The 69,431-nt window shown below is 44.5% G+C and overlaps 5 protein-coding genes across 14 annotated transcripts in view; all 5 read left to right on the top strand.

Annotated features, from left to right (window-relative positions):
- Positions 1–7,534, top strand: part of nobox (NOBOX oogenesis homeobox) — a 13,798-nt gene extending 6,264 nt beyond the window's left edge. Inside the window, exons 3-9 of the mRNA XM_080863172.1 lie at positions 1,618–1,780; positions 1,878–1,984; positions 2,480–2,613; positions 3,810–3,949; positions 5,020–5,281; positions 5,776–6,080; positions 6,637–7,534. Coding sequence (XP_080719298.1) covers positions 1,618–1,780; positions 1,878–1,984; positions 2,480–2,613; positions 3,810–3,949; positions 5,020–5,281; positions 5,776–6,080; positions 6,637–7,091 — 1,566 coding nt within the window. The 3' untranslated portion in view covers positions 7,092–7,534. The remainder of the gene's footprint in view (positions 1–1,617; positions 1,781–1,877; positions 1,985–2,479; positions 2,614–3,809; positions 3,950–5,019; positions 5,282–5,775; positions 6,081–6,636) is intronic.
- A 6,764-nt stretch (positions 7,535–14,298) lies between these two features.
- Positions 14,299–19,367, top strand: matn1 (matrilin 1). The gene is made up of 10 exons (XM_080863040.1): positions 14,299–14,477; positions 15,901–16,085; positions 16,177–16,341; positions 16,439–16,661; positions 17,472–17,603; positions 17,711–17,883; positions 17,970–18,201; positions 18,291–18,443; positions 18,523–18,600; positions 18,725–19,367. The coding sequence occupies exons 1-10, from the start codon at positions 14,390–14,392 to the stop codon at positions 18,772–18,774; spliced, it is 1,479 nt and encodes a 492-aa protein (XP_080719166.1). The 5' UTR covers positions 14,299–14,389; the 3' UTR covers positions 18,775–19,367.
- Positions 19,368–20,410: 1,043 nt separating this feature from the next.
- Positions 20,411–29,799, top strand: sesn2 (sestrin 2). 2 transcript variants are annotated; one of them, XR_013969400.1, is made up of 11 exons: positions 20,411–21,250; positions 22,116–22,181; positions 22,800–22,988; positions 26,189–26,371; positions 27,186–27,407; positions 27,584–27,722; positions 27,801–27,916; positions 28,046–28,129; positions 28,622–28,728; positions 28,816–28,965; positions 29,204–29,799. XR_013969400.1 is itself a non-coding variant. In XM_080863410.1 (11 exons), the coding sequence occupies exons 1-11, from the start codon at positions 20,915–20,917 to the stop codon at positions 29,288–29,290; spliced, it is 1,674 nt and encodes a 557-aa protein (XP_080719536.1). In that variant the 5' UTR covers positions 20,412–20,914; the 3' UTR covers positions 29,291–29,797. The 2 variants fall into 2 exon arrangements, 1 of the variants encoding a protein (XP_080719536.1); XM_080863410.1 differs by having other exon boundaries at positions 20,412–21,250; positions 28,821–28,965; positions 29,204–29,797.
- Positions 29,800–30,192: 393 nt separating this feature from the next.
- Positions 30,193–47,716, top strand: yrk (Yes-related kinase). 2 transcript variants are annotated; one of them, XM_080863219.1, is made up of 13 exons: positions 30,193–30,734; positions 37,345–37,388; positions 38,990–39,229; positions 39,406–39,508; positions 41,015–41,113; positions 41,254–41,357; positions 41,488–41,637; positions 43,301–43,456; positions 44,087–44,266; positions 44,985–45,061; positions 45,154–45,307; positions 45,468–45,599; positions 46,445–47,716. In XM_080863219.1, exons 3-13 carry the CDS (start codon positions 39,013–39,015, stop codon positions 46,651–46,653), a joined length of 1,581 nt encoding a protein of 526 aa, XP_080719345.1. In that variant the 5' UTR covers positions 30,193–30,734; positions 37,345–37,388; positions 38,990–39,012; the 3' UTR covers positions 46,654–47,716. The 2 variants fall into 2 exon arrangements, with proteins under 2 accessions (XP_080719345.1, XP_080719344.1); XM_080863218.1 differs by lacking the exon at positions 43,301–43,456 and adding an exon at positions 42,564–42,728 and having other exon boundaries at positions 30,202–30,734.
- Positions 47,717–48,953: 1,237 nt separating this feature from the next.
- Positions 48,954–68,640, top strand: ahdc1 (AT hook, DNA binding motif, containing 1). Of its 8 annotated transcripts, none has more exons than XM_080862399.1 (6): positions 48,954–49,510; positions 61,017–61,057; positions 61,512–62,844; positions 62,980–64,697; positions 65,176–66,910; positions 67,796–68,640. In XM_080862399.1, exons 3-5 carry the CDS (start codon positions 61,633–61,635, stop codon positions 66,902–66,904), a joined length of 4,659 nt encoding a protein of 1,552 aa, XP_080718525.1. In that variant the 5' UTR covers positions 48,954–49,510; positions 61,017–61,057; positions 61,512–61,632; the 3' UTR covers positions 66,905–66,910; positions 67,796–68,640. The 8 variants fall into 8 exon arrangements, with proteins under 8 accessions (XP_080718525.1, XP_080718522.1, XP_080718528.1 ...); XM_080862396.1 differs by having other exon boundaries at positions 61,017–61,130; XM_080862402.1 differs by having other exon boundaries at positions 61,017–61,211; positions 67,870–68,640.
- The last annotated feature ends 791 nt before the right edge of the window (positions 68,641–69,431 follow it).

Genomic DNA, 69,431 nt, shown 5'->3' with positions numbered 1-69,431 from the left:
ACTGCATTATAGGTGGCTGATAATTAGCGTCACTACCTCCACTCAGTGGTGGTTGTTCACAGTGCCCATAGATGGCCTCTGTCTGTGTTCTTGATCGAAGATCTCTGCTCTCCTATGTAAAGGTCCGAGCACTCCTCACTGCATTGCATGGTGAACTCGGAGTATTTTGATGAGGTAGTTTTTTGCGAGGGCGTTGCTTTGTCTGAAGTGCACTGGGATGTTGTGCTTAGAGAAATTTCTCCAACAAACCTGCCAGATGCTGTCTGAGTAAAGCATGGACAATGCAGGATACACGACGCCCACTCGCTTGTTGTGAATACTCTCGATAATTACCTGTAGCATCCTCATATGGGTTCAGGTGGAAATGATTCTGTATTAAGCAGTGCAAAGACAGTTTATCTGAATGATTTGGACATTTGTGTCGAGAGAATTTCAGGGTTACAGTGTGTGAAAAGACAAAAATAAACACATTATACTTGGCTGCTGATCATGAAGTTTAACCTTTAACCCAACAGTTTTGCATTTTCTAGTAAATCTCAACAGGTTTCTAATAATGGCTCATTCAGTGTGTAATTACAGTCTAATGTGTATGAAATATGCACACCTACAGTCCTCTGAATTATTAATGATGCAGCTGTGAAAATGGCATCCTGGATTTGAATGTTCAGTGTGTAATGTAGTGTGATATCCGTAGGTGACAGATTCTTTGAAGCCATTAACGAGCACATTCAGCGTGTGGAGAATGATCTCATCTCACTGAAAAGCTATGTAAGGTGATAACGGTAAATTAATTGTTCTTTACTGTTATTTGCCAGGATGACACTCTTGGACCCACAGCATGCACTGTGCTAGTAATCGGTACTTTTAATGTTTACCACTCAGACGTAGATCTCAGATAATGTCCCTGGTTCTACAACAGCAAGACGTTTCAGACCAGATCAAATCAGAAATGATTGTTTTTGAACTACGCTAACCTGAAGACAAATTTTTACAGAGACTGACAACTGATATGTGAGTTTGGTAGAGCTGGAACAGTCAGTTACCAGTTTGGCAGGAGAAGAACTGTTTATTTTCATAACTGATCAATCTTTAAGACTACTTTACTTGTTCTTGTCTCTGGGCAGTTTTGATATGTTTGGTTATTGTCTGTCATCAGAAAAAGTAAGCAGTTTGAAGACATTACATCAGGTCCTGGATAACTGCGGTGGGCATTTTTATATTCACTAGATTTAATGGACCAAGCAATTAACAGAAAATGAGAAAAATCATTACCTGCTGGCTGCAGCCCTGGAACAGACGTGTTAATATCACATATGGGAAAGAACAATGGAAATTAATTACTTGGTCCTGGAAGTCCTAAATGAACTTTTATTTTTGGGAAATGATTGCTGCATTGCTTTGTTTGGGCTGAAACATTCAACTCTGCACTGCACTCAAAGGTTTTTCCTTTTTTTCCCCCCTAAACGACTCTCCAAAATTATATTTAGCTTTTAAAAATGTGATAATTGATACCTGACTATTTAAAATCCTTTTTTTTAAAGGGAAAAAAAAACATTGGGACATTTTACTGAATTTGACTGAAAACATCTGTGCTGAGGTAGTGTTTCTTCATGGCAGATGGAGATAACGCAGGTATACTCCACCCGACGCTCCATCCGCTACAGCACCAGGGGCCGAGGTCGAGCCCTCAGCTTCCCACTGCTGCCAGGGATAGAGTCTGTGGACAGCTGCCTGCTGCCACCTGCACCGAAGAAGAAGACACGGACGCTCTACAGCACAGGTGAGGGGAAACGTCTCTGTGTGCTCACATTTGACTGCTATGCAAATTATTGTCCTGTAATTTGTGTGTGTGTACACTAACGTACTCTTGCGTACAGATCAGTTAGAGCATCTAGAGGCCCTTTTCCAAGAGGATCACTATCCGGACGCAGAAAAAAGGAAAGTGATTGCTACTTCAGTTGGCGTCACACCTCAGAGAATTATGGTTAGACTCTTACTCTATGGTCTATGGTTAGACTCTTAGGGCAGGGATAGCTCAGTAGGTAAAGTGGTCGCCCCATGATCGGAAGGTCGGCGGTTCGAATCCACTTAACGGCTACCCTGAGGTACCCCTGAGCAAGGTACCGTCCCTACACACTGCTCCCCAGGCGCCTGCTTAGTGGGCTGCCCACTGCTTCACTGAGTGAATGGGTCAAATGCAGAGAAAAACAAGTAATTTCCCCATGGGGATCAATAAAGTATCCATTATTATTATTATTATTATTATTATTATTATTATTATTATTATTATTATTACTCTGTTCATCTTCTGTGGAATTTTACTGAAGACTTGTGATGTTTTCCTTATGAAGATGTGCTACTGGCATTTTATTCTTTGTGTTCCTGAAAATCCCATCTCATCCTCTGTAAAGCAGTTTCTACCTTTTTTGTTGGCCTCCTCAGTCTTATTTTTTCCCCCCTGAATGTTTCTGGGTCCCAGGTCTGGTTTCAGAACCGGAGGGCAAAGTGGAGGAAAGTACGTGCTGTTACAGCAAAGGTGGAACACGGACAGAGTAGAGCCGAATACAGTCCACATCACCAAATCAATCCCATGCCCACACTGGCTCACAACAGGTATTTCTGTTTCTTTTATTTCTGTGTGTCTGTGTAGGTTTGCTGTCATCCAGGTCATGGTAGTCTAGAGAGACTGAAGAAAATAAGGTAGATGACTTCTTTAGGTTTGAAGGCTGTACACTTAAAGAATAAAGGTCACTCTTTTGAGGATGCCAGTGCTCACATTTTGGACTAAGAAGACAAGATGGTTTGAGCGAGAAGTAAAGGAGGTCATTTGTTCTTGCAAAGGTTTCTTCGGTTAAAAGGGAGTTTGTTGTTTTTTCTCTTCTTGCTGTTTCTCACTCCTAGGGTGTCGTCTGATTGCTTTCTCTGCATTATTGTAGGGTCTTTACCTTACAATGCAAAGTGCCTCGAGGCAACTGCTGTGATTTGGCACTATATAAATAAACCAGAATTGAATCCACATCCACTGTGAACGACCATCGTTGATGTGACGTCATTTGTATGCGACACAACAATGGAAAACCTCGAGACGATGGTGTACCTGCTGCTCTGTGTGTGGGGTTTTTTTTTTGGGGGGGGGGGATTTCCCCCGTTGTCGGCTTTCAGAAATGGTAGTTTTGTTTTTTGTGATTAAGTCGCTCTCATGACTGAGTTACGTCTGTTGAAATCACATTTTTCGATAGGCTAGATCACTTCGAACCGGAGCCCAGTAGGTACTGAAAGTGTTATTGCTGTGTCTTTACTCAGCTGAGCCTCAACTGAGCTATTAAGGTCACATGATGAGGCTGAGCAAGCCCTCACAGTGACTTGACCCTTAACCCCCGGTGATAGTAATACAGTCCTTCTTTTTTTCTTTTTTTTTTTCTTCTTCTTCTTCTCACACACCTTGGCTCATGTGAAGAGGCTCTGGGTCAATAATGGGTCAATGACCCTCAGGACCACTTCCAAAGCCCCCACTAGGCGTTAAATACCTGGGACTCTCAGTCTTTTGTTTGTAGAACTGAAGAAGCCTCTTGGATAAGAGGTGAATTATCTTCACAAAACACTATGTCCAGATGAACAGAATCAACTTTTGGAGATCTACTTACCTGAATGATTGAGCATTCATCAAGATATCTTCACAAACCTAAAGAAGTCCAGTTGACCCCCCCCCCCCCCCCCCCCACCCACACACACACCTCTCTAGATTTTTATCTCTGTACTTTGATTTGATTCATGCTTAAGTGCATTTTTGTTCTTTGTCTTTGTTTTAGTAAGGGAGCCGCTTCTTTGTCTCGTTATTATGCTCCTCCCAAGCTACCCCAGCTTGCCCCTGTGCCACCTTCATTCCCCACCATAACCACTCAGAGCCCACCCTCCCACAGCAGCCTGTTGTCCAGCCTCAGCAGCCCAGGTGTGAAAATCCACACATGCACATTTTACGACACTCTGCTTTTCATGCATTAGCTTGATGAGCATTCAGTCTGTCTGTGAGGAATTCTCTTTATCTTGTTAAAATAAACGACTCAACCCAAATTTAAAATTGCATACAAAGGTGTTAAAGATCGCATCACCCTTCAGCTGAGCTATGATGTTAGCAAGCTCTGTGCCCTTTTGTTTTGCACATTACACATTTGCCTAATAAGCGACATCCAGTGCAAAAATAAATATACATAATCATTAAAAAGAAATCAAACATGCAGACCTTCCCACAGTGGCGAGCCCTTGTCTATAAGTGAACAGCTGAAAGTAGCATTGGAAAAAAAAAATAGGTCCTACATAAAACTGCTCATAACAAGGTTTTTGAATTTTTACTTTAGTTTTGTTTGATTAAACAGACAAAGCTGTTAAGTTTTTTTGTAATGTGAAGACCATCTCGTTCCATTGATGAAAAGGGAAACATCACAACAAAACAATCTAGATGGATACATAAGTCTAAAGGTCAGAGGAAAATATGTAAACTTGGATTTGGGATTAAGTTTCCCTTCAACCTGCATTATCATTCCTTTGTGAGGTGCTGATGAATGATTACAATCAGAATACTTTATTAATCCCTAAAGAAACCGGACCAGCTTAAATTCTTTGATGTCTGGATGATCAAGCAGTGATGCAGTCACCCCACCTCCATCATGGCTGAAAAATTTCGTTACATTTGCTTAGGATCCTCTGTTAACATTAGTTATTTTTACTGGAAGAGAGGCGGACAAAGCTTGTCCACCAAAACTCTTTCAGTTGTAGGGTCGGTTATGTAAAGTAGCAGCAAATTTGACCTCGTTAAAATTTGTGGCTTTTATGGCATTACAAACATAGGTTTTTAATTAACGGATTTTCCTACATATGAGAAAGTGTTTATAGAAGAATGACATCTTTGTTCAGCTCAGCAAACCTTCACACTGCAGGTTGAGATAGTAAAATTACACAGAAACCAAACTACAGTATCTCTGCCTAATCTTACTTTGTAATTGCTTGGTTTTTATCTGTTAGGTGAAAGCAGAGTGAGGGATACAGGCCAGCAACAGCTTTCATCTCAGGAGGGTTTGGTGGAGTATCCCCCCCGTCCCATGCAGAGCCCTCCCCCTCTGCGGCGAGCCAGCCTTCCTCTTTTCACCTCAACCTTTAACTCTGCAAACCCCACTCCCCCTCTCCTCAACACACCAGCCCACACCCCACCCCTCTTCCTGGATGCTCTGGAGGGTGGCTCTACCTTGGCCCACCGTGAGACCCAGTCTCTGCCGACTGACACCAGGTCAGCTCCACTCACAGCAAACTGTGACATGAATACTAGAGGATGCTTCAAATATGGATGAGTATAAGAGCTGACAGCAGGACAGAGAGTAGGCAGAGAGGGAATCTGTGAAATACTGATGTAGTGATGGCTCACACAGCGTCTGTAGTAGCAGGGAGTCAGTTTTAGCTAAAATATGCTGTGAGAGATTGCACTTAGTCACTTTGTTCTTATACAATTATGGTTGTATGACTATAGATGTGTGACAGCACTAAAACTTCTACTTTGTAGATACGGTTGGCAGTATCTGTGCATGTTCAGTAACGCAGATGTACTGCATAGAGATGGTGGCAGAAACCTCATAAATAACGTGAGACCTGAGAATAAAACTCTGATTGTGTCTGTCTGCCTCGATATCACTAGAAGTAATCATAAGTGCAACCACAACCTGCAGATGGAGCAATAATCAAAGATGTTCATGTTTGTCACTAAATTCTTGTTTGTGTTGTCCTCAGTTTGCTCTTTGACTTGGACTACCTGACGTCTAGCCAGCAGAGCAACACTCTGTCTTACCAGCTCCAGACCTCCTACCCCACCAGCCAGCCTCAGCTCCAACCTCAAGCATCTCTGCCCCGCATGACCTACTTCACACCATCCCCCTACCTCACCCCTAACCCTCCAGAGTCTAATCCTACTTCCTACCTGACTTTTGGCCCTGGAGGAAACTCGACAGGAGTGGTGACCTATTCCACCACAGGTCATGCCTACTTTCAGTCCCAGAGTGCAGGTCAAATCCTACTGCAGTCATCTGGTCACCACGGTGAGTCACTGGGGTAAAATGAGATTGCATTAATTGATGTATTGGAAAAAATATGAAATTTTACTCTGACAAAAGATCCTATAGGATCAAATGGAAAGTAAAAACTATACACCCTACATTAGTGTAAACTAACCCAGAAGTCAAAAGAAAGTTTGACTTGGTGCTTTCTATGTAAACAGATGTTTGCACAATCATTGAACAAGGATTCAGTTTTTCAATAATTATTTTTAATCTTGTATTATACATTGCTCTCATCACTGTCATATCATCAGCTTTAGTCACCATTCAGTCAGTGGTGCAAATTAGAAAGATCAGAAGCTTTGTAGTTGGATGTTTAAATTGCATGGTGATTTAATAAGGAAATGTATAGGTCAGCATTGATTAATAAGACAAAAGGGAGTCATGTTGAGGGCACAGGAAAAACATTAGAATTAAATGGTATGCAGATACTCTTGGCATTCTTAGTCTTATGACAGGTGAAATGTTTGAGGTTTCAATTACTGCCACTGAAGCTGAATTTTCAGTCTGTTTGGATCTGCGTGTGTTTTCCATCCAGCTGGGATTACAGCGTACCAGTCTTACCCATGGGGCAACATGTGCAGTCAGCCAGCCATGCACCAGCGTACTCAGTGCCCTCCTGCTTACCCTGGCAGCTTGGGACCCGGTCGAGAGCACCAGCCTACCTCTTCCACCACCCTCCCTCTTCCTTCGTTCTTTCCTGGGGAGGACCAGGAGTCGTTGCATGCAAATTCCCAGAATCCTTCACTCAACCAGACTTTCACAAGCAGCACCACCAGCACCGCCACCGTCCTGCCACCTGTGTCAACGCTGCGGCACTCTTGCCTCAGGGTGGAGGATACTCCAGCCAGGGAGTCATTGCTAATGCCCTCGCAGGTCAACGCGGCCTCTCCAGAAAGCCCTGCAGTGCCCTCTTGTGTCAAAATTGAGTATGACAGTCCTAGAGAGATCCACAGCCACTTCCACTGCGACTTTTCTCCCATACATTTTTGACTTTAAGTGTGTGTGAGCGTGTGTGCATGTGTTTCAACTGTCTATGTAAATATAATATATGTGGATTTCTAAATTTCCTGTTTTTGTTACTATTAGGATGTTCTCAGCTGAAATGTGAAAGCCACCAGGCTTTAGTTTGCTGGCTGCAATAAATGCTCATTGCGCTGTTAATCATTTATTTCTGCATTTAACTTGGTTTTATAATCTAAAACAACAATTGAAGCGTATTTTGTTTTTGTCTTTCGATGTCCCTTTTTAGGACAGTTTGTTTTTGCTCAAATTGTAGCTTATTTCAGGTACCTCAGAAAAGATATCTTGGTACCAGTTTAGAAATCAGAATGAGATGTGAAGAAACACTACACTGAAAAATAACATCACTGAGTCTGTATTTTTTAAATTGGCTAAAGAATTAATCAGGGACATTCAAGTCTGGCTTCAGTCACATGTTCTGCTAAAATATGGTGATAGAAATGTTGCACAAATGTAACCTGCTACATTTCAGAGGACCCCCCCCCCCCCACCCCACCCCCACTGTTCAATAAAGACACAAATATACTATAATATCCTTAGAGTTATAAATAAGTTAGAAATATATGTGTAATATGTAGTCCTGTTGCTTTTTTGTTTTTGAATATTAGGGCTTTAAAATGTTTCTGGTTCCAATGTCTCTGTGATTCGGTTAAACTGGATAAAGAATTTGTTAACATTTGTCAGTCCTGCTGTGGTCACCCATAAGTAGAAGCTGATTTATAAACTGATAATATGAGGTGTGATCATAATGGTCCACAACTCTGGCCATCAAGATGAAGGTCATGGCTTTTTTTTTTTTTTTTTTTTTTTTTTTTTCTTTTCTTTTCTTAGACTGGTGGATCTCCCCTTCAAGGTTTTCTCCCCGTGCACTTCTAAACTGTTCCCAGTGATGCTGCTAATTTTAGATCAATCCTGCTTTGCACGCTGGATTTTCTCCACTGTGTCAAAACTGTGAGATTTTGATCTAAAGTTTCATATCAGAAGAGGACTGTTGGTGAAAGCAGATTATGTTCGTGTGATCCAGGTAGTTCACATCCCTCATTTTGGGATCCTCTAATTTAAATGAGGGGTTTTTGTCCGGTTTGATTCATGCTTGAGTTAATCCTATGTTGGTGGTTTTTAGTGTGAGACAACCACGTGCCAGTATCTGTAGCATTAAAGATGCAGTTTTTCAAATGTTCCTCTGCTGGGGAGGAGAATGGGTTTGACTGATGGAGGAAGATCACGACAGTGGATTTTAGAGCAGAGTTACTCCAGACAATTACTAATACAGCCCAAAGCCTTAATCTGTGTTGCCATCTGCTGTGTTCTCACACTTACTGCACTTGCACACCCTTTATCTTTAGTATGCAAGTGAGTAACAGAGGCTTGTGGAAACCAAATCCCTATATGAAATCACACCTCTGAAAGAGCTGAAGGCTTTTTCCTGAGACTAAAAAAGACGTTTGGGAGCAATGTGACATTTCCTTGTTCTCTGTAAAATCAAAGGTTTCCTGTTTTAACTCTAGTTAATATTCCTGGTTCGTACTCCCGCTGTTTGTAAAGTTTGAAGTACAGCTTGAAATGGTGTGGGAGTAAGAGAAGGAGATATGATGAGAGCAAAGAGGAGGTGGCAGGGACTGAGGGAGCAGATAAAGGACGGGGGAGATGGAGGGACTGAGGCAATCTGCTGGTCTAGGAACAAGGGAGGAGAGCTGAGATGAGCTGTTGCTATGGGAGGAGAAGAGGATGATGGGTGGGCTCTGCCAGTAGGCGTGAGAGGGAAAGAAGATGGGGATGAAGGAGAAGTGTGTTTGTAGCACAGGGAGGGGGTTCTGGGATGAACAGAACTGTTGGTTATGTAAGCTCTGTATTTGGTTTTTAATGAACCTCTCTCTTCCTGCTCGCTGGCTACTGAGCTGTTACTGTTGGCAGGAGACGAGCAGCATAAACACACACACACTCGCGCACATACACAAAAACTTCATTTGCAGTGCAAAAATTTCTTGCATAAGAAGGCACGCACAGAACTTTATTTTGTGAAGAAGTGAGGGCTCTCTTCAAACTCAAGGAAGAAATGTTTTTACTCGGGCTGAAGTCTGATACTGATTGACTCTTTTTTTTGTGTAGTACTCGTGCTATTTACATAATTTCAGAGTCCTTCATGTATCACTGAGCTTACACATGTGACTGAGGAGCGCTTCATGTCGGGTTACTCTGTAGTTATTTTTTCCAGGACTTCCCTCGTGTGAACAGAGAGCGTTCAGAGCACAGCTGGAGGGAAACGACTGTGTGTGTGCGTGTGCAGATATGTGCATACGTGTGTGAGCACAGGTTTGGGATGCTTCTCTCCAGCCCGATCCCACCGTGTCAATATTTACTCAGTATTCTGAGATTTGAAGAAAGGCAACTTGTTTCAATATTTATGGATGTGGTCAAACATTAAATCCTCCCACTCTTTCCAAAAGCCGTGACAGTATGCGTGCACACGCACCGACTGACGGTTAAAAAGTAAAAGAAAACCCCACACTGCTCGGTCAGATCAAGTAATGGAGTTTATTGATATTGGTGGATAAAGTTTATTGATATAACAGATTGAAAGTAATGATGTTGGTTGTAGAACAAAACCGAGACACAGTTTGGAGTTCCTCCAGTCGCCTGGTTCAAATAGCATTAAACTGTTGATTTTTTCGTTTGTTTTTAGAAGATATGACAAACAGACTTTGTTGGGATTGGAAGAAGATGGGACACGAGGGCGAGTTGCTCAGGAAAATAACACCCTATTGGATAAAATAAATAGATTTGTGTGTTCAAGCGTGGCTTTAAAAACGAGGACAAACAGTGGAAGGTCCAGATTTGACAGCGATAAAATATCTCAGCTAACCTTGTTGATAGTAAATATTTCCACTAAAAGTGGCATTATTTGTATGCTGCCTTATGAAAATGCTTAATGGCACGCAGTGAGGCTGAGATGGAGGAATGTGTTTGTTTTACACTTCTTTCCATGCACTCCCCGGGTCTGGCAGTACTATTGTGATGATAGTTTTCTAAACCGAGCACCTTGAAATGGTTGGCAGAGAAAAAAATAAACTTACAGGAACGTTTCCCTTTTTGGGGAAAAAAAGCAAATACATCGTGTCTTAATATTAGATTTCTATTTTGCTACAAGAAGGTAAACGGATGGGTTGGAAAAAGGAAAACCTTATATAACTGTGTAGTTTGAGCTGATTGTGGGTGTCCAATGAATGATCATTATTTTTTTTTTAATGGATTAGTGCTTAAAAAGACTATTTTTCCAAAGGTTTCATAATCTCATAGAGCAGCTTTGACTTGGGTGGTAAAGGGGAACTTCTACTAATCGGAAGGTGAGTGGTTGATCCCGGCTTTTCCTGTCCACATCCCAAAATGTCCTTGTGCAAGACACTGAACCCGAACGCCTCTGTAATGCCAACAAAACCAGGCTGTTTACCATAAATACCAGGCAATAACTCCAGGACTCCAGGGCTCATTCGGCTGAAGGACTGATGAGCTCATGTCATGGTGAGGCATCAGACATCCATCTGTCTTTCTGCAGTTTTTCCTGCACTATTGGTCAGAATCAAACTTACCAACAATGATTGGCCACATGTGACACACACACACACATTTTCCCAGTATTGGTTTGCTTGTGTCTCCCATGTTACCATAATTAATGACTTTAGGGTCGGTCGAGAGCTAAGGCTGAGGTGTAGGTGTAGTATTGAGTCCTGGCAATACTGACTGTAACAGGGCAACAAGCTGGTTTGTCAATCCATTATGACCAGTGTAACTTCAGGTTTCAGTGTTTCACAGTATGATGGTGACAGATTTTCCCCAGCCTCTGCGTTTTAGATGATAAACCTAATAAATAATCAGGCAGTCCTTGTGTTTTGTACACAGGTCATGAAATAACACTGAACAATTCAGCAGCCACTGAAATTACATGTGCTGGTGGAGCTGTACCATAATTTCCAGTTCTAATGATGGTTAATGGCCTAATTGCAGGTATCTGGCATAGATGCTCACTGCTGACTGGATCTTCTGTAAATGTACTAAAGTGGAAAGTACAGTGTTTAAATGCATAGCAACTACTACACATGCTTCAAACCCCTCCATTCTCTCTAATTCAATAAGTTCTAAAGGCCTTTACACACCGGATGTGTTAAAAATATATTTTTTTTATGCCACCGTTCACTCCCTGATTCACACCTATTTATTTGTACACTCAATTAAGACTCCTGACCTCAAACACTCTGATTCACTTGATAAACCAGATTAACTGTGTTGTTGCTTAATAAGAAGGACCCACAGGTAGAGTGCTCAGCTCTAAACCAAAAAAGGTGTGTGATTAAAAAAACAACTGATAACTCAGCTCAGTCTCAATCTTTTGCTGGGGTGTTTTCCTCCAGTAGGCGGGCAGCGAATGACACAGGCAGGTAAGTTTTCTAGGATAAAGAAAGAGAAGGCAGGTGAGTATAGATTCAAGGATTGGTAACAAGGAAGCATTAAAACACCTAAGCACCTCTACCACACTATATTACTTCTACCACAGTATGCTAACAATCTGATAACAAGTGCAGAGAAGAGCCAGGAGGAGGAAGCACAGTTAGTGAAACAATCACACACCCACACGATAAAGAGAAGCTAGACCAAAGGGCGGAGAACAGACAGAAATCAGGCCAACACCCAAAAGCACAGGGGACCACAACAAATTTGCCCTGGATATAAAATTGGATTAAAATATTTATCCTAAATTGTTGTTGAACGACTTTTTTCTCAGTCAAGCAAAACCACCTTTTTAAAGGTGGCATTTAAAATTTTTCTAAACTAATGATTAGCCAAAGATTAGGGAAAAGGTAATCTAGTTAACTGGTATTCACAGTCCTTCTCTACTGTCATTAAGTAAGATCTGCTCTGCAGTCTTTTGAATCATTTTTCCGTATTTGAGCTGTTCTGCTCGATATCTGTGTGACTAAAGCCGTGCGTCAACACAGGATGATAAGGGTTACCCAAGGAGAACTGAACAGGGCTGTTGAAGGACATCAACCCAGCAGCAGGACTACTATCTGCTCCTTTGTTTGTGGAGGAACAGGAGGAGGAGCACTGCCTGAGCCCTACAAAATGACCTCCAGCAGGGTACCCGTGCATGTCTCTGACCAAACCTAAGCTAACCTAATCAGGTTAACTTTAACTGGCCTCTCTGTAGAACGTCTGTGGGATATGTCTCCTCAGATGATCACTGAGCCACTCCCAAACTGGTCATGATGTTGCAGATTTGTTCACACCTGTCACAGGTGCTCAGTGTAAACCTGTGAAGAGAACAGGGTGCCAGTGGTGGACCTGCCAGTTCAATTGCACAGTGCTGGGATGCGAGCAACATAATCGTTGTGCCCTTGTGACACCTTCATGGACTCTGTTTCTTTCAGTGCTCCTCCAGTTTATTGCTCAAAGGAGCAGACACTGGTGCTACTGCTGGGTTTATATCCTTCTCCTCTATCTGTCTTATTCTTACCCCTGTTAGCACTTTAATTTGCACCAAAACAAGTGAAATAGATTCACAGTGGTTTTCACTTCCTTAAATGAACAGACTGATATCCCTGAAGTTTCGCTGACTTTGTGTTTTACTGCGATGAACGAATATTCCTGTAATGTTTTTGAGCAGAGTAGTTCTCAAATGCAGGTCCGGTTCTTTCAGTTACCTGCTTATGTTTGCCCAGCCTGCCGGTAGACAGTGTTACATAACCTGTGTGTGTGTGTGTGTGTGTGTGTGTGTGTGTGTGTGTGTGTGTGTGTGTGTTACTACATAATGCTGTGCATGTGTGATGTATCTTCTCTTATGAGCCAAACTGACCATTTCCAGAGATGACACACTGTCCAGGAATAACATCTCTTCTCTTTTTAATCTCTAACATTTCACCACTATTACACACACACACACACACACACACACACACACACACACACACACACACACACACACACACACACACACACACACACACACACACACACACACACACACACCCTGTTCAGTTGGTTTTGCAGCATGTTCACTTGGAAATCTGACTAACTGGTTACTGTACAGCCAGAGCCCCGACTCCTCTTCCCCTCACAGACTCCCTCCTCAATTGCGGCTTGTTCAGTGAGTTTGTGTGGAGGAGGAAGGGGGTGGGTGGGGGTTCAGAGGAATGTCTGCTTGTGTGTGGGGAAAAGAGGGGTCTCTGTTGAGTGTGTTTGTGTGGACTCTATAGCAAGATTAAAGATGTGTACATGAACTTATTGATGAAAGTGTGTTTTGCTGCTGTGTTTACTCCAATGGGGCCCTGCTGCCTGTCATACAGTGGAGAGTATATACCAGAGAAGTTCAGGAGAAGATGCTGAAAAAAGGAAATCTGATTTACCTTTACTCTCATTGTGTGTGTGTGTGTGTGTGTGTGTGTGTGTGTGTGTGTGTGTGTGTGTGTGTGTGTGTGTGTGTGTGTGTGTGTGTGTGTGTGTGTGTTTGATCTGTCTTATTATAAAACTGATTTTGAGGTAAAAATGTTTCAGAAGGGTTTACAAATGTGAAGCAAGGAGATTGAGAATGACACTGAATACTGAAACTCAGAAACCAGGAAATGGATTGTATACCTACAATTTAAAATTTACAGAAAAATGCGCACACACACGCAGCTCAACGTGTAGAGCAGCAGGAACACTGTAGGCTGTGTATGGCGGCTCTGCTTCACTTCCGCACCATAAATGTGTGTTTGCTATACGAGGGAACACGGATAGAAAAGAGGAATTCATGTCGGTGTTTATTTGAGCTTTGGCCAAATCCAACCTGGGGCAGCAGCACTGGCGCGAGCCCTGCACCAAACCCCAGCCGCTCCTGTACCCCCAGCCAGACACGCACATACTGTAACCCACTGGGGGACCGGTGCGCACACACAACAAAAATTTACCACCTTCACATACACACTTACCTGTCCATCCTAACCATATCAAGGTGTGTTTGTCTTTCCCTGCCCACCGTTTTAGGTCCTCCCAGAGCAGGTATTTCCTTCTCTTTCCCACAGACGCACACTCATCCATGCACACACTGCAGCTTTAGAGGGGGGTTGTCTGTGGGCTGAGTGTGTGAAGCTCGTGCATTGATAACCTGCAGCTCAGAGTCGCTTGGTCTCACTTTGTGGCCGTGCCCATCGCTTGGAGCTGCGCTTCGCTTTCTTTTCTGCTTCCCAACTCTAGGACCGTCTGCGGCCGCGCTCGGACCCCCCGCCTTTGTCACCATGACGCCCATCCAGCCGTTGTTCCTGCTGTTGCTTGGCCTAATAGGAGCCCAAGCTAACTTAGACCTTCGCACAGCCGCCGCCATGGGTAAGAATAATGACCTTTAACCCCTAAAGCCTATGTCTTAACTCCTGTTGATTGTGTGATGCTTTGCTTCTAACACCCGTTTGCCTTTTATCATCATAAAAGTGAACTCATAGAGCAGAAAAACCTCACACAGCTTTTAAAAAGCGAGCATTAGTCTGGTCTCAACAGGTGAGAAATATTGCTCTGATCATCAGTTTGCCTTTTAGGTGAAGGACATAAAAAATTTTTTTGAGTGGTTAGAATCTTTTTGTGTGTTGTGTGTGAATAGGCTGGATGAGATGCTGTATCATCATACATTTTTTTGGGGAAAAATGTATGATGGTTAGATGTGGACACTAACTTTCTGTATATATCATAGCTATTTAAGAATGATAAGTAAGGGACTGGGAGAAAAGGTAAATGGACTGGTTCTTATAGCACTTTATGCAGCTCAACTCTCCTCATTCACCCATTCATACAAGCACTTTTTTACATGCTTCCTATTCAACATTCACACACATTCACACTCTGATGGATACATCGGAGAGCAACTTGGGGTTGGTATTGTGCCCAAGGACATTTGGCATGCAGACTGGAGCAGCCTAGGATCAAAAGACCAACCTCATAATTAGAAGATGACCTGCTCTACCTCCTGATTAGTAGATGACGTGCTCTGCCACGTGAAAAAAGGGGTTATGATGTTCTTTCAAGTCGTTAATTTGTATAAGCACATTTTGGATAACTGTTTTGTTCAGGATGGAGTGTGGCCGTTGCTGTTTCTTGCATGTCAAAGATTGAGAGGAGGTGTACAGAAGGAGAAGGGGGAGGAGGGAGGGAGAGAGGTGAAGGGCGAGGAGGGAGATCAGTGATATGCAGTAGACGCTGGCTGCAGTTTGCTTAATGATGCCAAAATGCCCGCGTTTACACTGAAAATGCTACGGGTCACCAGCCGTATCGCTGTAGCAAAGCTTAATTTCATCACACCTTTTCTAAAAAAATCTGTCAGAGTCCATGTTTTTTTTGTGAAAATGTAACCACACCTCACGCCTTTTCTTGGTGGAATCTAATTATGGATTAATTATTGATATATTCATGCAAGAGATACTCAACAAGCTTTCTGAAAATACTTAAAGTGGGTCAGTGGCTCTTTTTGTGTCCTCTCTCCATCGTAGTACTTTCACCTTTCCCTCTCTCCACCCTTGCTGCCTCTGTGCGTCCTGTTTCCAGCCCTTCCTCTCATATACATCTCACCACTCTCCATCACCTCTGCCCTCCCCTTTTCCTCTCAACAGCCCTTCACTCCATGCTCCACCCACATCTCCCCTGACTTTCATGATCTCCATCCATCATCATGAGGAATGATGGAATGAGGAATAATTTATAACTTTATAAAATGAATATGAGATTATGGTGACATCTGAGTTGCTTTTCTCTTCACGTGTAGCGGCAGGTTTGTGCAAAGCCCGTCCCACCGACCTCGTGTTCATCATCGACAGCAGTCGCAGTGTTCGCCCCTCAGAGTTTGAGCAAGTTAAAGTCTTCCTGGCAAAAGTCATCGAGGGGCTGAATGTTGGACCCAGCGCCACTCGTGTGGGAGTTGTCAACTATGCCAGCCGCGTTAAGAATGAGGTTTGGATAAAGTTTAAAAAACGATTTCCGACGTTTCTGATTTGTTTTCTCTCATTTCGATCTCACTCACTGCGCTGTTGTGGAACTGTAGGTGTCTCTGAAGACCCACCGCACCAAAGCCGGGCTGATCAAGGCTGTGACCAAAATTGAGCCGCTGTCCACCGGAACCATGACTGGCCTGGCCATCCAGTTTGCAATGAATGTTGCCTTCAGTGAGGCCGAGGGCGCTCGTGCAAAATCTTCTGACGTCGGCAAGGTCTGCCACATGTTTAGATGCGTTTGCACGTGAAATTCACCTCTTTCATAACCGCAATGGTAACTTTATAATCTATTTTGAACCCTCACTGTCACAGGTTGCCATTATTGTGACAGACGGGCGTCCCCAGGACAATGTAAAGGATATAGCTCAACGTGCACGAGACGCCGGCATTGAGATTTTTGCCATCGGTGTGGGACGCGTGGACATGAACACTCTGAGGCAGATGGCCAGCGATCCTCTGGATGACCATGTGGACTATGTGGAGAGCTACAGCGTTATCGAGAAGCTCACCAAGAAGTTCCAGGAGGCCTTTTGTGGTAAGAGGGGGAGAAGGAAGAGATGAGAGAAGGATTAGAGATGTACTGTAGGAGGTATAGATACAGCAGCAAGAAAGAGGGATTCATTATATGCACACCTTCATTCCTGTGGAGAGAGCTGTCTGCTGCTCCCCTGTACTGAGGGTAAGGTGTCTGGACTGTCATCCTTTTCATTCCAATTTATTCTTCTCTCCCTTTTGTCCTCTGCTCGTCCTCGACAAGATTACAATGTATTAATTCAGTCCTTCAAACTCATTTAAAATTCCCCACAGCACGAGGGCATTAGGGTAGAAACAACCTTTTGGAATGAGATTTAGTCCTGTTCTTCAGTCAACTCTCACATAACCGAGAGGCGAGACTGATCTATCTGTAATTACCGATCCATTAGTGCCAATCATTAAGCCTCTAATTAGTGATGCCCTTCGGCGCTCCCAGTCTGCGGCAGCTTCGACTGCTGTTTGCTTCTCGCTTTGCGGCAGCCAGCATCGCTGCACGTGCAGATGATGAGAGCAGCATTATCATAGTGTTGAGGAGGAGCCTGTGCATCACGTTGAAAAATCCTCCAGAAAACTGGATTTTATTAGCTTAAGGCTGCTCCGATCTTTTCCTCCGTTTGCTTTAAGGCTCCACTGGATTTTTGCATCATCTACATATATTCAAACCTGTTCAGGTCAACTGCAGGTCACAGTGGATCATTAAAAAAATCAATGCTAGAATTTCCCATTTTCAAACTGACATAGTTTTATTTCTTCCTCTAACCCTACCTGCCTGCCCCCTCTTATGTGTGTGTGTGTGTGTTGTGCATGTAAGAAGACCTAGTGTCTGACCTGTGTGCCACTGGGGATCATGACTGTGAGCAGGTATGCATCAGCACACCAGGATCATACAAGTGTGCCTGCAGAGAAGGTTTTACCCTCATGGACAATGGTCGTAGCTGCAGTGGTGAGTGGGTGTTTGTCTCAGAAGGTATGTGTCTAAGTATGATAAATATGCTCTGACATTAACATGCCCCGTGTGTGTCCGTGTGTGTATGTTTTGTTTTTCACCAGCTTGCAGCAACTCCGCAACAGACGTTGTGTTTCTGATCGATGGCTCTAAGAGCGTGCGTCCTGAGAACTTTGAGCTGGTCAAGAAATGGATAAACCAGATCATCGACAAGCTGGACGTCAGTGAAAGCAAGGCTCATGTCGGACTGGTGCAGTACTCCAGCACAGTCAAACCGGTATGAGTCAGTTTTTTCTTTTTTTACATTAGAGTAAGCATTTTCACTTCCACCCTCATCATCATCCTAATTCTGCTCCACCGCAGGAGTTTCCCTTGGGCCGCTACAACAACAAGAAGGACCTCAAAGAAGCTGTGAAAAAGATGGCCTACCTGGAGAGGGGAACCATGACAGGCCAGGCTCTCCGTTATCTGGTAGAAAACAGCTTCAGCCTTGGTCAGGGTGCCCGGCCTGGAGTCACAAAGGTGGGCATCGTCTTCACCGATGGGCGCAGTCAGGACTACATCGGAGAGGCTGCCAAGAAGGCCAAGGAAAACGGTTAGAGGGAGTGGGAAGGTTACGTCTAAAGCAGAATAAAAATATATACTTATGTGAATCAGATGAAGGAACGAGCGCGTTCATTGCAGGCTTTAAGATGTATGCTGTCGGAGTGGGCAATGCAGTTGAGGACGAGCTGAAAGAGATTGCCTCTGAGCCAACCGGAGAGCACTACTTCTACACCGCCGATTTCAAGGCCATGAGCCAGATTGCCAAGAAGCTACAGATTAACGTCTGTAATGGTGAGAAGTTTTAAACAAATGTGTTGTTATACTTCACAAATCAGACAAATCTTTAACCCGTGTGTTCTTGGCTCCACAGGTGACCCTTGTGAATGCGACTCCCTTGTAAAGTTCCAAAAGAAAGTTGAAGCTGCCCTACAGGCACTAACAAAAAAACATATCCTTTATGACAGGTGACACTGTCTGAGGATATTATTTTGGGAGGGAGGGTGTTAAAGTTGTTTTCGCACTGTCTGATTTATTGACTGCCTTCACAGTTTCTCTCCTTGACAGAATCTTACTAGAGAGCATGTCGAAGAGGATCGCCTTGCTGGAGAACAAAATCGTCTAAGGACTCGTATCCCATTACTCACATGCACCCATGTACAAATACAAACACACACACACAAAATTTACTTCCTGTAAAATATTGAAGACACACCCCTCTCCATATCAATGTGTGTGTGTGTGATAATCCAGGCCTTGGCTCTTTCCTACCCCTCCAAACCACCTCTTGTTTTTCTACACTTCTGCTCTTGTCTCTTCTACCCTTGGGACACAAACGTTGGTTACCACATGAACATGCCTCTCTGTGTGTGTTTGTGTGTCTGTTTGTGTGTGTATGTGCCCTGAAGGTCATCCTCCAAAGCCAGCCTGTGTGTTTGCTAATAAAAGTCTTCCCTCATAGGGAAACGGTGATGGAACGCTGAAGGGTTTTTCTTTGTTGCTGCCACAGTGTTGAAGTTCCTGAAACCCCAGAGAGTGTGTGTCTTGTCATGTCAAACGAAGCAGCACATCACCTTCACTTGTTTGTCTGTTTATATGTCACTGTCATATTTCCCTATTCCTTCATCTTCTTCATTTTTTTCTCCTATCATCCTCACAAAAGTTATCTTGCATTGTATATGATATATACAGGTAAATTAATATAAGATATGTCTGATACTAAGGACACATCATTGATTTCTTTTTATTTTCCTAAATAAAGGTGATTCAGGAAGTAAACAGAAAATTGTGAAACCATTATATCCCACTCTAGAATTACACGTGCACATACAGACACAACAAATAATTTATACAGTTTTAGTTACTTTAATATAAAAGATTGTGGAAAAACCCAGAGGTTCCACAACATGGTTTCCAGAGGACCAGAAGGACTGGGTTGATATTGCCAGCATGTCTGCCACACATTAGCTCAGTGACCTGATTCAGCACACAGACATTTTAGGTACTTCCCAGGTGGCAATGTCCAAGACAAAGTCCGAGATGTTTGCGGTAAAGTGCTGGGTTCTTGTATAATTAAAGGATTGCTGCAGTTGTGAAGGTAACAGAATGACATCAGCTAATCTACCATTTAATTTCAGTGATTTTGACTAAATGATAAAAGTAATTATATCATCATCATACATATTAACCCTGACTGGTGTCTGTTTCACATTAAATATTAAACTTAAGCTTTGTCATTTTTGTAATATCAGTAATTTTATGACCTTGCTCAAGGCTTTGGTAATTGATGGGGAATGTGTAAGTTTACAGCTTGCATAATTAGTAAACACAAAATACTATCCAGGTAAAAAGACTAATTGGGATCAATGTCTTTTTCAAGAGAGATCTAGCCAAGATCGCAGCAGAAATTGCAGAAAAGTATAATATAATAGTTCTACAGATATACTATGTGTCCAAAAAAAGACTGGAGTGATTACAGTGTAGAACACAGAGTGGGTACAATAAAGCAGAGTCATAAGAATACTTTCAAAACAGGTGATTTCTTTATTTTATATATATCCCTTCATGTATCATCTTGACTAAAACCTGTTTATCAGTATGAGCAAAGGCATTAGGAATAAAATAAAATAAAAAAAACCCGCCTGAAATGAACACATGCTCACTTTGTAAAGAAAAGAGAAAACAGCGACTTATGGATACGCTGTTACTGTTAGTAACATTTAAAGAGACAACAGCCGCCTGCTGTTTATCACAGGAAAGTTGCGCATACGTCACGATGACGTTGCACGGGGGAAGCTCGCCAAGATCTGAGCGGAAGGAGCGTGTGAAAACTCTACATTATTCCCGGTGCCTTACGCAAGATAGTTTTAAGTTTAACTCGGCATTATGTCCACGATGCCCAGTCCAAATATAAATCAGCGGCTCGCGTTGTTTTCATTACCGGAAATCGTCATAGCTGCGGCTGAAAGAGTCTGCAGCATCTGCTAGCGTAGCGAGCTAACCGCCGCCGGCGTTCACGGTCAGGAAGCCGGGTGGGAAAAAAAAGGTGGCGCTCTCTGAAGGTGGTTCGTCGGTGTTAATAATTTGCGAAGCAGACGATTGCGCAGTAAAAATAAGAAGACCGGCGGCAGATACCTCGAGGTTGTGTCAGTGAAGAATAATACATGTTTTCAGCTAACGTTAAGGGTTAGCGTTAAATTAATACTTTAGGCTAACTGCTGCTCGGTAACGACAGGCAGCTCAACTCTACAAAGGTGCTCCGGGACATGGCCAGTAATCCCGCGGCTACCTGCCAGGCTAATGGAGGCAGCAAGCCGGGAGGAGTGCCCGCCGCTCGGCGTTCGTGTGGCCACCGGTCCGAGTCTGAATCTGATGCTGGACCGACTTCGAAGAGCTTAGCGCGATTGTGCAGCAGGGATGACGGGGAGCGGAGAGCGGCTCTGGAGGAGTTAAGCCAAGGGGTTCTCCAGTGTTTAGACCTGGAGCGGCACGGCTCGGAGCGACTGCGTAAACAAACTCTTCTGCATCTGCTCCGGCTGTCCAGGTCGTGTCCGCTGCAGGAAGTACGGGAGAGAGCCGTCGAGCTCCTGCGGACCGCACAGGTAATGCATGCACAATTCACCGACAGACTTCCCCTTCTTCTGTGAGGTTTGCAGGCCGCATTAACTGACAGATAGGGGGGAAAAAAATCTTACTCCAATAGCGCTCGGGCACCTTTTGTACCATTAAAGGACTTTTAGGTACTCTCAGGAGGACTGCTTTTGCTTTGCATGATGACGTTATAAGGTTAGGTAAGGGTAGGTTCACCTCTCTCATCAGCTGATGGTGATTTTTATTGCTACCGGACTGCTGCTGGTTTCATCAGACTGTAGGTGATGCAAGACTCTGAAGCGGTGTGCACAAACAACCGGGCCGGACACGCCCCCTCCCGCTGCCTGAAAAACACACCACCAGCAGACACGGCCCAGTGTAGCTTCTAGAAATTAAAAAGGCAGGCTGCTTTAGACGCCTTTCATTTGTGTTTGTGCTCAAAATAACAAACAGGGCAACGTTTAGCGTCCGAGCTTCCGATGTCAGTGAGTTTTAACGCGTGTTTTGGTTAAACGTGGAAGTTTGAAGCGTGCTAGTTACGAAACGGGTGCCCTGTTACGGTTCAAAGAAGGTCTAGGCAAGCTAAAGGAGGCTGAGGCGTTGTTAAGCTGAACATATTTCATATAAGCATATCAGCGATTTGGATAAATGTGAATATTTACAATGGTAAACTTTTTTGTGCATGGAAAAAGTCTGAAAAGGTATTTTTCGCGTGTCAGTCACAGAAATGAGCTGCGTTTGAGGTTGATTTCCGTAGACAAGATGAATCCTTTAGGGTTGATTGGAATCTTGACTGAAATTTTGATAAACCAGAGCAATAATCAAGTACAAACTGAATGATAATTACGTGTTGTTTGTGTCTTCTTTTGTTGCCAGGAGCAAGGAGTCCAGGTACCTCGGGCTCTGGCCTCAGGTCCAAGTGCCTTTATCCCTGCAAAAGAGGTGTGTATGCAACTTAATAAAAAAGAATGAGTTTCCGGATTACTACAAGTATGTTTTTGCTATTTCCATTGTTTGTGTGTCAGACTTGCACCCTGTCTAGATGCCAGATTGTTTTTTTTCCCCCTCAGGTTGATGTCAGAGTGGCACACAGCTGGCCTTCATGTCTAATCCTGTGATTTTTACAGGGCTTGTTTCAGGTTGCTAACATAATGAACTAACAGCTGTTACTTTGAACTTAAGCTTTTCATATAAATATAATTGAAATGTTCTAAACTTAAAAATATATTTGAATCTCCATTGGCCTACATTTTTTTCCCACAGGGTTTTTTATGTAAGTTTATTTTTAAATTATTTTCCGTTTTAGAAACGGACATACGTAATGACCTAACAGACTTGCTCATTGAAATGATGCTATTTATTCTGCTGCAATACTACACTGCCTGTTGCATTCAACAGATGCAACACCCGAGCTGAGTTGCCAAAGCTAGTGGCTGATAATGTCTTAGCTCATAATGTGACTCATTCAGATTTCTTTTTCTTTTCTTTTTCATAAAGAAGAAGAAACCTTAATTAAGTTTACTCAGGATTCAGTTATGTTTTGTTTTTTTTCCTCTTTAGATTTTAAAAGGAGGGCCAAACCAGGATGTCCTGATTGAGTCTTTTCTTTCGCTGGGGCGTGTGGATCACATCTCTATGGTCATGGCGATGCACCCAGCCTACCTCTGCTGCTTCCTAAAGACCCAGCATGCTTTGTTGGAGATGGACGGCCCCTTGCCCCGTCACTGGAGACACTACATTGCTGTCATGGTAAGAAAAATGTTTTTTAGCCTCCAACTTTAATTACTTTTCAGCAGAAAGCTGACAAATTGCTTCGAACGGGGTTTCATCATAATTTGGACTGTTTGTAAAACACTATTCAGCCTCCTTTAAGGTCTTTTGTAGGAGAAATGTGAAATAGTATATGTAGTTCCTTAAAAAGAAATCATATGTAGTGTGTACTGCAGCCATCTGCATGCACGATGAACCAAATAAAGAATTAACAATTGTGAACATCAAAGTAAATTCTCACTCTCAAACAGACGAGATTGTTATTTTAGATTTTTTCCATCGTAGTAGTTCTGACACTTGAGGTTAAATCGTTTTGTCATTGATACAAAATGATTATAGTTCTTTGGTCTCCATTTAATCTTTTCAAACAAAATCTTAGAGTAGAGTAGAGTAGTGTGTGTGTGTGTGTGTGCGCTTAAACACCAGAACCTTTAATTGGCCTGATGTACTAGTTAGAGCAGTGGGTAATATTGGTGGACTTGATGTGTGATGTTTGGTACGAGTTCTGAGCATTTGAGTGTGAATGCTATGGAAACACACTTATGTGTTGTCTGACGGCAATGACTGTGTGTGCAGGTAGAAGGCTCAGGTCCTTTGTTGTCCTCTGTCTTCTCTCCGGGACCTTAGAAGTCTCACTTAGAGGATTACAATTGCAAGCACTGATGTTAATGGTCCGTTTTCAGTAGGGATAGAATGAAATATAAACACAGCAATAAAAACTGTATTGCTTCCTCCTGCTACAGCAATAAACTGGTGCTAAATACTGACATTGTTATTAAATGCTGCAGGCGTTCTAAACAGTTCTAAACCACCACATGTTTGACTTTCCAGAATTCCTGCTTCATGGCTTCTTGTCGTGACACATAGTAATGTGTAGGGAAAAGAAAAACAAATGAGAACGTTAACTAAGTCAAAATACCAGATTACAGTGGATTATCACATAATTCCTGCTTTTTTTGCTTTTCACCCCTCAGTCATAAAAGGCTGATGGGGTATTGTCGTCACCCCACTGAACGGGCAGCTATGTGGACACCCAAGATTGTAAACATTAAGAACGAAGCTACGAAGGAGTTTCAAATTGATACCATAGGTGTGTCTAAACATCTCTGAAGAGTTTGAATCTGTGACCTCGAGGTCAAGGTCGGAGCTCAGGTTTCCTGAAAGTCTTGTGAATGGGAAAACTTGAGAAGGAAGACCCCAAGGATTTTGAAGTTGATACCATACGTGCTTCTATTAACAATCTCTGAGGAGTTCGGCTCTCAGTGACTTTGACCTCAAGGTGAGAGGTCAGGTTTTCTGAAAATCTTGTGAATGACTTAACAACTTGAGAATAAGGCGACATAGGATTTTGAAATTGATACCATAGGTGTGTCTGCTAGGACACTGAGGGGTAGCACCGGCTGTTGCCAGTATTTTCCAGTGTTTTTCATTGTTATGTATTTACGTATTTTCGATGCTTGTCTTGCCTATGATCAGAGTGTTGTGAATATGGTTTTCTCATATTCGCTTCTAACTGGCTCCATGTTAACTCCAGAACTGAATTTAAACTTCTTCTCCTCACCATAAAATCTGGATTAATCGAACTCCATCATATTTGAAGCCCTTCTGGTGTCATGTTATCTCAACAGAGCACTGTTCTGCCAGACTACGGGCTTACTTGTGACTCCTAGTTCTACTTTTAGAAATTCTAAAAGTAGAATAAAGATATGGGGCTCTTCCCTAACACCAGCTCCCAGTTTGGATCCTGGAGACAGACCCCCTCTCTTCTTTTAAGATTAGTCTGAAACTTTCTTTTTTAATAAAACTTATTTGTAGTTTTCACCTGATGTCAGAGCTACTGGGACACAGCTGCCTGGAGGGCAAAACAGAACTCTGGTCCATTGTCCTCCAGTCCGTACTTTGAAAGCTTTCATCCTGGTAGCAGTGCAAGCTGAGGGATTCTTTACAAGATATAGGTAGATGTCACAAAACTGGAGCACTGGGAGAGACGTCACCACTATCAGGGACTTTTTGAAAAAGCTGCAGAGGCAGAATATGCATCTCAAGTCCCCAAAATTCACAGTTCTCTTTATATCTTAGTTTTTCCGCCATGGATGGATAATCAAAGTGGTCTTAGCTTGTCCTGCAGTACTACTAACTGTCTCTTATTGGTTGTGATGGCAAGGGTAGCGTGTTGGCTAGTTGTTGACTAAAAACTATGAATAGTTATGGCTGGATTACATGACCCTGAAGCTTCCTTATTAATGCAGCTGTAGGCTCAGGCTGCTCTGGACTTCATTTCCCACTCTCCTCTTTTCACTCCTAATGCAATGTCACCAACTTTTGTCCCAGCTGGTCATGGTAGATTGCTCCCCTGCTCTTAGCTTGGTGCTACAGGAGATTTCTTCCTGTTAAAAGGAAGTTCTTTTTTCCCCCCACTGTTGCTGAGTGCAGATCTTTATATTGTAAAATAAAGCACTTTGGAGCAGCTGTTGTTGTGAATTGCAGTTGTATTAAATTGCAGTTGCCTTTATTACTGACGGAAATGCATTATTATAATATTGCAAGAGAGAGAAAGTATGCTTGTTTATAGAATTTTGAATTAATGTTAAGACATTTTGTAGTATAACCTGGGAATGTAGCTTCAGTTAGATGTTAATACTGTAATATTATGATGCTGTGCCTTGGACTTATGTTTTTTCAATTTGAAAAATGTTTATACAGATTTTTGCTATACTGACTGAACTCAAATTTGAGATGTGATCATATATTTGTATAATAGAGTATTTAGAAGGTCGCATTCTTAATGCTTAAACATCTGCATTCAGTTGGCAAATAACACACGTTTTGGTAATGGTCACTGAACAGTAATGGCAATGAAACCTTCAGGGACATTCAGAAATTGTTTCATAGCAAAACAGTAAGACATCCAAAGACTGTTAGTGCCTTTCTGCTAATGCGATCTATGTGTCTTCAGTATTGCTTCACATTAACAGCCCGTAACACTTTAGAAATACCACTCACTGCACCCACCTGTGCAAGTTCAGCTGTGTTGTTTTAACCTCTGACACTTTCTCTGCATTATGGATTTGTTGCACACAGATATGTGAACAGAGAATGTGTGAAGCGTTGTTTTCAGTGGTCAGGGTTAGAGTTTCTCTTCCCGGCTGTTAACTTGGACCGTTCTTTGCGTCTGGCAGGCTGCAGCTCGGCACCACTGCTCATACCTGGTGCAGCAGCACAGCGCAGGCTACTTGGAGGCCGGAGGGGAGGAGAGCTGGCTAAGCGGCCTGGAGCACGCTCCCGCCAAACTCCGCAGCCTGCAAACACTCAACAAGCTGCTGGCACACAGACCCTGGCTCATTACGCAGCAGCACATCCAGGTCAGAGACATCTCCCGCTCGCCCACTCACTCCCTGTGTCTTACTCCAACTCTAATTTCTGACTTGAATCCAAACTCACTCCCTCAGTGACTCAGCCGCTATTTCCTGTGTGGTAAACACCCAATTATCTTTCATATAAAGAGTAGCAGACCCTATCATTTTGCATCAGCACAGACAGGTGTAGTTCCGCCTCTTTAAATCTGATACCTAGGACTGTGAGAGTGAAATATCTGATTTTCATTACCATAGTCAAAAGAATTGACAATGACAATATTAGTGTGATATCTTTTTTTTGGGGGGGGGGGGCGGTTTGCCTTCTTTGTCACAGTCACCCCAGATGTGTATCTCAATGGAGATAGCACTTGAGTGTGCTTAACTGTGCACGCTGATCACCTGAGTCAGACAAGCACTGGGTGACTAGTTTGAGCAAACCCTAAATGAAGCCGCCTTCGTGTGTTGTTTCTCTGTACAAGGTACCACATTGTTGGCATGCACAAAAGTCTATCTGCAACTGCTTTTAAAAGATTAACTTGAGAACCATCTAACAGGATCAAACATAACACTGATATCTTCTTAAAGTTTAAGTGTATCAAAGTGCTTCCAGTAGAATTTTCTACCGTCTAAAATTGCAGTTAAGGGAAATTGCTAAATTAGATAATGCGGCTTATCTTTAGTGCAGACAGGCAAATCAAACCACCAACAAATGCCAAACCGGTAACACCCCCAGCAAACTGGTCCACAGCCTGGCATTAATTTCCAGCAAACACACAATCTGAAACTGCATGAGCCCAACATCTGCCTATCTGTCCTGCAGGAACTGGTGTGCCCCGGAGCAGAGCCTCGCTGGTCACTGGCTGAACTGATACACGCCGTGGTGCTCATGGCGCACGCTCACTCGTTGTGCTCGTTCGTTTGGGGCTGTGGTTTAAACCCAGAACCTGACCACATTGGGGGCTACACCTTTCAGCCTCCATCACTTTCTCACAGTCCTCACAGCCCCGCACACAGCCCCGCTCACGAGGACGGCAGGCACGAGGTGAGTCAAACAGATGTTCTGATCTCAGGCCTAACAGGCTTAAAATGACAGGAGGGTGGAGGTAGTTGATTTAAAGTTTAGTAACAGCCAAAAGATACCCACTCACTTAGGAAAGAAAACTGCGAACACACACTGAAACAACAAAGCGCCGACTTCATTTATCTGATCTTCTCCAGCTGGCTGATGGAGCCGTGGAGGTGGAGGTGCTGATGAAGAGGATGGTGGAGCTGCTGCAGCAGCAGCAGGAGGAGGAGTGCACACAGGAGGAGATGGTTACTCGCTTTGAAAGGGAGAGGAGCGAAAGCATACCTACGGGTACAGATCTGACTGCTTACCCCTGCATCACTCTCAGTCACCTGTTGACTCACCACTTCCTCTCTGTTGTTGGTTTAGCGGTGGTGAGGGGCGCTCCACCTGACCTGGTGTTGCGTCTTGTGGAGGAACCAGAATTCAGATATGAGGACTTTGCTCCCAGAGGAGAGCAGGCACCACCCACCATGCGAGCACAGGTAGTTTAAGGCATATTTTTCCTTTTTTAAAATCTATGTCAAACTTATTATAGTGAGCAACACTCCTTGATTTTTTTGTGCCTTGTGTTGTAGATGGTAACGTTGTTAATGGTTGTGTCTCATGTGTAGGACTATTCATGGGAGGACCATGGATTCTCTCTGCTTAACAGGCTCCTGCCAGACATGGGCCAGCTATTGGATGAAAACTTTCAGGTACCATCACCAAAGGCTGCTGTGTGGGTGATGTGAAAGGTCTATCTGTTGAAGTGCATGTTACACTACTTCACCTAGCTGAGACTAAGAATGGGAGGAGATACTGTTGACCTCCTTGTTTGTTTATACACTTGAAATAAAACTGCTTAGTGTCAGGAAAAAGAAGTGGGTGGTGAATACATGTGTATTGTAGAAAAGGGTTTTCCTGGCTTAGAGTAGACTGCAAATACACAGAAATCTTTTTATTTGCACTTATTCCAGATCATTCGTTAAATAAACAAATGACTGACGCCAATCCCAGCTCATTTTTCTTTTGTGAATTTTACAAGCATCACCTGGTTTGGTTAGACTGTATATAAAGGATGGAGGTCTGAAAAGTGAAGCCACTTTTGGAAGTGTTTAAATCTGTATTCTGTATAATGGTCTACAGGAGGTGATCTTCTATAAAGTTATAAAAAAGTGAACTGAGCAAACACTAATGTGAATTTGCAGATTGTGTGCAACTTGACCTACCACAGGATGGCCATGCATGAAGGCGTGGATACTCACACTCTAAGAAAAGCTCTGTGGAACTACATCCACTGTCTTTATGGAATACGGTGGGTGTAAAGGTGCCACCCATGCAAAAGTTCAGCCACCTTTAACATTTCTCTACTGTAGCATTAACATTTATGTCACTTCGCAAGTCCAGATACGATGATTACGACTACGGCAGTGTGAACGTGTTGCTGGAACGCTCTCTGAAGGTGTTTGTAAAAACCATGGCCTGTCACCCCGAGCAGACCACAGCATGCATTTACCACTCCTTCTGGAGACACTTCAGACACTCTGAAAAGGTATGACAAGTTCAAACAGGCACTTAACCTGGCCTCCTCTGTCACGTATCATTTGACATTTTAACACGTCATCTCTCTTTGGTACCCTCAGAATCAACTAATGTATCATTTGGCATTTTAGTGCGTCCTTCCTTTTTTAAATGTCATCAGAGAAGGAAGTGTTACAGCGTGTCACCTTGTCAACTGAAGGAAATGACATGTTTCTTTTTATTTTTTTTTCTTCTTTTTTTGGGTGCAGGTTCATGCCAACCTAATAGTGATGGAAGCCCGGCTACAGGCGGCACTTCTCTACATCTTACGAGCTATTACACACTACATGAGATGACAGCCTCGCTTCACTTGCACACATTTTTGCAGATGCTGAGCCAGCTGTGATTTACACCACAGTCCAATCCTTGTACACACACACACACACATACACTACAGTGAATGTTTGCTCATTCATATCGTATGTTTCAGTGTTAATGTTTTGATGCTGCTTTGCGCCTGGAATGTCATGTATTTAAATTGCGTTACCATTTTTTGTCTTTATTTTGTTCCTTTTCTTCTTTTTTGCACTGAAGTCTATCATTAGGTTTTAATTTCACACTTGAACCTCAAGTGGTGCTGTCTTGCACACATTCTTGTCACACAGACGCCAGGTGCAGTGGTGCAATTGGGTCTGGCATATCAAAATCAGTGTGGTGATTCAGATTGTTTTCATTGCTGAATGTTTGCTTGTCAGACAAACGCCATTGATCACACCAGTACTACTGATGACTCAGTCCTCTCTGTCTGTTGCACACTGAGGCTGAGATGAGACAAACAGCTTGTATTTCTATATACAATAAAAGTTACTTTGTTATCAAAATCAACAGTGTTGTGTGTGTTGTTTTTTTTTTTTTTGTTTTTTTTAAGTCTTTCCTTCTTATAATGGATATGGGCAGTTTGGGCTAATTAAGTTACATTAACAAACCGGAAGATGGCGACAAAAGCTTAAAAAAACTTTTTGAAGGTAAGTTTTTCTTGTGCAACTCTAATTATAACGATGTGCCAATAACATCTGTCCAATTTCTGTTGAAATATGCAGATCACAGACAGAAAGGTGCCGGCACAGTGAGCCGCCACACTCCCAAAAGCATCTGCTGCACTTCTGCCTTCTTGCACGCGGATGTCACACATTTTATTCAGTCTTCCTGTCGTTCACACGAGTTGGCTAAACGTGTAGCGCACCACCTCATCTGAGCATCGTCCGCACGAAGAGACTGCAAACACTCCCCCAGCTGTGTGTAGGATACACTGTTGAAGAACCGGAGCGTTTTATAATCTCTCTCTCTTTTTTTTTTATCGCATTCTTTCGAGATTACAAAACAAAAATCTTAAAACTTTCTTATCGGTTTGCTTTATCGTGAGCTCAATTGCGCGCGCATTCCTTTAACGTTTTAACCAAGCTGAGCTCGTGACCGTAAGCTCAGTCTGACGCCATAGTTACCGAGAACACGCTCCTATGTATCGTTTCTGTTAAGCGTAACGACACTGTTGAACTGTCCGCTGCACGCACTCTCTTCCTATGTGGGGTGGACCTCGCTGTGCGCGTGAAGTTCATTCCGAGCCTTCCGGCCGAGGCGCGCGCTTGCCTCATCCTCTCGCTCTCAGGCAGCAGCAGCGCGCGGCTCTTTCACTCCCGTGTGTCCCCTTCGAGTCTCCCACGGACAGCGCTCTCGCTTCACCCACCTCCGTCCCCGAGCGTCCCGACTCGAGGATTGTCCGGAGTGATTTCTTTTTGTCAGGTAAGTTTCTGCTCTCTGTTCCAAAGTAAATATCAGAGCGGTGTAACACATCTGGCTTACTGTGTTTGAGACTAAAAAACAAAAAGCGAACAAAAAAAAAAATGAAAATAAATAAACCAAACAGGTGCTTTACTACCAAATTGTGGGGTCATTCAACAGGTGGGCTGTGCGTCCTATTTAAACTTCAGCCCTATATGTGAGTAAATTCGCTTGACTCGAGACAAAGTTCAGCTGTAACGACTTAAAAGGATGCGAGCTGAATGCCTAAATAAGTAGAATATTTTCCACTTCTCTAATGCCACAGGGCGCTGTCGTTGATTTTGAGCTTCTGGTGAAAATTGAGAAACGTCGGTATCTGTTTGAAATAAAAGGAAGTTTGTCTACTTGCTATGAGAAGTTAATCAAGTGTGGGTTTACCAGTAGCTTACTTCCACTCTTCATGATAGACAGATGTCACAGAGGGTGATATTTAGAAATCAGACTTGCTAATAGTGCAATTTTTCTTTCTTTTTTTGCAACAGCGGAATTTACCAGAGAAATTGGTCCTCTCAAATGGATCATTTCCAGTATAAGACCTTAGTTATTGCCCTTTTAGCTTCTTCTTTTTCTTTAATAACGGCTTAATAAATCATACAGGCTCTGGATTTATGGTAAAACGTGCCTGGATAGGGTTCATCATTTAGGCCTAAACCCAGAAGAGACTGTTAAACATTCCTTCACTAAATGTGACTAATTGGCCACATGCCTACAGGAAACCACCTTGAGGAAAAGGTATAAGAGGTTTCTGTGGCTTTATCATAGCCTCATTGTTGGAGGTATATGCCTTTTTTTCCCACCCCAATCACTGATCGGGAAGCTACAGATAGGTAACAGATTACAAATTAAAACGTTGAAATATCCGCAAGGGAGTTGGCCAGAAATCTTTTAGGGGCTGGACAGGGAGAAACAGGATTAGGCTGTCCAAGGCTGGACTTCATCACTTCCTGTTTCTTTACCAGGTCAGTTCCTGTCTTTAGCCTTGGAGCAAGGCAGGAAGGAAAGGGGCGTGGATGCGCTTTTTAGTGAGAAGTTTAGAAAAAGACATAGTCACATCGCACAGCTTTCTTAAGGACCGGAGAAGGGCTGTGACAGGTGAATACTCATACAAGATGAGGCCTGCAGCCTGATAGTCACACACCCCTGCACCCCTGCGGCGGTGTGGTCGAGTTGACAAGTTTCTGTACGTTTTCATCCATGCCGTCATCCGAGGGAGAGTCTTCATGATGAACCCAAAGGACCAGACAGTGATGCTCTATTTCTTAAGAAGCAGGCTGAAAGTGTTCAGCCTCAGTGCACGCAAACGCTCATATATGCCTCCAGCCGAGCCAGCTCGGGGCCTCTGTATCTGGAGGATATGATGACATCATGTGGAAACAGGACATCCCGATAACCGAGGCACCTTACTTTTCCACTGCTGCCTTCCAGCTCTGTCTCCCTGTGTTTAAGAGTGTGTGTGTGCTATTGTGTGTGTATGTGTGAGGGTTCAGTGACAGCTTGTTTCCCATTGTCCTATCATTCCTGCCCCACTCACACTCTGCATCCTGTGGAGTTTCCTGCCCATGGGTGAGAGAGTCAGTGGGGGGAGAGAGAGAGAGAGAGAGAGAAAGGTGAAGTGCAAGGAAGGTAAAGAAAGAGAGATGAGGGAGAAGAAGGGTGGAGGCAGTCTAAGATTGGTGCAGAATTGGTGTAAGAATACGAAACACCGTGTGCATGTATGTGTGTGTTGCTACAGTGAGTTTTCCCGCTGGGAGCAGCTTATCTACAGTCCACTGTTCAGGAAAGGGTGTGTCCTTCAGATTTTAGATGTTTGTGAGAGTGACGATGGTGGTGGAGGGTGATGTTATTGTGATTCTGTAAGAATGCAATGAATGTGGTTTTATTTGCTTCCTTTAATTGTTCCGAGTGAACACACAGCAGATCTCCATTTATCAAAAGTAAAGGTGACCGTACTCAATGAAGTGTGACTTAGTTTTTTCAGGTGCTTGCAGTTTGACTACATTATATCCACTGATTCTCAGATTAACATTCTTAACTTAATCTCGAAGAGGAGACATTTTGCACATAAAGTTTACAGAGTGCTCAGTCGTCAAAGGAGCTTGCAGTCTGTCACATTTGGTATTTATTTTGCTGCATGTATTTTTAGATGCCTACGCATCTTTGCTTTTACTCGTCTGTCACGTAGACAAAGAAAATTCAGTAGTCTGAGAAAAAAAGGCAGAGAGAAAAAAAAAAAGCAAAAGTAACTTTTGGGAAAGAACTCCAACCACCATATCTGGCAAATACCATGCATTGCTCATAGCATGGCTAATCTCATAGCATGGCTAATCTCATCCCATCGGTGAAGCGCGGTGGTTTATTTTCAGAGGCAGGAACAGGGAAACAGAATTGAGGGAAGAGTGAACGTAGCCAAATGCATAGGGGTCAGTGGAGAAACACCATGAGACTGGGCCACACCTTTCAGCAAGGCGACGATCTGTATGTCTTACAAACTGGTGGAAATACCCCTTTTTCTTTAGTTTGTGGCATAATCACGTATGTTTGTGTAGCATGCAGGTCTGTGGAACCACAAAGACTTTGACTAGCATGAAGCTGAATGGAATATAATGGACAAGTAAGAGCATTTTATTTGATTTAAGCAAGGCCTCTTAAAATAAAATAAGAAACTCAGAAGATTTATTACACCACATTATGTTGAGAGCTGAGTATACCTGCTCAGTAGTGGCAATAAAGAATGCGAATACAGGCATCTGTCTCTGTCCTTGGTTGGTCGAGCTAAGCTCAGATCTAAACCCGCTGAACAGCTGCAGAGAAAGGTGAAGATGCAGCTCACTCTGCTTGCAGAGGTCTCCCAGGAAGAGCCTGGAGAGACTTACCCTGAGGACTGAAAGCTGTAATTTGAATACATTTGCAAGAATTTCTAAAAAGATGCCATTGACGTCTTTTACATCGTAAAATGTCGAATGCAGGAGTATTTTTACAGTCTGGTTTCTCCCACTCTGTTTACCTGAAGGTTAGTTTAAGCTAAAACAACAAAAGCAAGACCCAGAAATGCAGGTACGCAGGTTTTGAAGTCCTATTTCCAAGATTTATGTCTCCTGTCTGAGACAATGGAGATGAATGAAATTTAATCAGCAGTGCTCACTGCAGTTAGAGCTGGCATTAAAAAGTCATCAGGGATTCCTCTTGTTGTTGTTTCTTTTAAAAAATTTTATTGTCGACCTTTTTTTTTTTTTTTTTAATGAAATCAAGTGAAAACCGTGTGTAACGAAACTGTACCGTTCCAATGATCGAGAGGGGAAATGCGGGTGTTTGGGCGAAGTAGCACATGAAGTGAGTGAAAAGAACTCGAGGATTTTAATATCTGAAACAGATATCAGTGATTAGCACATGGTGTAAAAGGCCCCGCTATTGTAGACAAACGTATCACAAACCAACACCGCGCTTCTCCCCACCAGAGGAAGTAGCTTCTCTTTCACAGAGTTTTATTATAGTGTCTTCTGTATGTTTGTCAGCTGCTATTAAAAAAATCCGCTTTGACATGCAGCACCCAGTCAGATGTTTAGTTTTGACACCTGCGTTTTTTAAAAAGAAGATGCAAAAAGAAAGTGCACTTATAGGATGGTCAAATGTGATGTGCTATGTGATATCAGAGTGTGGCATTTTGTTGAGCATAAGGTGAAAGGTTTTGTGTCTGCACATATGACTGACCTACTGATAATAATCTTGACACACATCTGGTAAAAACTGCAAGCCGTTCATTTTACAGCTGTTTCTTGCGTCTGCCGTCTCATTTTTTCATTATGGTGTCAAAGAGGAACTGGATTGTTTGCTGGATCGTTACGCATGCTGGTGTTTAGCGCACTCTCTGCTTTTTTTTACACAAGTCACGACATATATGCAGGGTATCAGTTTGACTCTGCAACCCCCACCTCACCACTCATTGCCAATACCACCAAACACCCACACTCATAGTCTGCTCTAGTACCTTCATCTACCTAATGGTAGACTGAAACCAAAACCCTGAATGTTATCACAAGGCAAAAACAAAAAAAAACAACAACGAGGAGGAAATACACTCGCATATGGGTTTGTGTTTAAATCTGTATCTTGACTGTGTCACTTACTGGTATGTAGGAGCACACTTGCGTGCCTTGCACCTCACTCTAGGCTGTGCTTTGTGCCGTGTGACCTCCACAAGTGTGTGCATGTTTTCTTTTTTTGTTTTTGTTTTTTAAATTAAGGTGTAAAGATGTACGGTCCTGTTAATAATCAGATGTTATTCTATGTGCAGAGAAAATGGCGGATGAGAGAGTGATTATCTAGTTGAGAACAATGGGTTTTGCAGCCGCCCTGCAAACACTTCCAGTATGTGAAAACCTATCTGTTACTGTATCAGTTCAACCTGTGGTCATCTGTCAGTCTTAGACATGCAGAAGAAGATGAGGTGAGGGAGAGGGCGAAATGGAGATAAAGATGAAAGGGAGAAGGGTCCTTTTGCATCCTCTGCCACTTCTACTTTCTGTGGACTGTCACAAAGAAAGGAGAAGCTGAAGGGAGGGTGAAGGGAATAAGAATGAACGACTGCTGTCGGAGGGGTGTGGGCATGGAGTAGACAACAGCAGCAACACAGAGGAAAGTCTGGGTGTGTGCACTGGGGGTGGGTGGGTGTTTGTGTGTGTGTGTGTGTGTGGACTCTGTCCTCAGTTTCCAGGAAAAGGGGGGAGCGATCACAGGGGTGGACAGGAAACTCAAACAGGGCTAACTTCCTGCAGCTCTCATGATGGCCAGCCTGATAGTGAATAAGTGTTTGTGTGTGTGTGCAGGATTGTGCACACATAGAGGCTTTGCGCGCTTTCGCTTTGAGCGCGGTCGTCTCGATGTAGGTTAGAACAGCTTTTGCTGCTTTAAAGATGGAGAGGTTTGCTGGGACAAACTTGACGCTGCTCACTTGGACCTCTGGTGTGTTTTCTGTAATGAAAGTAAATCACCTTTTTTTTGCTGCTGATGCTGCTATAACTTGTATTGTTCTCCCTTTGTGTGACTCCCCCCACATTCCTCAGTAGGTGGGGTGGCTGGAGCCTGGAGCTTTTTTCTTCAAAGGTTGCCAGTTTGTATCCCGTGGCCATTGTGTACACAGTTATCAGTCTGATAGCTACACCTAGCTGAAACTAATGAAGAGGTCTACAACCGCTCTCAGAGAAAACTAGTTGATGTGAATTATTTCATAGTCTTTTGAAGGCAACTTTGGGCACCACTGTTTAATCTTTTGACCACCGCATAATAACCAAGAAGGGTAAAACAAACAAAAAATTGCCATCTGAAGGGACTTTGCATTATATGACACTACAAAGATAAAACTCTCTTATTAGTGCGCTTTTATTGAGAACAGGGAGAAAAAACTATGACCAGGATGTGTGATGGTGGCCATTTTCTTCTAGTTGACTTGTAAAGAGAAAACAAGAACATGAAAAGCCCGACTGTTTGCTTTATGACATACAGTCCAAAAGCTAAAGCTGTCCAGCTCAGTGTAAATTAAATGGTTCCTACAAAACACTTTTCTGCTCCACACAACACGTCTCACTCACACACAGTCTTACAAGCACGTTTTCCTGCGCGCTTTCTATCTAATATTCACATCAGGAGAAACTCAAAGTTGAGTACCAGCAGACTAGAACAGCCAAGGATGGAACCACCAACCCTCTCTGATTAGGAGGTGACTTGTCCTACGTCCTGAGCCGCCACCCCAAAAGGAAACTGAATCTGGGACAGTTTTTCTGTCTTCTTTTAGTTATTTTGTGGCATTTAATGTGTTCTTTGTTCATTGACCTCCGCTACCTCTTTAATTCGGCAGAGGTTTCATATTTGGAAAAAATGACGACCTCTCGATAATCTCTGCTTACTCTCTAAAAAGGGAATAAGCATATTTCCCAACTTTTGAACCAAGCTAAGCAAAACTAATAAACTGCTGAGTGGTTCATTTAGGTTTTCCTAAAGAAATGATGTTGGAAACAACCTAATTTTTCACGTTTACATTCCTTTCTATGATGGTTTTTGCTTTGGCAACGCCTGACAGTTAGCTGGAAACTGGAAGTCAAGGTTGCGTACATTCGTGCTAATCAACACAAAGGCATTTCGCACTGTTACAGACGGTCACTTTGTGTCAGTTACTCTGCTGTAATCCTGACATTTATGGGCTTATTTCATCACATGCTCGAACAGAGAAAGCAGGCGTGTTAATGCGCATGCATACACTCACACTCACAGCTGTTGACCAGAGAGAATGGCTGAATACCCTCTCTCGAAACAAGCAAAAAGGGAAGTGGCTAACCTCACATCTCTCACTGTCTATCCTTATCTCGAGCTGTCTCTGACTCTTCTTTCTCTAACCTCTCTGCCTCCTCACTTCTGCCTTCACACATCTCTTTATTCATGCTTTACCGCTCTCGAGGCTTTCGCTCACATTCTCCCCCACCTTTTCCCTTTCCGCTTCTCTGCCACTCATCCTCCCTTTGCCCCGCTCTCTCATTCCAGCCCTTGTCACTCACCTTTTCCCTCTTTTTTTTTTTTCCAGCTGCGATGGTGATTGACAGATGATCTGACAGAGGAAGACATCAGGTGAGAATAAGTTAACTTCTCCTTCCCGCCCTACCTCCACCCCTTTTTCGCTTTCTTCCTCCTCTTCCTTGTTCAGGGAAGTTAAGTTTTATATTAAAATTTTTTACTTCTCTCTTTACAGTTCTCCATATTTTTTTTAACCCCCTGTATGCTGATTTGTGTTGGTTTCACTTTCTACTGATTTGTGTTTGAAGTCTTAGCTTGTATAAAAAGATTGTGGAAATTATGTAGGCGGACTTAAATGTGGTCTGTCTCTTTGAGGGCTTTTCAACGTATCGCTGGTATTAGAGATTGGTGAAAGTTTAAACAGGATTTGTGTGCAAAATCGTCACAGACGCGCGTATCTACCCGACATGCACTGACAGCCGTGTAATGCAACAAGAAAGTAGATGCTCGTGGTACGCGTCATATGTCAATATGGCGTTGCTAGCTTCAACGTTATCATCGTTATTAGCGCTGCCTGCAGTGCATGCATCAGCGTAAACAAGATGGTGCTATGAAGTCAAATAGTGTAAAGTGTTAAGTAGTGCAAAGGCAGTAAATATAACACCAGGTTTTTCCCTTTTTAATATGGCGTCATCGTAACGAGGTCAGAACAAGCATTTTGAGTGTAAGAGCATGTAGAGGTGCATGAGTAGACGACTCTGAAGGGGAGATGAGCCACAAGGGCGATCGTGGCTCAAGAGTTGGGAGTTCGCCTTGTAATCGGAAGGTTGCCGGTTCGAGCCCCGGCTTGGACAGTCTCGGTCGTTGTGTCCTTGGGCAAGACACTTCACCCGTTGCCTACTGGTGGTGGTCAGAGGGCCCGGTGGCGCCAGTGTCCGGCAGCCTCGCCTCTGTCAGTGCGCCCCAGGGTGGCTGTGGCTACATTGTAGCTTGCCATCACCAGTGTGTGAATGTGTGTGTGTGAATGGGTGGATGACAGGTTGTGTAAAGCGCTTTGGGGTCCTTAGGGACTAGAAAAGCGCTATACAAATACAGGCCATTTACATTTTAAATCGAGTAGAGTTTTTGCTTTTTATGGGCACTATTTGGGAAATTTAGGATCGCACCTCTTGGGTTTGCTTGCTTAAACAGTATAAGCTGTCTCGATGCATGCCCAGTCATCTATGTAAAGCAAATCCAAGAAAGTTGATTCTGTTCATCTAGATGTGGCATTTTCAGTGGGATAAAAATGTTTCGGCACTCATTCAGGTGGCTTTATAATCTGCTGTATCTGAATTTTTTTTTATTCCATAAAAATCAGCATCCATTAACAGGCAAGCTTTAGCAAACTTTACCAACAACAAAAAAAGCAAAATGTTGAGTATTCTGAGGGGATCAAACACTTTGGCCATGAAAACCACAGTTAAGGTCCCAGTCCTCCTAAAGGCAGCGAGAGTCTGCAATGCCCACTTCCCAGGACATCTGCCCTCAAAACGCAAAAAACTCTGGTCTAGCCTTAGCAAACCTTTTCTCTTGCACATATTCACAAGAATGCAAGAATTTTTTTTAAAAGAAATGAAAAATAATGAAAAGAAAAAAGAAGATTTTGACTTCTCACATTAAAAAAAAGATGTGTCTTGTTACTGTAACGCTGCTTTGCTGCGTTGCTTTCACAGACGCCGTCTCCGTGCTGGTTATCATGGGGTGTGCCTGTTGCAAGCAGAAGAAGTCTGCCAAAGAAGCAGCAGACATAGCAGATCTGTCTCCTAGCAACGCAGGTGGGAGCTCCGTGGCCTTGAATCAGGGCCGATACTGTCCTGACCCGACTCAGACCATCCCGGACTTCAACAAGGGCTTCTTGTCCAACAGCGCATTCCCCAACACCAAAATCAACCAGCGGTCAGGAGCCATAACAGGTAGAGCTGAGCCTGTGTGTGTTTGTTTGTGAGAAAGATGAATTTACAGTCCCTCTAAACAATTAACATCGTATTAGCCCTCCTGCTGTTTTTCAGTCTATGTCTGCACTGACATATTCAAAAGACCTTGACGATACCGTCCAATCATTCTCTTTCTTGTTTGAACACATGTGCAGGTGGTGGAGTAACTCTCTTTATAGCGCTGTACGACTATGACGCCCGCACTGAGGACGACCTCACTTTCCAAAAAGGAGAAAAATTCCAAATTATTAACAACACGTGAGTATACTTTTTTTTTTTTTTTTTTACACATTGCTTTAATGAAAAACAAAGCGGAAAAAACCCCACATAAATATATCTCCATCATTAAGAAACACGACAATCTGTGTCAGGAGCTCATGAAACAATGTTAATGTGATCTGTGTTAAAGGCGTTAAATTAAATCACTAAGGACTTCTGAGAGGTAATTAATTTTGTTTGCATACATTAAATACCACAGGCTGCAATTAAATACCACCCATTAACACCGTGAACTGCCAGAGGTCTCAGCTGCTGCTGGCAATGCTGACAATCTTTTGTTCTTGAAAAAAAAACAAAACCCTTTGCCCTGCTCAGAAATCCCGAATCCTATTTATATGATGATTTACATTCAGACGGGAGTTTTTGGGGTTTCTTTTACCTAAGTTCACACCTAAGCTGCTAATCTTCTTTCCGATCTATGCTTTTAGTTTTGCTTTTAGTTACATGAAGATCATTTGGTTTGCTAAAAAAGGCTAATTTATCTTCCCTCAAGAGGTTATTTGCATTTTTCACTTCATCAAACATAACCACAGCTGCTCCCAGCAGGCATTCACTACAACTCAAAAGTTTGGGGTAATTTAGAATCGTACATTTTTTTTCAAAAGTAACATTGATGAAAAATGTTTTAAATGACAATAAATGATTAATAGAGTCACTATTCATAAATTAATATCTGTTTTTGAACCTACTTCGCCACCACTTCTGTGTTCAAGTGTTTGTGCTTGTGTTAAAAAGCCTGTTTCGGTACTTTTAGCACAGCCCAAAATAACTAGAAAAGCTAATCCGTATCAGCGGTCGTGTGTTTGATTAGTATCACAAAGGGAAGTTTCTTTCTGACACATTTCTGTATTGTTGATCTAAGAGGAAAAAAATCAATGATGTGTAACACACTGCTTCCTTCAAAGAACAGGGCAAACTACCTTTGACCAGAGTGTTAACAAATGAAAGAAATGTGAGACTGCAGCGCATAACTGAACAAGAAGTAAAGTACGTCAGGGTCTCTAGTTTGAGAAAACGATGCCTCGTATGATCTTGGCTGGCAATATTATTACACAGTACCTGTAAGAGCCATATTGTGGTGTTTTGTAGAGGCAGTCGTACACACTGGGGTATAAAAAACTTGAATTTTTGGTGTTTCCTGCTTGGAATCACCTTTGTTTCTCAGCATTGCACTCTGAGAGAGGGTTTTTTTAAGGGTTATATATACATATGGCAACTGAATTGAACCCACAAAGGTCGCTGTTTTAGACACTTAGCTACCGAGGTTATATAGGTTTTTTCACCAGCACAACATAATTAGAATGAAGGTTTCTGTAGTGGCTTTCTTATTAACTGCCATTTATTTCTGTTTATTTTCATGTTATTTTGCATAAAAGCTACAGATCTTTCTTTCAAAAACAGTGACATTGCTCAGTAACCGAAAACCTTTGAGCACTGGTGTTTTGCAAACGATGAATTTTACATGTGCGTGTGTGTCTTTTGTAGAGAGGGCGACTGGTGGGAAGCTCGCTCTCTGGACACCGGCAACTCTGGTTACATCCCCTCCAACTACGTAGCTCCAGTGGACTCCATACAAGCCGAGGAGTGAGTTCACAAGCAGTAGCACATGCCCTGTTTGAAGCGAGCGATTATGCTGTGTGATTGACATGTAGTCTGAAGGCAGAGATCAAGCGAGGGTTTGCCATTTTCTGTGGGTGACCTGTGTGATGTTGTCGTGGTGACAGGTGGTATTTTGGGAAGATGGGAAGGAAGGATGCGGAGAGACAGCTGCTGGGTCACGGCAACCCAAGGGGAACTTTCCTCATACGAGAGAGCGAGACCACCAAGGGTGAGATGGCTACACACACACACACACACACACACACACTCACTCACTCACTCACTCACTCACTCACTCACTCACTCACTCACACACACACACAGATCTGAATCCTCTCCCTTCTCCCGCCTCTCTGCAGGTGCTTACTCTCTTTCCATCCGTGACTGGGACGACAACAAGGGAGACCACGTGAAGCATTACAAGATTCGTAAGCTAGACAATGGCGGCTACTACATCACCACCAGATCACAGTTTGATACCGTGCAGCAGTTGGTCGTGCACTACCAAGGTAACAGAAATGCAGGAAATGTGCACTCCTTTCTGCCTTTCCTTCGGAGTGTGAAAGCATTCTTTTGCTTTTGCCTCTTCGGCTTTAAACCTGCATCAGCAACATTTACAATCTCATTCTGTTCTGTGCCACTCAAATGCTCATAATTAGAGCATTTGAGTGGCACAGAAAGTAGGTGCAGTAACCAAAGTACTGCACACGTGCAGCACTGTGGTGCCTCCATTTTTTTGCGGCTTACGTTGCTTTACTCTGCAGATTCGTGTTTTGAATAAAAATTAATGATGGATATTAAGCTTTTAATATGATTGTTTTACCAACTTCCTTATCAAGTTATCAAACTGAGGTAAACCTCAACAGCCGCAACATTAAAATGGAGTTTACACTTTGGCGTTTCATAAAAATGACGTACTATGTTTAAAATACATTTTGATATGCCTCACAGTTAGGAAACTTGTAATGATGTGTTTGTGAGACATGGTTAATCATATTTACTTTGTTAAATGTATCTGAGTGCTTTAACCACTGATCACTGCAGACTTTTTAACCTTTTATTTAGAGTTTGTGTAACAAGAAAGGCTCACACCCTGTACTTCCTCTGTCAGTATAAATCTGCCCCCTAGTGGCTGCTACTGAATTTTTTTTTGCAGTTTGTGATAATCAAAAGCCACCTGACAGTTTTATCAGCATAACTCAAGTGTCCCTGTTTTGCCTTTTTGTATCTACACATGCTGCTGCTGTTCAGAGTGTCTGTTTATGTCTGTTGTGCTGAATTTCTCCTTGCGCCTTTAGTTTTCGGTTAAGTTGTCAATTGCATAAGCGCATAAGCAACCTGTCTTGTTCTTCCTTTATCTCTGCACCTGCTGTTTTCTTTTCCTCCTGTTTCCTTTTTTTTTGCCTGCCTGTTTGTCTCTCCCTCTCGCTCTCAGAGAGAGCAGCGGGACTGTGCTGCCGTTTGATTGGCAGCTGTAAGCGGGGCATGCCTAAGCTGGCCGACTTATCAGTGAAGACCAAGGATATGTGGGAGATTCCCCGTGAATCTCTCCAGCTGATTAAGAAACTGGGCAACGGCCAGTTTGGAGAAGTCTGGATGGGTAGGGCCAAAGGGGAGGGGATGCGTGTGGGTGAGAGGAGGCGAGATAACAACAGATGCACACCAGAATGAAAACACATTAAAACTGCAGCAGTCACATATAACACGTAAGCGTTTGTTGAGTTCGAAGAACATCAGTAAACATTTCTGGTGAGAGGAGCAAACACGGTAAAGCCCTGTGATCTGTGTTTCTTGCTCTCTTCCTGTATCTTCAACAAATACACCTGAGGATCAGACCACACAGACGTAGGAACGCACACATCATTGTCAGATGTAGTCTGCACCTGTTTTTACATTTTCTGAGGCAAATACTTAATAAATTTTTTCAAAAAGTGTGTTTTACATCCAGGTGTGTAAAGTTGTTCTCCTCGTCCCCTGTGACTGCATGTGCATGTTTCATCATCTCACTTCACCTCTTTGTCACCTCTCCCACCCACCCTTCTTCCTTCCATCTTTCCACCCACCACTTCACCCCCTTTTCTTCATCCATTCTTAACCCCCCCCCCCCCCCCCCCCATCTCCACCTTCTTGCCACCTATCTCCTCCTCCTCCTCCTCTTCCTTCCTTACTTAGGCTCTAATGATGGGCTGTGTTATTACCTGACAAAGGCCTGTCCCAACTCCACCCCGCTCACCATGGGTCTCGGGCGGGACGCCTGGGAGGTACCGAGGGACACGCTGGCCCTGCAACAGAAGCTGGGGCAGGGCTGCTTTGGGGACGTGTGGATGGGTGAGACCGATGCCGCCAACCTCTGACACCCTCTAGAGGCACAGAGGGAAAGCTGTCTGTCATTGTCCTTTGTAGTGTCTGCTGCTGTCCTGTGGCAAACATTGTTGGTAGCACTCATTGTCTGCCCTGTTGATGGCCATTTATGTCAGTGTATGTGAGATAGTATGTGTATTCCAGTTGAATTACCTGGCATTGCCAAAAAGATGTTTTTGCATTTACACTTACGGAAATTTCTGTCAAATCCCAGCGTTTTGGCTTTCTGAGCCGTGCAGAGTTTCTCCCCGAGGCCCGGCCGAGCTCTGTGTCTGTCCATGTAGCTCAAGTGCTGCTGGTTTTGACGTAAGACCAGAACCTCCCCCTTCCCTCCCTCTTCATCTCTCTCACACATCATGCATGCTCTGTCATATGCATGCAAAATAGCCTGCATGTTGTGTACCTGTTGTCACACATACAGATATTTATATCAGGCAGATATCTACATCTGTATGTGTTGGTGTTTGTGTTGTCATATTTGTTGGGTACAGTGGATGTACAGTATATGCACCCTTCCCCGTGTCACACTGACATAAAGACAGGTGCATTCGTCCAGGTTCTGAGGTGTGCGCTAACACACGCTTTTCTGTATGCCAGGCATGTGGAACGGCACCACCAAGGTAGCGGTGAAGACTCTGAAGCCAGGAACCATGTCCCCCGAGGCCTTTTTGGAGGAGGCTCAGATCATGAAGAGACTCCGTCATGACAAGCTGGTGCAGCTCTACGCCGTTGTGTCTGAGGAGCCCATTTACATTATCACTGAGTTCATGAGCCAAGGTATCAGGAAAAGTAAAACCGCCACGTGTGGTTGACACACTGTAGATATGAAATGCTGCCCTTACAGCAGGTAGAAACCTCAATGAACATTTGAACGCCCCATAAATTGGACTGGCTTTTACTTCCCTAAATGAGGTGACAAACCTCTGAATTTGTCATCATAATACACCGACAGAGCAAAATAATATACAGATATTACCAGGATAAACGTATAAACAAATAACAATGGGTAGATTTCTTTAATTAAGTGCAGTAGTTCTTGGGAAATTAAAGCTGGTTCTCAGAAACTCCCTATCTAGTAATGAAATCTTTCTAGTAAATAAATAAATAAATAAGTAGACCACACTTCCAGACCTGCACTAATAATTATTTTTAATTGGCTGCCACTCTAACTTTCATCCATCTTTCAAAAGGACATTTTTCAGATATCCTGCTTGCTTGGCATCAAACAAACTACCAAGAACAAAAACCTAAGCAGTCACCAGCGAAGGCTTTCACGCCACACAATAATGAATTAGCAGAAGGGATGGTGACTTAAGGTGGCACTGTGTGAAGTGGAAGGTCAGAGTTAAGGGCCCCCCCCACCCCCTTGATTCCCCGATAAACAAAACGCAGAATCCCTACCAAAACCAGATTCTCTTTATTTTTCTGGACCGCAGCAGGTATAAGAGTCTGTCGTGATCCCACCTGTACCTCACCTGTAACTTTTTTAATTTAGGAAGTTTGCTGGACTTCTTGAAAGATGGAGAGGGGCAGAGTCTGAAGCTGCCTCAGCTGGTCGACATGGCTGCACAGGTGAGTTATAGTCAGGCACACTGGAAAAAAGAAAGAAAACAGCTTATAATCTACCACAGGTCTGAGCACCTGTCGTCTGTGTGGGTGTGCAGATTGCAGCTGGAATGGCGTACATTGAAAGGATGAACTACATCCATCGTGACCTGCGAGCAGCCAACATCCTCGTTGGAGACAACCTGGTGTGCAAGATCGCCGACTTCGGCCTGGCTAGACTCATCGAGGACAACGAGTACACAGCCAGACAAGGTAGCACGATGTCACATTAACTGCGTGCGCCTAAGAAAAAGAGCCACACTCGCACAATGCTGTGATTAACAGTTTCCTTCTGCCTCCATGTCTATATTTTTATACACAACCTATCCTAATTATATGATTATGCATCTCCACTGTGTTGCCATGGTTTCAGGGGCGAAGTTCCCCATCAAGTGGACGGCTCCAGAAGCTGCGCTATATGGACGCTTTACTATCAAGTCAGATGTCTGGAGCTTTGGCATCCTACTAACCGAACTCATCACTAAGGGACGTGTGCCATATCCAGGTACTGCTCTGTTTCTTAATTCACATGCAGCAACAGGTTTTTCCTTATCCACAGTGAAATTCCCAGGGGTTATTTTTCATCTACATTCTTAAAATTTTTTATACACTATCAACCATCTGGAAAAGCAGTCTCAAAGAAACCTAATCGCAGCGGATGAATGAAGGATATCTCTAAAGAACCTGCTAACCTCTTGTGTAAACTAACATGCAGCTTATGTGCTTCCCTGGTACTGTATGTACCACATGGAAAAACCAAACGGACAAAACATTTATATTTAAAAAAAAAAAAAAAAGAAAGAAAAAAAGAGAAACCAGAAAATTACTGCCAGTCTGGCTGTGATTACAAACCTCTTATAGAGGGCTGTCAAAAAGAATAATTTGAGACTAATTGAAGAGCACTAATGTGAGGGGATCATAAAGTTCTGTGACTCCACTCGTAAAAATTTAAAACCATTCCTGATTGAAATAACAGGTCCGTAATGCTCACTGGATGCCCATCAGTGTGCCTTTAAACTGAATTTTGCGTTGATGAAAAAGCTGAAGTTGCCGGGGGCCCACAAAGATTGTTTTGGCACGTGTCATGGTTCAAATTCAGAGGGCTATAAAAGTCCTGAAATACTGGGGTTTATACAGTTTTCCAAAATATACAGACCCCCCCAATGGACAGACCTGTTTCACTTTAAGACCATTCACATCTACTATGTAAAGAATTCCAGATGTTTATGCACCATTTATAAATTACAATACTGGAAGTGGTCAGATCTTTATTTTCTTCAGAATCCATTGGCACTTTTGTCTCTCTCTCAAACGCCAACATTCCCGCTCTCTGCATATGTCTCTTTTTAGGAATGAACAACCGTGAAGTGCTGGAGCAGGTGGAGCGGGGCTACCGGATGCCTTGTGCCCCGGGCTGCCCGACCTCGCTCCATGAACTGATGCTGCAGTGCTGGAGGCGGGAGCCTGATGAGAGGCATACCTTTGAGTACCTCCAGTCCTTCCTGGAGGATTACTTCACCGCCACAGAGCCACAGTATCAGCCCGGAGAAAACCTGTGACCGGCACACGTGTAGGGCAGGCGTGACAGCAATACACTGACGGGCACGCTGTAGTACTCATACTCATGCTCTCAGGGTATTTGACGTGCATGTACCATACAGGACACACACACGTACACACACATATAAAAGATTCATATTATTATTACTTTGTTGTAACTGTTTAAAGACAGTTTCCCCTCTTCTGTCTTTGTTCACTGCAGTCTGTTCAGGACAGATCAGTTAGGCGTGTTGAAGAGTTGGAGCTCTTCTGGTCAGGCCTTGCAGTAATGTTGCTTCACTGTGTAACCATGACAACAAGGAACTGAAAGAAGATGTAGATGGCTGTGTTGGGGTTGGGGGGGTGGGGGAGTCGAGTGGATACATGATCTGTTCAGCTGCCATATACGTTCAGGTCCTTTGATTTCTCTTTTTGAGAGGAGCTAGATTTTACTTTTCGCCTGAGATAAATATGTTGTAAGAGAAAGAACCGCAGGTGCAACAGGTGATTATCACGCATTGCTTTAAACAGTCTCCAAAAGCAGTCGAAAATGAACCTCGTGCCCCTATGTGGTCACTGAATAGATTATGTACATTGTGTACTAGGTTCTGTGTTAACTGAACAGAGATCAGTTTTTATCTCTTTCTGATAAAAAGAGCTGCTGAACTGATATCAGAGTCATGCCTGTTTCCTGCTTTCCACCCTATCGCCAATGTGTGCCTTTAAACTGGTCAAATGACTGTTTTCAAATAAGTACCTTTAAAACTGTGCTATGAAACTTTGAGGGATGGTCAGGAATGCGCTTTATTTGTCTGATATTTTGTATGGCAATTTTGTATGGATTGTCTCTTTTGTTTGTTTTAATTTAACTTGGATATATCTGTGCATCACAAAGATTTCTATATCTAGTTAACATGTATACAATTTTCATCCTTTTGGGAGGGCAGGGCAATATGGTATCCATAACAGGGGAAAAATATATCAGAGGACTGTGGAAGGATGGTGTCTGAAATGAATGTAAGCTTCATGATGAGATTCCCCTGTCATGTCGTTGTAATAAAGATCAGATATCTTTTTTTCGAACATGTCTCTGATTATGTGTGTGCTTGGACACTTACACCGTCATGTCGTCACACTATGTCTTTTTTTATATGCATATGTAAAATGACATGATTAAAAGCAAATTTCGAGTTACTGTCAAACTTCTGATTGAGTTGAAAGGCAAATTTAGTTCTTTTAACTATTTAACTTTATTAATTTGGCAACTTCTAGATTCAAATTAAAAACAAACACTACACTGAGACATTTTCCTTTCACTTTATTATGATTTTAAACACACGCCGAGAGATTTCGTTTTTACTAAATGGGCCTACCAGTTTATATTATTTCCACAAACTGCTTTGTAAAAGGTCTACAATCACAGGTGAAAGACACAAACATAACTGTGTAAATAAATATACCCACGTGATCTGCAAAACCATTGTTTGATATGTGAATACAGGACTAGAACAAATAGTTATAGTTATAAACTTAATGGGTATTAAACAAAATATTTGTAATGTGCACATTTTATTGAGCAAGGTTAATATCAATGTAGAGTAAATGCATGGCAGTCTTTTGCAGCGTGTTCATTGTGGATGTTATCACTATGACAATGAAAATACCAACCATCAGTCAGCCTCAGCGGCTGTGTAATTGTTGCATCAGCAATTCCCCTGAATTTACCAAAGATTGTTAACGATTTCCAACAAAGAGACACAAAAATGTTTGAATAGTTTCTAGAAAAGTGATGAAGGAATGAAAAAAAGAAACCTGATACTTGCTATGAGTCATTCAATGGATAACTCTTGATCCAGGAACGTATAGTGGATCTGGAAGATACTATGATCAGTAAATCTTTATTAATTCCTTCATTTGTTTCAGTAAATCAATTTAATTTCACATTAATCCATTGCTGATTGTTATAATATTAGTTATTTACTCTTTACTTTGGGATTCCTTTACCAGTGCCTAACGTTTATGCATCACCTGAGTATGATGCTGTACTTTACTTCATATTACTTGAAGCATTATCTACCACAGAGCCCTGAATAAGCTGTTATTAGAAAGTTATTAATAACAAATGTTTCATAAACCATCGGGTCTTTATTTATTAATAAAGACCCGATGGTTTATGATATTGTTGCTGCTGTTTGCGCTCTCTCTAACGTCACCGTGACTCGCTTTCTTTCTTCAGAAGACTACTGTTCCCATAGTTCCAGAGGTGTAAAGTAAAGGCAGCTACGGGTGCCCGGATGGCTTTGACAGTCAGGCACGTTGGAGAGGCACAGCCGAGACCGGAGCGCACGAGAGACAGAGAGCTGGAATTGCAGAGGCAGAGACGCACGGGCGCACGGTCGATTTTCGCCTCCCGCATAGTGGGGAGTCCCGCGCCTGTCACCCCAAACCGAAGCACAGTGTTCGCAAGCGGCTGTGTCAGCACCTGAATTAGAAAGAGGACGGTGAAGCAGCACCCCTGCTCCTTATTTTTTACATTTTCTCCCCTTTCTGTTTTTTTGCTTTCCCGTCTTTTGTGGTGCAGATATTGATGTGAGCCAGAGGAGCGGTTTTTCTGTTGAGCCGCTCGAGACGGTGGCGCGCGGCGGGAGAATACAGCGTTTACATTGATGTGGGAGGACTATCTCCTTCCGACACGGGGAGCTGAGATGAAGGGGGAATGCTGTTCGCTGACGGCTGCAGCCGTCAAGGCAACGGCTCCGTGACCCGGGCGGGAAGAGGAGTGAGCGCCGCCGCCGACAGCTGCGCGAGCCCCTAGCCAGCGTTGACACCGCAACAGCTCCAGCGGGCAGCGCGAGCCCCCAGACTCTGTGTCCCTTGGTGAGTGCGCGACCTATGTACAAAACATTCAAATTTTGCTCGCCGTCCACTCAGCCAGCTGTGCTGCGCACCTCTGGCTTTCTTTCTGAGTTTAAAAAAAAATGTTTTTCTTACACTAACCTCATCGGCGCAGTCACCTGGACGGAGCTCTGCATGCGTGCCGCTCGTGCTGCTGGGTCATCTGGGCTTTACTGTGGGCATGCAGCGTGTGTGTGGTTAGACCTTAAATGATGATGTTCAGACACACGCGCGTGCGCTCACACACACATACACACGCGCGTGCGCGCAGTGTAGTTCCGTGCATGAACCCAGTGTACCCTCACCTATTTTTCCTCACTATTTGCAAGATTCTCACCTCTTAGCCTCATTATCACTGAATATATATGTACAGTGAAGGTAGGGCAGCAGTGTACAGTAGCACCCCGGGTACTGTCACACTTCTGACACACAAACACAGACCCACACACACATATGTTCTCTTCTGTTCGTTTAATGTCTGCACAGATTTTTACCTGTGGGTCAGCTTGATTGGACTTTTCTAATATCTATATATTTACATATCAGTGTGCATGTAGTACAGATGTAGCTGTGAGCACAACTCCTGCTGGCGGACAGATGTTTTTCTGAAGCAGAGCATCCATCCAGCCCTCTGGTTTCCTTCTCGGCAGCCCCCCAGATCTGTCACGGCAATAAGGCAGGACGCAGCAGCAGCACATCCTGCAGTGGCAACAGAGGCAGTGTGTTGGAGACAAGGCATACTCATGGTGGTGATTATCAGCTCTTGTCTGTGGTTTAGTAGAAAAGGAGGGAGGGGGTGCAAAGAAAAAAAGGAGAGAGAGAGGGTGCAGAGGAAGTGCAAGAAAGGAGAAGAAGAGGGGATGAGAGAAGTCAATGTCAGTGTCTGGGCAGTGACAGTTCGTTATTTAAGGGCCCCTCAGAGACGTGCACAGGCTGCCCTAGTGCAGGTGCTGTTAGTATGCAGAGTGATGCTCTGTCTGTCTGTCTGTGTCTGTTTCTCACTCACACAGTCTCACTCTCTCAGTGGCTGGTTGAAGAGTGAGTTCTCTTTTTGGCAGGTCCACTTGGACATAATGAATAATTTCAACCCTCTGAATGCTGGAATGAAAAGGAAATGGCCTTACCTTGGCATTCAGCCACTGTCTGTCAGACTTGTCTTGAGTGCATGGTAGTGTGTGTGTGTGTGTTTGAGAGAGTGAGTGACAAACAGAGGGAATGTGAACATATAACAGCTTAGGCCCATTGTGCTTCCTACCTGTGTGAGCGGGGCTAGTTGTCATAGCAACGGCCTTGTAGCTCCGTTGATGTTCCTCCTGTCCTCATTGGCAGGGTCAGCGCACCTAACACACCACATCTCGTCTCAAATCTGAGTGTGTGTGTGCTTTGGAGGTACCTTTTGTTTGTGCCTTGCTGCAGTTTGTAGGCGTATAGGTTGATGGCACAGACAAGTCAGTGTGTGTGTGTGCATGTTTTGAATGTGTGTGTCTGTGTGCGTGTAACAAAGATACACCCTGCTGATATGACAGCCGACAGCTCAACCAATCACCTGTTTCCTCTCTCTCTGCCTATCAGCATGTGAGGTTGCCATAGTCAGACGTCCCCTTGATATGGAGGTCGTCATGGAGATGGAGAAGACAGAATGGACGCACATATTCACCTATAAGCGCACGCACACACACACGCACATAAACACACACACACAGGGCATGGAATGGTACAGTATAGCCACTGACTTCCACTGATTTCTCAGTGTCTTGGCAAGTTTTGAGCTAAGCAGGATGGTGCAACCTGTTGAATGGAGGTTTTGATGCATCAACTCTGCACACAGGGCTTTTCACGTCAGAGCCAGGATCATTGAGTAAAACTCTCTGTGGTCTTGTGACAAATCATCTGCTTAAGTTGAGCCGCACACACAAATCGGGATGCACCTTTATATTGGCCAAATATCTAACATAAAATAATGTTTACCAATTTTGTGCTGGCTAAACCTTCAAAGATATTGTGAGGATGATTCGAAAGACTTTGAAACAGTTGAGTTATTTTTGTCATACTGGAGATTTCCGTTTCTTTGTTGTCAAGGTGTAATAAATAACTACAAAAAACAAAAGAGAAAAAAAAAACAGAAAAATGCCACCATTCTGGCAAATTTTTATAAAAATCTGCACTGGCTCATAGCTTCATAATTGGTGCATTCTTGAATGCAAACAGCGGAGATTAAATCTGAAAGGATATCCTATAGGAGATTGGATCTGTTCAAATGCTTATTCTCCAAAAAGAAAGGACTCTCCTTAGTTCTGCAAAGCATCTGCCTTCTAGCTGTGTGCAAAACTGGCTGAATGCAACAAAGTGAAGTTTTTTTTGTTGTTTTTTAAACAACAGCTGAAGATCATTGTGGCTCTCAACTCTGAACCCTTCACAGCAGCACTCAGGGAAAAGGGAATTTAAACCATTATCTTAAATGAGTCCAGCAATTAATAATACTTTGTACTTGAAATGCCTCCCAAAATACAGAAGTAACTGATTGCAGAGCACAGATTAACCAACACACCACAAATAAGCCATTCACTGTCCTCAAAGCAACAGAATTTGGTTGGATAGCGTTCAGAGTTGTTAGCGGTTCTCTCTAAAGCTGGGATTTTCACCTCGATTTGCCCAGAGGCCATCTTTATGCAATGACAGGAGGCCAGAGGCCAGTTAATAAACAAACAATAATATTTCTAGTATAAAACAAATAAACATTAAAAAGACCCAACCTTTTTTTTAAGACCTATGTAACATATCATACTGCATCCAGTTGTTCCACTGTGCTTTAGCTCCAAACGGTTACATGTAAACCACTCAAACACAACCTGAACCTCTTCAGTCAGTTTTATTAAAGGAGTTAGCCAGCTGGCATCCTCTGGTGGGTCTGATTTATCCTCTGAGCCTAAGTTGAGTATCGCCATACAAACAAAATTAATGCTTATTTTGCTGTTGTTTCTAAATCATTGGTGGAAAAAAAGGAGGGAAAAAAACCTGACATCATGTACTAAAAGACCTCTAAATTAAATGTAGAGTGAAAGGACATGTTTGGGCATATTTAAAAACTTTTTCTCTGCAACAAGCCACTATTGGCAAAAAATAATAATTAGTCACTACTTTGTCCTTGGGGTGAAGGGTTCCGTCTTTTATGACTCTTTTTAATCTAATGGTTACCTGAAGTGAAATAGCTTTTGCCACAGGCAGGTAAACGTGGTTCAACTCTCCCCCCCCCCCCCCCCCCCCCCCCCCCCCCACACACACACACACACACACACACACGCACGGATGCACCCACACACACAGCAACCGTTTAGCATTAGTGTAAGCAGTGTTTGTATGCTCCATTCTGTCACCTCCCACACATACATTCATAAAACGGCTCCTCCGCGCCAAAAGCGGTGACTCAAGAGGAGACATCTACCCTTCTCTTTTTCTCTCGCCTCCTTCCTTCCTTTAACCCCACTGCTCTCCATACACCTGTCCTCCAGTCAGTGCCACCCTCCTCCCCCAACACACCTTTCTTTTTTCCTCCTTTCACTTGTCTTTTTCACTCCTTCAGCCTCTCCTTTCCTATATGTCCTTCCTCATCCCAAGTCCTCATTCTCTTCATCCCCCTTACCCCTACCTCCCATACCCCCCCTCCAACGGGTCTGGTTGCAGCCAGTTTGAGTCTGACAGTGGAGAGGAAGCACCGACCTCTCACCTCCGGAGGATGGAGCGAGGTGCGGCGGGGTGTGGGGATAGGCAAGAGGAGAGGGATGATGGAGGGCAGTGGGGTGGAGGGGGAGGCTGCTGAGGGAGAAGGCGAGAGAGAGGTCAAAGAACAGGAGGGATTTGTGAGGGAAGAGAGCTGGGGGAAGGGACGGAGGGAGGGAGAGCACATGAGACAGAGAGAGGACAGAGGGGTCAGGAAGGAGAAAGGGTGATAAATGAAGGGAGAGCGGCAAAGATGGAAGTATGGGGAGGGAAGGATTGACCGGCGCAGAAGGGATGAGAAGGAAAGAAAGACAGAGTGTGAAGCTGCTGTGTACCTCCCTAACAAGCTGGACAGAATCAGCTCAATTATTAAAGAGGAGCGAGAGATGGGGAAAACACGCAGACACAGACGTACACGCACGCACAAGAAGCATCTCTCCGTGTCTGGGCACACAACACGATCGCATCATCATTATCGCAGACACACACACACCTATCTGCACATGTGCAGCTTTGTGTTTCTTAGAGTTTCTGTCTTTTTTTTTTTTTTACAGCTGTGTGTGAGTATACATGTGTCTGGGTATGTGTGTTTAAAAACAGTGAGTCAGAGGTTAAGCAGAGACTTGTTAGTGATTCTCCTCAACACGCACCCCCCCCACCCCCCTACTAAACCCCCCCCCCCCCCCCCCCCACCCAATTTGGCTTCAGCGCCGTCTCAACGTTCCACCAGCGTGGCTTCAATGTCGTCCCATCAATATGAACAGATAATCAGAGCACTAAGGGGTCTGTCTATAAATCCCCACTGTGAGTATAGTTCTCACCCTCTTCCCTTCCTTTCTTCTCTACCCTTCTTGTCTGTCTTCCTCCCTCCTCCTCCTCATCTTCCTCTCTCTTGCCCGTTCCACCCTTGTTTCTAGTTCTCTTTCTTCTTTCCCTTTTCCCTCCTTCTCTGAGGAAGTGTATGCCCCCAAGGGACGAAAAGATTCGCTACCTTCCAAGAGAGAAAGAGATTGTGAGCGGCTCTCTCTCGATATATATGTGTGTGTGTGTGTCTATGTGTGAATGTGTGTCCTCCACATATGTGCGTGCCAGGATGATAGTGTGTGCGTGCGTGAGAGTGAGAACACACACTTCCTGAGACGGAAAGGGAGACGGCGAGAGAGAGAGAGAGAGGCAGGGGATGAGCAAGTGAGGAGCAAGTGAGAGACTGAAAGCAGGAGGCTGTGGAGGGGGGAGGAGAGAGAAAGAGATAAGAGAGAAAGACAGAGACTAGTCGGGGAGAAGGGGGAAGATGGATGAATGCACTGCGCACCAATTGTGTGTGTGTGTGTGTGTGTGTGTGTGTGTGTGTGTGTGTGTGTGTGTGTGTGTGTGTGTGTGTGTGTGTGTGTGAGAGAGAGAGAGAGAGCAATGGTAAAGAGATGCAGGTAGACAGAGAGGGACGGAAGGGTTTCTTATCCTCTCAGCAGAAGTCATAATTTCTTAGAGCGTGCACAGATGTGTGTATGTGTGTTTCGTGTGCATGCCTCATTGTGTTTGTGTCTGAAAGTGTTACCTCGCACAGGCTTGAGGCCAAGAACCACAGCACAGAGAGGTACAGTGGTGTAGCGCTGGTGTGTAGTGTCAGCCGTACACGTGTGTGTGTGTGTGTGCGTGCGCGCTTTCTGAGAAATGTGTATGTTGAGGCTGTGGCTGATGAGCTGTCAGTACCTACAGTTGGAATGTTCACAAGGCGGCCATTGTTGTTCAAACAGCCAGCAGCCTTCTCCTTGGCAACGGGCGCTGCAGCAGCGTCTCCCACAGCAACTGTGGAACAGGAGTATGGAGGGAGGAGGAGGAGGAGTCAGGAAGTCAGGGCCGCAGCACGGAGGCCCCTCTCCAAAACACTGGCCTCAAGGTCTGAGTGTGTGTCGGGGTCCAAGCATCTGGTTTGTGTGTCCTCAATGTGTGCGCTGGATGTGCGTGACTGTTTTCACGTGTGCCGGTATGTGTGGCTGTTAAGTGTGGGTTTTCATCAGTGTCAGCGTGTAGCGTGCTTCAGCGTGTGTGTCTGCGTGTGTGCGCACCTGTGTGAACTGTAAGTGGGAGTGTTTCTGTATTTGCACCTAAGTGGTTGGTTTCATCTTCCTGTATTTGCATGTGTTTGTGTATGTGTGTGTATGTGTGTGTGTTTTTCCAGACATATCCCTGTGTATGTGTGTCCTTGTTCATGTGTTTCAATGCGTGCGCACATGTGCACACTCCTCGCTGTGCCCAGCTGGCGCAGTTGGTCACATGACCCGAATGAGGGGCGGCCATCAGCAGCGCCAGTAAACTGCCTGCAGGAGAGTGAGAGAGAGAGAGAGAGAGAGAGGAGAGAGTGTCAGGCTGAGTTGAAGATGAGGAAGGGGGTGTTGGGGAGTGGGAGCTGTGGGAGAGAAACTAGGGGCAGGAGGTGGGTGGTAGTGGTGGTGCGAGAGTGGGGGGTACTGGGGAGATGAGAGAAGGAACAGTGAGAAAGAGGAGTGAGGAGGGGCTAAGGAAGGAAGGGGTAATACGGTCCTGCTCGTCTTAAAATAACTACAGCATGTAGGTTCCTGCAGAAACAACAGGAGAGAGACAGGCAGACAGTGAGACAGTCAAATGGGGGGTGTTGTTGGTGGTAGTGGTGGTGGAGGGTCCTGGTTTTGTGTTGTCTAGTGTTTGGAGCTACTTCTCCAATCCCCTGTGTGCATCCTTGGCTGAGCTGCCACTGTATCTGCTCTGTGTGAAGTCTGTTTACGTTAGATGCGTTTCTGTCTGTCTGCCTCTTTTTGTTTGTCTGCACATATGGTTTATGTGTTGGTCTCTGCTCATTGATATGCTTCGTGTGCATCCTTGGTGTGTGTACGTGCGTGTGTTCGTGCGTGCGCGCACACGCCTACTCTTGGCAGGAGATACAGCGCGCGCACTGATGATGGAGATCATTAGGAATTTCCTGCAGCTGGGAAGGTGGTTGCAGAGGGGGGGGGGGGGGGGGGGCAGCAGGACGGGTGGGATGTGAGTGGGTGAGAAAGAGAGGAGAGGTCAGAGTGAAAGAAGTGTGGGTGGGTGGGTGTATGCGTGTTTGGGGGGGGGTCTGTATGTAAAGGGTGTTCCTTGGACTGTCTGTGTTTGACTGACGTGTGTGGATGGAGCTGCAGCTCACCAGGGTTCAGTTTTGTTCTGAGGGGATGTTGATGGTAATTTGTGTGCGGGGATGTCGGCGGTCTGTACGTAACACCGCTTTGGCACACTTACCAGCACCTCGAGCTCTCAGACAACCCAGGTCTGCTGATCAGAAGAGTTTGCATATGGTTAAAGCTTAGCTGCTCACTGTTTTTGCCTGTTGGGCTGCAGTGCACTGCAGTTGAGACAGGACCTTATAACTTGAGTTTTACTCTTTGTTTATTGAGTTAAATTAAAACTTTTGAGAAATTGGCTAAACTAATAAAGATTCAATACTGAAAACTTTTTTTGGAAGGGAAAAAATACCTATTATCCAAATGTCAGACAGCTATTTTAAAGCTGATGTCTAAGTTCTGTTTAGGTTTAGCTCATGTTAAATGAGGATATTCTTGTGTATTGTAATGCAGCTCAGAATGAACAAAGTTAAGTCTTCCTTCAGACTAATGGAAAGAAACTGCTCACATTTAGTACTTTTACTCTTCCAGACTTTCTCTTCTGGGCATTTATGCAAATTAGCGCATATTTAACAGGATAATACCTCATTAACATAAGTTAACATAAAATTTCATAAACTTGTATTGTCTCACTACAAGGAATTGACTGATAAGAGTTTCACGATGACTTACTACTAATGCTCCAACTTTTTGCCTGTAAATACTACTTTCCAATAAAAATGTGTTGACATTTTTACAATTCGTAGCTTTAGAGTCTCTCACACTCTGAGCTGGAGCTCTCCACTTTACATACACCAGACTCTTCAGTTTTATTCCCGTCTATATTCTGAAGAGAGATTTGTCCCTATATTGTTCAGAGGTTGATTTATAGTATGATTTAATCATAAAAATGTTTTCCTTTTCTGGTTGTGAACAGCATTTTCCAATTTATAAAGTGCCAAACGACATTCCCTTTGACTCTGCAGATAAATATTATAATGTAACAAGAATTGTGATCCTGGCTTTATCTGGTGTTCAGTTTTCCCTTCTGGAAAAGTAGGCAGATTAGTTCATATTTAGATAGATAATGCCTTATTTGCATACGTAAACCTGAAACCTCAGCAGAACTTCCAGTACGTACAAAAACACCTTCATGTAAGTAATCAAGTGTGGCATATCGATTTACCTGTATTGTCTTTCCTTAACCCTTGAAAACCTACTAGGAGTAACCCTTGAAGGTCTTTTCTGAACTGAGCAGTTTCTGTCATATTTCAGGCCCAACAAAATGACTGGATCTGAATTTATGAGGGTGGACTTCGCTTTTCTTACTAACCACGTCTTCACTGATATATACTAAGGTGTCAAAACTCATCATACAGGGTAGATCGTCAAATGTTGCATTTATGGGCCAAAGTGTTAAAGTGCAACATCAAGTAATGCTCCTATATGGTACTGACACTACGTAATGTGTAATGTGTGAAGCTGGAGCGACAGCGCCAGTCAACGACTCAACAAGTTGCTTGGTCACAGTGTCTCATTGAGAAGTGTTGGATAACCGAACGTTATATTCTGGATATCAAACCAATCGCAAACAAGCAAACAATAAAGCCTCGCATCTACAAAGACTTAAAATTATGATCAAATAGCCAAATGTGAGCAATATCAGCCTTGCATTCACCTATGGAAAAGGGGTAAACACCCCAAAACCGCTGCCTGCACGCGTGTCTGCTACATTTTTAGAAAGTACACACACTGTTGCTGTGTTTTTCTCATGTTTCCGTTCACCGATGATTTCCGTGGAAGGATTTTATTGTTGCGTGTATGTTTGTTGGAGCCGAAGGTTGGGGTTGCGTCAGGGTTGAGGTGATGGAGCGACGAGAGCCTGACGGTGTAGTCGAGCCGCTGCGCGGTGTCACTCAGCCTCTGCGGACCCCTTGACCCACTTCCCCCTCCCCACCTCTCATGCTTCTCTGCTGGCCTCACATACACTTTTTCCATCTTGCTCCCTCTGTTTCATCCCCCCTTCTTCTTCTTATCTGTCTAAACCTCTCGGTGGAGCCCCCTCCTCCCCTCACCACCTCTCTCTCTCTCTCTCTCACTCACTCTCTTCTCTATGTCCCCCCCCCCCTCCCTTACACCCCCCCCATGCTGTTTCGGTGCTGCTGCCTGTCTCTTAGCAACAACTGCACACCCGTTAGAGCTCAGTGAGTGCTTTTACAAACACACCCAGGAAGACACACTTATACACGAGCACACTGGTGCGTGCGCGCACAAACACAACCATACACACTGGTTCTAGTTCCTCATTGAGGGTTTCTGCTGGCAGGCCTGTGAGTCTGCAAGCCTTTGTGGCAGTGAGATAGATGGGAACAGAATAGATATGCTTTACAGCTACCATGTACAGAGTCATTGCGCCTCTTAGACTACGCACCAACAGGCCAGTGGCCCAAACTGGAAATTGAGAGGTTCGAGTCTCTCTCTTTCTGTGTCGCTCCCTCTGTTTCCTTTCCCCCGCGCTTGCACAATTAGACCTAAAAGTTTTCCGAGAAAAAAAAGAAAATGTGCAAGATGAAAACTGTTCAAACAGTATCATTCATACGAGAGCTGCTCTTTGTGAAACAGATTCAACAGATCATCATGTGGGAGCAGCGCGCACCCTCGGCTGTTTTCACAGAGACAATACTACGCGACTGTGTGTTCCAAAGCCCCAGAGCCATTCACAGCAAAAAATGCACCAAAACGCATTCGCTACGTATGACGGTGATTACATTGGAATGGCGGCTGATGGATGCCAGGAGTGTTTGCTTAAAACAATGAATCACAGTGGGAGCATTTGATTGGCTGGCATCTAAAACCCTGTCAGAAAACCCCCCGCAGAGCACAGTAGAGGGATATTTGCATGTTTGTCTTTGTTTGGCGTGTGATCGTGCATGGGTTCACATGTGTGCGTGACATGTCTGTCTTTATGTGTAAATCGATGTGCGAGTGTGTGGGAGGATGGAGCTGTGGGGGCATGTTTTGCATGCGCGTTTGCGTGCTGGCATGTGTCGCTGGTGCGTGTGCGCCTCTGAGTGACAGCGCGTGCACGCATGTGTGTGCGTGAGCGCAGCGAGCGCATGTGACGCAATGCTTAATTAAAGCATGTGCTCTTCTTGTTCTCTCACAAACTGGTCAGATGAAGCCTTAATTAATGAGCGCTGTTAATTAGACGAGAGAGAAAGTGAGAATGAAAGTGGGAGAGGCGGAGGAGGGGTGGGGGAGTCTGAGGTAGCGCTGGGAATGGGGGGGCTGTGTGGGTGAGAGGGGGGTTAAAGAAAGTATGTTTAGCGTGTTTGTGTTCATCTCCATGTTCGTCTGTCCCAGTTGTGTCATTCCTCAGAGCAGCAGAGCACCGAGGTTTGCTCTGCTCCATGTGTGCAGCCGCAAAACTCTGCTACAGCGAAACTCTCCCACTTCTTCTCCTCTACTCCCTCTACTCTTTTGTCTTCCTCTCGCCTCCTCTTCACCAACTTTTGCTCCCTCATTTTGCCAAAAATCTGTCTGCCTGTCTCTGCCCCGCTACCGACTTAATCATATCTTTCACCTTCCTGTTCTTCTTCTTCTTTTTTCTCTCACTCTTTTCATATGTTCTCACCCATTCACTCTCCCATTCTCTCATGTCTCACACTCCCCCTTTCTCCATCCCTGCCTTTCTCTCTCTCTCCCTGTCCTTCACCCTCCCTCCTAATCAGAGCCATATGTTGGAGAGGGAGGCAGGGAGATCTGACGATGGACATAATTGTGTTGAATGTAGACCGTGCGGTACAGTGTTGGGAGTCAGCCATGTGCGTATGTATAAATTAAGTTTGCAAATGTTGCGTTTACTTGTGATTGGATGCAGTCACATGTGAGTCTCACACCACACGGGGCTGAGATTTCACAGCACTTCTGCCTGCACTTCTCCCCATGCTTTGGGTTTCTATAATCCCTCCATCGCTCCTGTCTTTCTGTCACCTTCATGTCTCCATCCTCTTAACACCTCTCCATTCACCACCTCTCTGCTTCCCCCTGGTGGATGTGATTATTCACACATTCTCATTCTTGTTGCACCCTCAGAGTCTAGAGCTTTGTAATGCATTTGGAATAGTTTTGGTGAAACGTGGCACGAGCAGTGACAGTGTGTGTGTATGTGTGTGTGGGCGCACGCACCCATGTCTGCTGTGCGACATGATTCAACAGTTGAATTTCTTTGCATTTTTCAACAACATATACGTCCTCTCACTCAAATATCGCACATGCGGCAAAAACATTACTGTCGCGTATTGATGATCCTCTGAGTATTTATACCAGCATACGCTTGTACCCACACTATGCTGGAACACATCAGAATGAAACACTAACTACAATTAGACTTTAAAAATTTATACTGCAAGTCATCCTCCAAAATAATTGCATGAGATAGTGCAGCCCGCACCAAAATACTGATTCTAGTCTGGCCTGATGCATGCTGTGACATCATGTACTAATCTCTTTTTCTCTTGTTCTTTCTGCTCCACCCTCCTCCTTTCTTTTTTCTCCTTTCATTTCCCCCCACTCCGCATTTTCCTCCACCTTCTTCAACTCTTTGTCCCTTCCCCCTGTCTGTATCTCTATCTTTCTTTCTCTCACTCCAGCAACCATGGGCAAAAGACAGGAGCAGAGGGGAGAGGGAGAAGTATGTGAGCTCTCCACTGCAGTATTGATGACCCAATGATCCCCTGCAGAACAGAGCCAGTCAGGCAGACAGAGTGAGGCTCAACTCAGAATCAAAATCAGAATCAGTGCCATGATCGTTTGGTAAAAGCAACAAATTGAACAGGATATGAATGGTAAATGTAATCTAATGTTGTAATGCTGCTGTGTGGGTGGCACAGTTAATAGAGGAGAGTGCATCATGGATTAGGTTTATGGCCCATTGCCAAAAATGTTGACGATTCGATTTCACAATCGCAATTACATCTCTGCAAATTTATCTACGTGTTCCATAATTTATGCTTAGCAAAAGCCATTTTTGGGGGTGGGGAGACTCATGGGGTTTGGATTAAATGTCTTAAATTCAAGGAGGAGGTTTTAACATATTTATGGGCTTACTTTTCAGTTGGTAATATTGTTTTCGTATCTGTCTTTAGGTTTTTGAGTCTGCTTGCCAGCTGTTAGAGGACGACAGCTACAAAGAAGAAATACCCATTTACATAAATCTGAAAACATCCATCTTTTCCCTGCCTCAGTGCCAGCAAAACTGTGTCCTGAATGAGTAGCTTATCAGATCACCTGCATTCAGGCCAAACTGGGGCTCCAGTGGGCTGTGGTGAGGCTCGGGCTGAAGAAAAGGGGTGTGTGCCGGGGCTCGAGGAGCTTGAAGCGCTCGAAGGAGCGGAGTTCTGGACCAGGGAGCTCACGCTCCAGGGGGGGTTCCAGGATCCTTCTCATGATGGACTGACGCTGGTAACATCCGACCACATTCCCTCCTCCTCTCCGTCTGCCCTGGCCAACGGCCTCCATCTTCAGAGGAGGCTGGGGCACAGCAGTTGCCGGCGGCGGCAGACAGAGACTCACACGACTGCTGAGACACATACGTTTGCAGAGACGTTTCGAAACATGCAAACACACATAGACCCAGATGTGCATGCACAGGCTTTTTCTCATGCAAATATGGAGAACTGTGGACTCACGGATGTGAACTCACACGCAGCTTCTGTAGGGCCAGAACTCTCCAAATCTCTTACACCAGAGGCCATACACTCACCGCAGCCCTTGTCTTTGGCGCTAGGCAATCATCCTGCCTCCACCAATCAGCTGGCAGCCCCGGTCCGAACTGCAGAGACAGACGTGCCCTCAACATTTTGTCCAGTCCCTGCTGGTCCAAACTCAAACACTGACTCCTCCCCACTTCCCATAGAGACAGAAAAAAAGTATGCACTCCGTAGCTCTGGACGTCCCCGCTTTCCCTGTCACCTGCGCAAATCCTCACGCCTCCGCAGAAGCATTGAGGATGGGGAAAAAAAAGCAGGGAGGGAAAAGGGAGGAGAGGAGGATGAGGAAGTATTAGAGGAAAAGATCTGGAGGGTAAAAGAGGAGGAGGTGGCAGTTGGTGATAAAGAAGAGCATTCATCTGTGGAGGCTGTTCTCCCTGCAGTTACCAGTCACACAGACACTGCTCTTGCTCTAACTGTACCTAAACCTGTTCCTAAAGCTATACCTAAACCTGGTCCCAGACTCGGCTATAGACCTGGACCTAAATCCAGGTCCAGGCCCTCAACGAAACCTGTTCATAAAGCAGGCCCTAAAAGTGTAATGAAACAGCGTCAGGCAGCCCAGGCTATCCACGATCACGCTACTCCTCATCTCTCATTTGGGAACACGCCCACAATCCCTGGATCTCTGCTAACGATGAAGGAGGAACCCGTTGCGGAGTTGAGGGTATGTCCTCCCAGTAATGGCAGACGTGGGCGTTTTGTTGGTGTAAGTTTATTTTTTAGTCACATATCGCTGCATCACCACTTCTTTTTGACATTACATATAACGTCATATTATTCACTAATGAACATTGAGTCAATTTGCTGTCGCAGCTGTTTTACCTTTGTGTCTGCTTTACAGGTGAGGAGGATTGTTGTCAAAGTGGCACGCATTCCAGTCAGCCTTAGCCGGCGACAGAAGAGCTACAAAATTTCTAATCTGGAAACGATCACGGGGACGGAAAAGAGTAATGATGGCAACGTGGAGGGCTCAGAGGCAGCCCGAGAGCCAACTGCGCTCCTCCGAATGAAAAACAACGGAAAGAGTGTGATGGTGATGTTCCCTCCCGGAGAGCTCCCTGTTATCCTCAAACGCAGGCGGGGACGACCGCCTAAACAGCCCCTGCCAGGAATACAGGGGGAGCCTCCAAATGCTGGGAACCCTGGTGGTAATGGAGACCAGCCCAAGAAGCCCCGAAGGCGGCGACGGACTAAACTCCCTTATCCTTATCCATCCTATGTTAATGACACGAATGATGTGAAAACCGAATATGGGGATGTTCTCTCCAAACTGGCCTTTTTAAACCGCCAGCCTCCTGTGACTGGCCGCTGCTCCCCCCCTCGTTGCTGGACACCTAGTGAGCCAGAAAGTTTTCATACCCCCTCAGAAAACCCTGGAATATCCACCCTGCTCCACCGGCTCACTGGGTTTAGACGCCCACGGGGTGGCAGAGGAGGAGGTGTTGGACGGGGAGGAGGAGCAGCAGGGGGGATCGGAGGCAGAGAGTGTAATAAGAGCACCTTCAGTGACTTCTTTGAATCTATCGGAAAAAAGCGGAAACTGAGCCCCCTGTCTGAGCATGGATTACCTAGGAAAAGAGGGAAGGGTGTGGGTGGAGGTGGGGTGGGCAGAGGAGGCGGTGTAGTAGGAACAGTGCCTGGGGGTGAGAAAATAGTCAGGAGGAGACGTATGAAAAAAAATGGTGCATTCAAAGGGAGTGGGGTGTCCATGGGGCAAGACTGGCCCAATGGGGCAGGTGGCTGGGGTGAAGAGGGACCTATGGATAAACAGAAAGGCTTGGGTGGGTATCAGCTCTGTGGAACTCCAAGGGGGGGCTTCTCCTCCTGTGAGCTTGGACGGGGAGGTGCCTACAGCAGCCCAGGTGGGAGCAGAGGGGTTGGGCCAGCTGGGGAGGACTCACAAGGCCTCTTCGCTGGTTATTTCCGATCACTGCTCGACTCTGATGATTCCTCGGACCTGCTGGACATCTCCTCCGCACAGTCTGACCCCCGCAAAGCTTCATCTACCCCTGGATACGAGCCATCCAGCCCAGCTACCAGTCACAACTGGTCTACCGCATTCTCTAAGTGGAGCACTAAGGGTGCAAGTTCTGGGGCGGAGGGTTCAGGCCAGACACCTGGCTCCTCAAGCAGGCCTCCATATAGCTACGCCAGCCTTGCCCAAACATCCCCCACCACTTCTACCTATCCTAAATCCACTCCTCCATCTCTCTCACACTCTCCTAGCTCCCCCCATCCCGCCTCTTATGGCCACTACTCTTCTGGCTACTCCTGCTCCTCTCCTGTGGTGCCACAGAGATCCTCAGACTGCAGCTGGTCTGGTAACAACATTGGCAAGGCCAACCCTGTCGGTCCAATGGGTTATTCTAGCTATCAAGCCACAGCCAAGCGGGGCTACGGTGGATATCCAAGTGCAAGTCATTCCTCTGCAATGCGGGGGGACTCAACAGGGCCGACGTCACCTGGAGGAGGATACATGTCTGTGGCCAAAAGTAGCCCCTTCAGCTCCTCCTCCCTAGAGGGTTACAAACAATACAACCCCAATCAGTGGAACTTCAGGTAAATCACTTCTACCACTCAGGTGTCATTAAAAGAAATCCTACATTAACTAATGGAAGTAAATCTTAAATTATCACACAAACATTTGACTTGGTTTTAATGAAACTTAAATGTAAATGTAGGTAATTAAATATTTTATTTGACAATAAACAAAAAAAAGGTGCAAATCAGGCTTTTAGATATCTGAAAAACCCGATCACGTCTGATGATTATATTTCTCAGGATGAATGTTTCACTCCAGCATGCAATTTTCAATATCACCATGCCCGCCTTGTGAAAATTAAAATTTTGGCTAAATATTCCTCATCCTTACCCAGCTTACAAGTGCACTGTCATAGCCTGCCACTGAGATTTCTCCTGTTACTGATTTGTGAAACTGCAACAAAGAGCAGTGAAAACTCTTTTGCACAAATACTGCTTAAGTGTTTTTATTTATTGTATAATACATGTTGGTATTCTTATTATTTATTTTTTTCAGACAAGGTTACAGTGGCTGGTCAACAGACAGCTTTGGACCTCAGTACCATGGCTATAGTGAATATGGATCCAATGAGTCCAAAGACATCTTGGATATCTCAAACTACACCCCCCAGAAGGCCAAGCGACAACCTTTCCCTGAAAGTTTGTCAGAATCTTCTTCTGACTCTTCACATCTTGGCTCCACAGCCACTAATAGTGGCCCTAGTTCCACATGTGGCACGTACAAACAGAATGAGGTTGTTTCTGTTAGTGGAGAAGGGGGCCAGTCAAGTCTGTCCAGCCTGGAGAAGCTGATGATGGACTGGCATGAGAGTGCCTCGGGACCTTCTTATAACTGGAGCCAGAATGTCCTCTTCCAGGGCGGGGGGACCAACAAACCCGGCCGCGGTCGCAGGAAACGGACTGAGCCACATTTAGAAAAAGAAGGAGTTTCTGCTTTGCACTCTGATTCCCCATCCAGTCCCTCACCAACACCTGCTCCTGGACCTAAGCGCGGAGGGGTCGGAGGACGGGGCAGGGGGTCGAGAGGAGGCAGAGGAGGTCTGTCTCCCTGTCAGAGGGAGAGGCCAGCGGGATCCAAAGGGAGGGGCAAGGCTGCGTCTACGTCAGCGGTGGGACCAGCGGTGTCTGCTGTAGGTCCAGAGGGGTCCGGGCTGTTTCAGGAAGGGCTGGATTATTACAGTGGAGACAGTAGCAGCCTTTCTCCTTTGGCCACTCCTAATCCTGCGCCACCTTCCAGCTACCTCCAGGACCCCTGTGAGTACCCCTCCCCCTATTCTGCCCACCCCTCCACACCATCCTCTGAGGAGCGATATCCGGCCTTATACCCTGGAGAATCCTCCTCTTCCCTCTCACCCAGTGTTTCCTCTCCCCCTTATCCACCCAAGCCCACCCCTCCTCCACACCAGTCCTACCACCTTGTCCCCTCCAGGACCTTCTCCCCCTCTTGCTCCCCCTCACCACGGCTAACACCCCACTGCGGCACTGCACTCAGTCCCTCGCACCGCCCCCCTCTGAAAGACCCCCAGTTTTCGCAGTACGACTCGCCCAGCTACTGCAGCTCCCCCTACTGGTACGGACAGACATCGCACAGCGGCAGCCCAAGCCCACACGCTCACTCAAATACAGCTGTGCACGCACACAGCAACCCGCACGCAAGTCCACATGGGAGCACACCGGCTAATTCGCTCTCTAGCCCAAATGCAAACACGCACACACATCTGACTCCAACTCCGCACGACGCACATCATCCCAGCACACAGCCCCACCTGAGCTCACACACAAACACGCATCCAACATCGCACCTACAGAGCAGCCCTCTCTCGCACTCCAACAATCAACCCCACCTCAATGCACACACCAACCTCAACACCCACCTCCCTTCGCATACACACTCCAACCCCAGCCCCGGCCTCCATTGCCATGCAACACCTATGCTTTATGAGGAGCGCAGCCCTCCCGCCGCCATTACCCCACACAAGCGGGATATGACCTCCCACGCCATGAGCACGGGCCATCGGCAGGGGCCCTTGCCTCACTCCCCGTACCCCAAACCTCCCCTGGACTCCTCGCCCCATCAGGAGGACACTAGTGGCTACTCTGTGCCCCAGCAATCCTACCAAGGCATGGGACACCGCTACCCCTCCCAGGCGGCTCAGGGTGGCGGGGTGCTGTGCCAGCTCCTGGACCCAGCCGGTGATGACAGCTTCAGCGTCACAAGCCTGTAACGGCAGGTGAGTGACTGTCGAGGACAACGTAGGTATGGAAAAGGGTGGAAATGCATAAATAGATCCATAAACTGTTAAGCAATGAATGTTACATAATATTCAACTGGATGTAGAAGCAAAATCTTTTTTTTATTACTGTTTTGTTATTATTAGACTTACCCCATAAACATGATCATAAAAGGCCAATTCATATCTTCAGTGTATCTAGAACACCAACAGTAAAGGCAGCTTAAAAGACGATGTGTGCTGATAGCACTTATTTGCAGAGCAACACTAACAACAGTATTTTTGTCCAATGATAAATGGAACAGGTCACCTTTTAGTAATAACCCATCAAAAACAATTTAAGCCTCGTCGTGCGAAGCTTATATCTGTGTGCATGAGCAATTTTGTGCCAAGCAACTTTTACAGTAAAAGACGCTACCTTTAATCTGTTTTTGAGCTAATGGGGGGAAAGGACATCAATAATAAAATTGTTTCTTTTCTTTTTTTTAGATCTAAGATACAAAATACTTTAAAAAGGGTGTAGGATGGTCTCAAACCAAACCAAACAATGCTAAAGACATGGGTTCAAAGTTGCATGTTTGAGCCCTGCTCTGCACACTCTCTAGAACCACATTTGCACATTCTTTTTGCCAATTTAATGGAGGTTACAGGTGAATTTGAATGTGTTTTGCTGCAGTTTGTATTTCAAAACCTCTCTAGCTTGTTAAACCCCATATATTTATCTTTAGGCTGAAATGCAAAAGTGCAATTTTCATCAAAATGGACACATCGCTCTGACTAAAATATCCTAAAAATCTTTGTTTTTTTAATAGAAAGTGTCTCATATTACTTTTATTGTCTCTTCTGATCTCTTGTTGTCTCTCCCTCTCTCCGTTTTCCTTTCAGGTGCATTCGATTCAAGCTTTTACAGATTTGCAAACATTTTTTCTTTTTCTTTTCTTTCTTTTCCTTTTTTTAAGGGGACTTCTTTGTGAGGGACTGCGAAATGAAGGGTGAGAATTTAGCTGCCAGCTTTTGGACAGTTAAAGCTTTAATTCTCCAGCACTGACAATCAAGATCAACTCACGTACTCGAGCATGCACATACACAAATGCACACGCACGCGCAAACGCGAGACACGCTTGCGCGGATTTGTTCACTACCTAAACATGACCACATGAAGTCGTACGTGTGCGCACTCACACGCTGGAATGAGGGAACGGCCAGGAGGAGCTGACAGATGAATACCAGACGCTGACGGACAAAGACAAACCTATCTCCTCATCCGTTGGAGTCCTGCTGTGATACATGGAGGACTCTGTTTCCCTTAGAAGTCTAACTCACCAAATCTTTGCGTTATTTATTTTATTTTTTCCCTGTATCTGCAATGTGGGCAAACTAAGATCACACTACTCGCTCTTTCTCTCTGTGTTTATTTCCCCTGTTTTCTCTCCTCCTCTGCTAAACCAGCAACTGTGTTCTGCTCTCAGCTCTGCATTTCTGTCTTGTGCCCAAACTCGAACCGCATCTGAGCCCGAATCAACTTCTGAAATGCCATAAGCCTAGCAAATGTCCCTCTCTGTGCACTCCTTGTGTTGTGTCCCATAAGAGAAAAAGTGGACTCAATCAGTTTCTGCTCTTGAAATACCAGCATCTGTACATATGACTCCAGCTCCAAGCCAGGGGGCCTCTCTTTCGCTGTGAAGGCCCATCATCAACTTGCCCTCCTCTGCGTTCTGCCATGGTTTCTCTGCTCTGTGGGGTGGGTGGGAGGGAGGGGTGGGGGGTTGGGGATACTGCAGCATGGAGACTTAACATCCTGTGTTTTGCTGTTTTAACTAAAAGGGAAAGAGACATTGAAATTACACAACGGCCCCAAAGAGACTCTTGTTTTCTCTGTGTGAGTTTGAGACGGAGCGGCTGCGTTCGTGTGACATGCATGTTTTTGTGTGTACGTGTGCCTACATGTGCGTGTATGGGCGTGTGCGTGTGTGTGCCTGTGGGGTCAAAAGGAGTGAAGCTTCCCAGACACCAAAGTCTTGGCGGGGCCTAATTCTTTCTTTCACTCTCTCCCTTCTTTTTTCTGTGGTCTTGTGTTGTTTGGTGGTTTTTGTGATGAAAAAAAAAAAATAAATTGTATATCTGTCTGTTACATATCATGTATGTATCTGAGGTGCAAAATATTTAAATACACATTCTGTTCTTGCCATTGGTAATCTCGTCTATAGCATTGAGCTTCTTTGCCGGATTAAGGGGGGAGGTGTGAGTGTGTTTGTGTGTGGCTGTGTTTTAGAGCCTCCCTGAGTATTGGGCTTTGCCCAGGCTGTCTGGGACTGTGAGCGAGTGTGCGAGCGAGCGAGCGAGCGAGTTCACTCAAGGACACAATTCGACAGGGAGTGAAAGGGAGGGGAGGAGAGGAATAGATGGTGGGGAGAGAGCAGGGGAGGATACGTTGGAGGGAAAAGAAAGAAACCAGACTGAGGAAATCAGAAAAAGGTGTTGAATTGGTTCTTAAAGCCATTAAAACAAAACAAAAAAAATG

Source organism: Rhamphochromis sp. 'chilingali', assembly GCF_963969265.1.
Source record: "Rhamphochromis sp. 'chilingali' genome assembly, chromosome: 17".
In the NCBI taxonomy this organism is placed as follows: Eukaryota; Metazoa; Chordata; class Actinopteri; order Cichliformes; family Cichlidae; genus Rhamphochromis; species Rhamphochromis sp. 'chilingali'.
The sequence above is the reverse complement of the archived record's forward strand: the minus strand, read 5'-3'. Positions and strand labels throughout refer to the sequence as shown.

Excerpts from the sequence above, each read along its gene's own strand:
- matn1 (XM_080863040.1), top strand. The coding sequence starts at position 14,390 with ATGACGCCCATCCAGCCGTTGTTCCTGCTGTTGCTTGGCCTAATAGGA. Across the intron at positions 17,604-17,710 it reads CAATGGTCGTAGCTGCAGTG|CTTGCAGCAACTCCGCAACA; the intron begins GTGAGTGGGTGT and ends GTTTTTCACCAG. Across the intron at positions 18,444-18,522 it reads ACAGATTAACGTCTGTAATG|GTGACCCTTGTGAATGCGAC; the intron begins GTGAGAAGTTTT and ends TTGGCTCCACAG.
- sesn2 (XM_080863410.1), top strand. The coding sequence starts at position 20,915 with ATGGCCAGTAATCCCGCGGCTACCTGCCAGGCTAATGGAGGCAGCAAG. Across the intron at positions 22,989-26,188 it reads GACACTACATTGCTGTCATG|GCTGCAGCTCGGCACCACTG; the intron begins GTAAGAAAAATG and ends TGCGTCTGGCAG. Across the intron at positions 27,723-27,800 it reads GAGCGAAAGCATACCTACGG|CGGTGGTGAGGGGCGCTCCA; the intron begins GTACAGATCTGA and ends TTGTTGGTTTAG.
- yrk (XM_080863218.1), top strand. The coding sequence starts at position 39,013 with ATGGGGTGTGCCTGTTGCAAGCAGAAGAAGTCTGCCAAAGAAGCAGCA. Across the intron at positions 41,358-41,487 it reads AGAGAGCGAGACCACCAAGG|GTGCTTACTCTCTTTCCATC; the intron begins GTGAGATGGCTA and ends GCCTCTCTGCAG. Across the intron at positions 44,267-44,984 it reads CACTGAGTTCATGAGCCAAG|GAAGTTTGCTGGACTTCTTG; the intron begins GTATCAGGAAAA and ends TTTTTAATTTAG.
- ahdc1 (XM_080862398.1), top strand. The coding sequence starts at position 61,633 with ATGAGTAGCTTATCAGATCACCTGCATTCAGGCCAAACTGGGGCTCCA. Across the intron at positions 62,845-62,979 it reads GACGTGGGCGTTTTGTTGGT|GTGAGGAGGATTGTTGTCAA; the intron begins GTAAGTTTATTT and ends TCTGCTTTACAG. Across the intron at positions 64,698-65,175 it reads CCCAATCAGTGGAACTTCAG|ACAAGGTTACAGTGGCTGGT; the intron begins GTAAATCACTTC and ends TATTTTTTTCAG.